At 37.0% G+C, this 72,089-nt stretch overlaps 3 protein-coding genes across 3 annotated transcripts; 2 read left to right on the plus strand and 1 right to left on the minus strand.

The window, feature by feature from the left end:
- Positions 1–1,867: 1,867 nt before the first annotated feature.
- LOC135158123 (uncharacterized) lies at positions 1,868–9,117 on the minus strand. The gene is made up of 4 exons (XM_064115418.1): positions 8,932–9,117; positions 7,052–7,205; positions 5,650–5,768; positions 1,868–4,796 (listed from the first exon to the last, which is right to left on the minus strand). Exons 1-4 carry the CDS (start codon positions 9,088–9,090, stop codon positions 4,578–4,580), a joined length of 651 nt encoding a protein of 216 aa, XP_063971488.1. The 5' UTR covers positions 9,091–9,117; the 3' UTR covers positions 1,868–4,577.
- A 9,378-nt stretch (positions 9,118–18,495) lies between these two features.
- LOC135158119 (carbohydrate sulfotransferase 11-like) lies at positions 18,496–28,240 on the plus strand. The gene is made up of 2 exons (XM_064115415.1): positions 18,496–18,561; positions 21,293–28,240. The coding sequence occupies exons 1-2, from the start codon at positions 18,496–18,498 to the stop codon at positions 22,175–22,177; spliced, it is 951 nt and encodes a 316-aa protein (XP_063971485.1). The 3' UTR covers positions 22,178–28,240.
- A 1,338-nt stretch (positions 28,241–29,578) lies between these two features.
- On the plus strand, positions 29,579–35,013 carry LOC129260067 (uncharacterized). Its single transcript, XM_054898141.2, has 4 exons — positions 29,579–29,727; positions 30,803–30,871; positions 31,345–31,428; positions 32,006–35,013. Exons 1-4 carry the CDS (start codon positions 29,579–29,581, stop codon positions 32,073–32,075), a joined length of 372 nt encoding a protein of 123 aa, XP_054754116.1. The 3' UTR covers positions 32,076–35,013.
- Positions 35,014–72,089: the final 37,076 nt, after the last annotated feature.

Raw genomic sequence — 72,089 nt, forward strand, 5'->3', positions numbered from 1 at the left:
AGTAAGAATATTAGTTTTAATTCTTTTTAAAGATCGTGATGTTGCATGAATTTTATATTCCCCCCCCCCCCATAAAATCCCACCTTTGTAACTTGGAATATCTGATAGAGTTCACGGTCTCGAAGTTCGGGTAGGTGGAGCGTAATGTAGAGGTAGTGAAGTGGAGTGGAGCCTGCACGAAATGTCGAGGTACACTCACACTGGCACCTAATTGGTCTCAGGCCTACTGTAACTTAAAGGTAAATGCTAGTTTTGGTAACGATATCAACATGAGTTCGTACATAATCCAATGAAATGACCACCAAATTGTCTGTTTGTATAAATAAAACGCATGTGCCAAAGGATTCTGGAAGAAATTGTGTAATTGCTGAGAAATCAGCAAATAAGCACAGGAATCGGGTATATAGAGCGTCGGGCCCGACGCTCAAAGCAATAAGTATACACTGTCCCACGTGCGCTTATCTGTAGTGGGGAAGTACAGTCTGAACATTTTTCAGCGTAGATTTCAAGATTTCACGAAGTTCAGTTTATGTAACTGTACCAGATCTAGATCCTCGATGATATACTGACAATTAAGCCTGGTTTTACAGACTTTCTAATGAAATCAGTGTTTACTGGAACTACTGGAATTTCTCTTTAATTGCGTGCGAAATTCTTGCCCAGAATTAACTGCGACAGCCCGAACGCTCGAACGTCTGCAGCGTTCGGGCCGGCGCAGATATAGACCTCTTCAGTCCACAACCTGCGTTTGGAACTGGATTGTAGGCAACAAAGCCGAGGTCGAGGAGAGGGTCTCGATCTCGCTGCGATTTTCGTTATTACTGTTAGCTTTATGCCGTGTTTTTTGCAACAAAATAATATTCGGAGTATATAGCAACAGGTGGTAGGTAAACATAGTACTGCAAAATATTGAATTTTATGATGTGCTTGACTTTTGGTCCAACCCCTTACACACACTAGACCACTAGATCTAGTCATCATGCGACGGACAGTTGTGTTAATCTCACGTTCAACTCACACGTACGTACACGTACATCTCCGCGAAAGTTACAGCGTCAATTGAAACGTACTTTCAATCTCAATCAATCACAGTTGCAAATTGCAATCATTAGCCCATTCTTCCTCAGCTTTGATCTGTACAATTCAATAAACACATACCTTTCAAAATCTGAATGATTTCCTCCCTGAAATCTTTTAAAATGTACTCCAGTTCGGCCATCCTGATCCTGGTATGCCTAGATTCAACAGCTCACTTGCACAGTATGTTGTGCGGTACACAAAGTCGACAGAATTTATTGATGAGCGAGCCGCGGCGTGGTCATGTGACATATTGTAAGCCTTTTCATTGGTAGATAGTTTGGGTATTTTGTAATTTTGTTTGGATCAACTTTAAATGCGCGCGAATTCGTCTATTTTTAATCCATTTCGGATTGACAACGGCAAAAAATAACCCAAATAGTTTACAATATTTTGTAATCGCTAACTAGAGTACTATTTGTAATCGCGCGAATTAAGAGAGTAATCGGGGATCTTCCTCACATTAATGATGCGAGCGCAAAGCGCGAGCAGAAAATTTATATATATATTTTTGAACTGATCGAAAAGGTACCTGTAACTATCTAAATTCGAGCCATTATAATTGTAATCAAATAGATTAACTTTTTAATCCAGCTCAGATTGTCCTGAGGGACAAATCCCTTCAGATTAAAAAGTAAACTTTTCTTGGATTACTAATTTTTAATCTTCAGGAAGATTACTTTAATCATAATCAAATTAGATTAAAAACTAATCAATTATGAATTAACTATAAATCCCTTTCTAGATTAACACTTTCACAATCTAAAAAACAGTACACAATATGAAATTAAGAATTGGGTGCTTTAACAGCTTTATTGTCATAACATTTCATCAGTTAACATTCAAAATTCAATGCTTTCAAAGCATTATTTACATTGCAACAATACACATTTCGTCAGTTAACATTCAAAATTCAATGCTTTCAAAGCATTATTTACATTGCAACAATACACATTTTATCAGTTAACATTCAAAATTCAATGCTTTCAAAGAAGTATTTACATTGCAACAATACACATCAGAGTGTAATGTGATTATGAAGACCATTGTACAATCAATTCTCAATATAATGAAAGTAGAAACATTAAATATTCTGTACAATTATAAGGTGAACTAAAAATATCCCCGAAGGTGATTAATACCCCCGCCCCATCAATAACATGCTGTTACCATGACAACACGATTTTCGGCACGTGAAAATGTGTCTTGCACATCCTTACACCAAGACAAATGTTTGTGCCAAATTGGTTGAAAACTGAGGAAGTAGTTCGATCCCCAAAATTTTTACTACATTTTCTGACAAAACATGCCGTTACCATGGCAACACAGTTTCCGAAACATGTGGAAAATGTGTCCTGAACATCCTCACACCAAGACCAATCTATGTGCCAAATTTCATAAGTATTGGTTGAAAAATAAGGAAGTAGTTTGATCCAGGTTTGCAACGGACCGCCCGCCCGACCATACGCTGATCACTATATACCCCCCTTCAAACTTCATTTGGCGGGGGTATAATTATGATATCAAGTGATGTGATTTGATATAAATTCATTAAAAAAAAAGAATAAGTTATATCATATATAATAAGGAAGGGATAAGTGACCAGGCAATGTATAATATTGAAAGAGTTTACGATGCAAGTTGTGTTTTAGCGATAATCAGTGTCACAGTAAATAACTTCATGGCATAATTAATTATAGTCATGTGTACTCAAATTCATAAATTGCAGAAATAAAGAAATGAGAGCAAGTTAAACAAAAACTTTGAGATTGTTGTAACAGAATAACTGACCAACAGGGACCGTGATTACTAAGTCTCTGCTGAACTTTGTTCAGGTGAGCCAAAAAGAGCAAAATAAATATGAAAATGAAATTTTAACCTTAATCAGACTGGATTATTTTGGAGGGGGGGGGGGGGGTAAATGCCTTAAAGGCCCCCCGCCCAATCTCGGCTTTATTGATCGCGCAATCGAAAAACGAAAATAGTCATGCATGTCACCCATGACTTAATCTACAAAACTGTATACTATTTGATTGTTCCAAAATAATTCAAAATTAATTTGTTATTATAAATTATCATAATTTATGCATGAAATTCGAATTTGACTGTTTTAAATTATAAGGCCCTTGTACCGCTAATCTTTTGTTTAGAGACTCCCTTTGAAATTCTGACCAAATGCACATAAAAAAATAATCAGTATCAAAGTGTCTTAAGTATTTAAATGTTTTTCAAAGTTCATATGTATTTATTTGTTTTCGATTTTTTTTGGATGGAAATTGTCGACAATAATTTCATGATCTTAAACAACATGAAATTAATTGATTTTAATCAGTAAAAGTAAAGAGAACGGTATGAATTTAGGCTACAAACAGAATTTGCATTTTGAGCAATTTTGGGACTGACATGCACTTACATAATTATGCATAATTTCGGACTGCATACCAAGGCGTCGCAAAGTTTGTCTCAAAAGATGCATGAGATTTATCGACAGATTTATTGCCAACATTTTTTTAAAGGGGGCCTTTCACCCTCCCCCTCCCAAGTCCATTTAGGGTTAAATTTGTCTTGATGTAAATTCTGCTTGATTCTTTACCTTATGACTCATGAATGATAAATCACTCTCAGCAATGTAATATCAAACTAGATATCACCTTGTCTTCTAGTTACTTTTGTGAAAAATGTGTCTGCACATCCTCACAAGCAGACCGATGTATGTGCCAAATTTCATGAATATTGGTTGAAAACTGAAGAAGAAGTTCGATCCGCAAGATTTGCAACGGACCGCCCGACCGTACGCTAATTTCCTATATACCCCCTTCAAACTGCGTTTGGCGGGGGTATAATAAACAACATTTCTTTTCAACCCTTAGGCTCACACCACAAGTAGTCAACGAACTCATTTTGTCTCGGAACACTTGTACATCATTACTCATCTTAATTCAGATAATTTCATACAAAGGCTCATTTTTTGGCATAAACTAACCACTAATTTAGCTTTCACTCAAAACCACTACTATCCCGATCGATCTCTAAAGCTTGAAATAACAACCTTGTACTACTTCTTTGCTCTGCATAATTAAAATATGTAAATTAGAACTTCTTTCATAAATGGTCTGCATACAATACTACCTATATGAATAACATTTTCTCACTCAGCGTATATTTATACCATTTGGAATTTGTACAAAAACATCACTTATTTTCATATTTTATCATTTTCATATTTATGTACAAAATCCGAAATAACAGCCTTAGATAAACTATTCTCTGTCATGTGCGTATAGACAGCAAACGTGCTTATGAATTACAAAGGTAAGGTGAGTTGGAGGCCTGTCCCGGTCTAACAAACCGTCTGTTCTGTCCCCGAAAGCCGCTTAGTTTTCTTGTCCAAGCTACTGCTCGGTTAACTTTAAATTTCGGATCGATAACGCCATACTTCTTACGGAGGCTTTGGTATCAGATGCCTGCATGACCCTGTACACTTCAGATGCCATGAACTCCTAGAAATTTTGAATTACTTGGGAAAAATGGACTCCAAATACATGAGACTTAAAAAGCATGTCAGTGGCTTCCACCACATTCTGTCCCGCTTCAATCACTACCTTGTCCGCAATCAAAAAAGATCGTAGTGGCTTGCGTCTGTGTCCAAGGGCTAGAATATAGGGCTGCCGAAACTCAGCAGATTTCCCAGCTGCTGCCGCTTGAACATCTGTCCCAATCTGGCAAAGAAGCAGAAAGAAGTGATAGTTGAGCATTGACAACATGAGCTACAAATTTTTAAAACATAGGCCCCAACATTATCATATTGAATGAAATGTAGAACCTAATTACTCTCGAATTGAAACAGAGAGGGAAAAAATACATGATGTAAACCTGTAGTATATTTGAAACAACCCCATGAATGAAGCATTGGGAGGCTGCCACGATCCATAAACAGCCAACGATATTTATAAGCCAACAATGAGGTTTTGCCAGTGAAGGAGAGATTAATGACTGCATGTATACATGCCCGCACAGCTGGAATTTGCATTACATAAGATATTGGAATGCATCTTGCAGGATGGCATACACCACTGCATTATATTTATATGGCCTCTTTCAAGTTCTGGCTCTGCAATTTGTAATCATCATATTATAATTGTTCTTTGTTGATTTTTTTGCATTTGTTATTATACATGAAGTTGATATTGTTGTTGAATAAATAAATACTACAATTAATTTCTTTTTAATGATCATTCACAATTCTTAATACATAGGATACACAGAAAAAAGGAAATGTTTTCATAGTGAAAAGTAAAGGGAGAGAGGCATTAACCAATGTAGAAGAAGATTCAAAAAGAGGTGGAACAAAGCCCGGGAACAAAAGAAAAAAACTAACATAGACTAATTGGGCTGTGTGGAGAAAAAACCCAATGAAGAGAGGGACAGACAGAAAAAACAGAAAGGGAAAAAAAGTTGTGAAAAAGCAAGAAATACACACTAAATAAGAAGCTTTGTGGGACAGGAATTTAAGGATAAATTGATGTCTGGTAGGGAACCCAAAATTCCCATATTCACTAATTGACTACTTACAGGTCTGTACTGGATGAAGTGCTCCAAACTCGATGCTCTTGAACTCGAGGTGGGGTTCTTTGTCTTTGTCAGTGGCTTATTTAACATCAGCAACAGTGCAGTTAAACCACACAGGTCTCCTGTAACATATACATATTATGATATTATAATTTAATATGTTTAATTAACTTTGGCACACTCCCTTATTGTCATGTAATGATAGTAGGTAAGATTATATCTTATCTGCTCACTTTGATGCAATGATGTACATACATGTACATTGCATCATCTCCTCATCGTAATGCAATGCATATATTGGACCCTCCATTCATCACAATTCCATGTGTGATAGAGAGAGATTACAAGGTCTCTGCCAAACTTTGTTCAGGCAAAACAAAAAAGTGTGGAGACAACTGTTGTTTGGATCATTAGATCTCTAAACATCTTTTTAACAATCATGGAGAGTGCCACTTAAGTATTTGAAAGCGGATAAATTTTAATATGTTTTGTCTGCTGTCACCTAGATAAAACAGCAAACTAATTTTCTTTGCACAACCAAACTGACAATAAATATAAATCAGAAATAAAGGGGGAATCTAGGCTGAAAATCTTATAATTTAGAAAGTAGAGTAAAATTTAACAAGCACAACACATCATATGTGTATAGAAAATCTTTCCCTTATATGGACATAACTAAGTAACAACAATGATCATAAACATTCCATCAGGAGTCAGTCATCACAGTTTATTATGTTTGGAGCAGAAAATTTGAATAATTATTTCACATAAAAAAATACAAATCATCAGCTTGCTCATTGAATATGCATGAAACCATTTTATTGAAGAAAAAAAAAAAAAAAAAAAAATAACTTCGTTACTTTTTCATCCGATTTTGATGACATCTTTAGTGTTGTGCTTGTTATATTTTACTCTATAAGACTTGAAGGTATATCTTTGATGTACTAAACTTTTTTTTTCACAATATATGCCAAGGCACTTCCTTTGATCTTCTCTATGCTCTATGCACCTTTTATATCCCCTTCAGCTCCCATTGTTCTGTTCTATCTTATATTCATGGAAGTAATCCCTTTGATTTTTCCCCCTCTTTCCTATGCACGAACCTACTTACTTCCACTGCAACATCCTCCTTCTTTCACCTCAACTCTATTCTTACTATTGTTTTCAATTTCTTTTTTTTTCAGCCTAAACCTAGCATCATACATGTACATAAGTTGTTGTATCTTGCTCTTATCTTCATTCGTTCTCCTGAAGACGAGCTGCGCAGTTCAGCTCGGAATGTGGCGTTTCCAACTCTTACATGGTTGTACCGCAAATACCTTCCGAATTGATTTATATTTTACTCTACGTTTTCAAATCATTTGAATTTCAGCCTGGAGTCCTTAAAAATAAATACTTTACTCACTGTTGTCACCTTCCTCAAACTGTTGAATTGAATCTTTTACCGCTGGATACCCGCTCAAACCTAATTTTATGATACGGTCTCGGTAGGACGACTCCCACTTTAAAATAAAATTGTCAGAAAGGTGCCCATGTTCTGTTTCAAAGTCCATGTTGATCTGTAAACCAAACAGGAATAAATATATTATTGTAAACCTAATTTTCATGCTTGTAATAGTAGAACATTGGGTCCATGATTCAATGCGTACATTTTGCCTAGTTCATGAAACATGGACATAACCCACATAAGGATAATTAAAGGAGAAAGAAACCCTAGAAACCAGTTTAATTCATATCAAATTGAAAAATCAAAGAAACATATTGTTGAAAGTTTGAGCCAGATTGAATGAATGATAAGAAAGTTATGAGTATCTGAATATTGAGATCACTAATGCCATGTAGATCATCCAATTGGCAATGCGACCGAGATCTGTGATGTCACATACTTACAACTCCCCCATTACTTTAATACTTATTTCACTTAAATTCTCTCTTTTATAGGGTCTATTGCAAGATGAGGTGTTCTTTAATGAGAGGAAAAGTACAGAGGTTTCACAGCATTATATCATGGATGATTTGTTTGTCATATCATAAGAATGAGCAAAATGAGATATTTGGGGGTATATTTTCACTGTCCAAAGGGGAGAGAGTTGTACGTCTGTGACATCACAGATATTGGTCGCATTGCCAATGGCAATGTCTGCATAGCATTAGTGATCTTGATATTCAAATGCTCATAACTTTCTTATTACTTGCCCAATCTTACTCAAACTTTCGGTGATTTCATTCTTTGATTTTTCTATTTTCACACAAGCTAACTTGCTACAAGGGTTTAATTATCCTTTAACATGCATGATTTGAGAAACTTTGGATCTACCCTAAATATGATTGGAATAAAAGCCCTATTTACAACTGGAGAAAATGGGAAAAACTGCAACATTATTGGGAAAGCCTAGTACAATTTTCTCTCTTGGTGAGAAAAGTGCATGCATTTTGTCATTTACATCATATATTATTTATCTTTAACGCTATCTAGTAAATATTACCCTGCTCCACATGAATAACTTTAAGTCCCTACCCCTATGGATGATCCTCATCACGTTTGGTTTTCAAGATGATAACAATCTGAATCCCCCCCACCACCCCTGGCACGTTGCCACATGCCATATACGAACAACTTTAGGTCCTTACGACGTAAAGACGATCTACATGTTGGTTGAAATCTGATATCTGGTTCAAAAGAAATTCAATATGAAAATATGATTTCCCAAATTGACCCTTTTTCCAAACTTTAATTTCCTTTAGGAGCCCAAGGTTACCATCCTAGGTCTTGACATGAACAACTTATATTCTCCATTTATAAAGGTATCTACATTCAACAGATCATGACTGTACTGCTTTACCCACTTTCTCCAATGGAGGGGGGGGGGGCACATGCTCCATATGAATAAACCCCCTACTGATGATCCTCACCAAGTTTGGTTGACATCCGCCCAGGGGTTCTTGAGAAGAAGATTAAAATGTAAAAAGTGTAGGCACAACGGACAAAAAGCGGTCACAATAGCTCACTTGAGCCTTTGGCTCAGATGGGCCATCAATAAGGGAACTGAGCATCAAAATCATTAAACTGACAACAATCAGACACACACTGTAGTGAGAATCTGTGTTCTTTCAGTACAAATTGGCAATCATAACAATTTTAAACATATTTAAGTCTTAGTGGATATATTATAAGCAAATATTTTGTTTAACACGTGAAGCATTAAAGTAAAAATAAAAGTTTGCCAATTAGCAGAAGAAAATAGGCCTCTAAATAAGTCGTCATGAAAGATCGGGTTAACTTACAAGTTCTGGCATCTCTTGTATCCTTGGAAATGTGGTGATGAAGTCTGTAATGGTCATGTCTCTCCTCTTCTTCAGCATCATTTGACGATAAGCAGCAGTCTCTTTGAAAAATTTGTTAATTTTCCCCTTATTTGCTGCAGTGGGAACTGTCTGCTTCATCCAGTTAACCTGAAAGACAGAAGTTACCGTATTATTTCAACCATCAAAATAACCTGCATGTACATGTAAGGCACTTTTATTGCCTTGGACACACTCTTTGTATTACTTCTAAACGTGCCTTTAATTTGGTGCCCCCTTGATCTCGTATTTTGAGCTATTCTGCATTTCATACATTACACAGATTTGCATGCGTACTAGAGATGCCATCGACATGGCAATTACATCATCAAAATGACAGAAACCATGCCAATATCGACATGAGAAATAGATTTCACAACATTTGTCAATATAATTTCCCTAAATGTTAACTGCATGAAATCACCTATTAGAGCTTTCCAAATGTGCTTTGTCACTCAGATTAATGAAACAAACCTGAGAACGAAAGAATGATGATGATTATCAAGGCATGTCATTGACCAATAATGATTTGCTTTGAATCTCTTTAACTTTTTAATAATTTATTTGACTTATTTTTAATTGTTCGGAGGGCTTCCGAACAAATCTATACATATAATAACTACATGTACAGTTTGCAAGGTGTAATTATTGTAAAATCATTAATCTGACTTCGGTTCAAAGCGTGAAAGCTGTTCGAAAATACTTTTGATAATGTCTTTTCAAATATAGAGCAAGTTTTATTTTTCCACTTTTTCCTTACCAAAACTATATTTGTGCTTTAAGAATATCTTGAATTATCTTTTCTAATCAGTTTATTAAACTCAGACAAGTCTTTCAGTCAGCCATCCATCTTATTTCACATATTATTTTGCAGGAATCAACACTGTAACAAGATTGACATTTCTCACACCTTTTCTTGTAATTCTTCATCTTGAAGTAATTCCTCATCCACTATCACATCTTCTTGTTTGTGATCATTTGATTTGGCATGCTTCCTCTTCTTACCCCGTTTGCCATTCGGCCTCATATTCTTGAATCTGTACTCAATGAATCCTTCATTTTCTGGAAAGAAATGCTCCTGTCATGTCGAAAGTATAAAACATATGTAGTCACATGATATCATGAGATCCAGTACTTCAAAAGGCAATATCATGCATTCTTCGTAAAAATAAATAAATAACCTGAATCAAAAAGGGGCATGAGCCTTCGATCCTAGCAAAATCTTCTTTGAAGAAAAACTCATTCAGTGTGTTGCTATGGTAACCAAATAAACAGATAATTATTTTTAAAATTTTGGTATTTTTAAAAGAATATGTAATTTAGTGATAAAGATGTAAATGTGTGAGCTTGTGATTCTACTAATGAGATTGACCTTATTGTCAGCTTTACGTAGACACCACAATCACAAAATACCATTGATCCTAACTGGAGTTATTAGGATAATATCGGCACGCGAAAAAAGGGCACCAAAATTGGAAAAAAAATCTTATTTTAGGGGCGGCGGGCGGGGTCGGCCAGTTGCTTTTTTTATCCTTTTTAATTAGACATCCTGCAAATCAACAAATAAGTAATAATACGAATTACTCTTATCATTGGAATTCTTGTTTTTATTATATCAATAATCGTCGCTATGGTAACACACTCAACATAAAAAATAAAGGGCTTTTATACTGGACCTGCCTATCTGTATGCGTTTTGTGTACATTATTATGTAATTTTGATCCAAAATTTTACTGGTTTTTAGTTAACATAAAATATAAACAAATACTTTTTAAAAATCATCAAAATACATATCAAAATAACAGGAATTTACTGTACTTTCTATTGATACGAATTTCTAAGATCTTAGGCGTTTTTTACTCTGTTTATAATGTGTCACATGAAGACATGCTTCCATTTCACGGAAGCGTGCCTGCAGGCACGATCGGCGGTTAAACGCTTAATGGAGTGTTAACAGAACACACGTGTCACCTGCTAAAAGTTCAAGGTATAATAAAGGAAAACTGTGTAGGCCTACTTATAGCACAATTTGCATAAATTAGCCAAATTAATGAATTTCCAAATTCTATGCACAAATTATGATCCCTGTACTTAGCTCTACCAGATTTAGAGTCAAGTTGGACTTACACCTACAGTTAAAAAAGGCATTGTTTGGTGAATTTAATATATTTGCATTAATTAGCATTTAATCAATTTCCACATTCTGTGTAAAGGCTATGGTTCCTGTACTTACATTAGCTTTTAGTTTTAGATCTTTTACATTTAAATCTAGACCCATCTCCTAGATTTTAAGTTTAGTCTAGGTCTAGATCTAGACTACTTGGCCGGTCACTAACAGTAACACTATTCACACCCGTAAGGCCCAAGGCCAAGGCAGTATAGTGTATCACTCACACTACCTCGAGCGAAGTTTGTGCATGCTCCACTCCTCTTCACTACCGCTACACTACGCTCCACCTACCCAAGCTTCGAGACCGTAAACTCTATCTGATATTCCGAGTGACAAAGGTCGGATTTTATGGGGGGATATATAAAATTCATGCAACATCACGATCTTTAAAAAACAATTAAAATTAATATTCTTACTTTTCACCAAGTTTCACTTCTTTTCCATGCTTCTATCAGTCTCAAAATTGGTGATTCAGCGCCAACATGAAGTTCCTCACACGTATAAATAATCCGCTGCCGATTTCAAAACATCGCATGCGCGCGCGAGGGTCCGAGCTCGGACCGGACCCGGCAGCAAATTATTTATTTGTGTGAGGAACTTCATTTTGGCTCTAAATCACCAATTTTGAGACTGATAGAAACATGGAAAAGAAGTGAAACTTGGTGTAAAGTAAGAATATTAGTTTTGTTTTTAAGGATCGTGATGTTGCATTAATTGTATATTCCCCCTCCCCCATAAAATCCCATTAAAAAAAATTCGAGATTTAGACCTGAAAACGGGACACTCTATTCATGTTTTGTAAATCATGAAAAGAATGAGTAAAAAGAAATCTTCCTACCTTAACGATGCGAGCACAAAGCGCGAGCAGATTTTTTTTTTTTTTGTTATCTGAAACTGGATAATGATTCAAATAGAGAACAAGTTGATAATCTGAATAAACATGCGCGCATGCATTCTCTTAAATTTAGACCTAGAATCTAGGCATTCGAAATACATATTTTACCATTAAAATCAAAGCAAGCAAAGCGTGAGCTTAAACTATTTGCTATTCCGATCTGGAGAAGAGTCAATTACTGCTCTATGTTTCAAGCGCTTTGTAAGAAAAATGTGAGGTGGATATGGATCGCACTTAATAAAGAGCTCATATTTTTCATTAATATTACTTTGAGTTTTCACGTAGGACTGGGATATCGTTAGGACATGTCATCATATGATAATGATGACTATCTTTCTATTCCTCTTGCTAAGCGCGAGATGAAACAAAAGGGACAATTTCATTTTCAAATTAGTATCTTATTAATTAATGTCTAATGAGGGCGCGAAATCTGATGATATTACGACCTGAAAACTTGACATTTCAAGGATAGCTATATCACTAAACAATACATGCGAGCGCCAAACGCGAGCGCAAAAGAAATCGAGATTTATACCTAAAAGCCAATTAAAATCCGAGCGTGCAGCGCTAGCTGATACGTTTCGACAATCATACCTGAAAACGGATAATTTGAAAACTTTATGGCATACACGAGGTACCTGGTAATTCAAAATTTGCGAGCGCGTAGCGCGAGCAGAATATGTTGATATATAAACCATAAAACTGAAATATTTACAGAACACTTAAAAAAAATCAATTTGTAAATCACACAAAATAATGAAAGTACGATTTCCGAGGTGAAATATGTTATTGACGTCCAAACTTTACATTTAACCCTAAAAAGACTGTGGGGGGGGGGGGGCTGATTCAGCCCACCCCCCCCTTGACATTTTTCGCGATAAATCCGCTGCACGAATTTTTTTGACCGCATCACTCGCTGACTTTTTACTTTCAAGTCTCGCGCAACTTTTGAGATTAAAATTGTGACCCCCGGGTACGCGGTTTCAAAATTACACAATATTTCGTAAGTGCATGCAAACCCAAAATTACTCAAAAACGTGAATTTGTGTACAAATCCAATGCAAATGGTGTTTTTAGCCCAAATTCATAAATGTATCATTATTTTTACTTTTGCTGCTTAAAATCAATTAATTTTATCTTTTTTATGGTCAAAATAAAGTATCTGACGATTTCCATTGAAAAAACAATAAAAAAAAAAGTCGAAAAACAAAGAAATACATAAGAAATTTAGAAAACAATAGAATACATAAGAAAATAAATGTGATGTTGAAAATTGTGAAAAATAAATTTGATCAGATGCCTAGCTAGAGTATGTGAAACAAAAATTAGCATTTTAGGGGCATTATTTTATTAAATTAGAGCAAACTTATGATTTTACGCATAAATTAGCATAATTAATGAGCAATGAAATTTTTCGCAGAATTTGATATTATAGTTTTGTAGATAATGCCATGGGTAACGCGCGTGCCAATTTTCGTCGCGATCGCACGATCGACGGCCGAGATCATAAGGGGGGGGGGGGGCTGAATCAGCCCCCCCCCCCAGTCTTTTTAGGCGTCGAAATAGCCCAGTCTATTTAGGGTTAAGCTCCATATTGAACAAGATAAAGACCACCTAACAGGCAATGCGAGCAAAAAGTTTATATAGTGGCATGAATGATTCCTTTTATTTTCCAAGTCTTCCCCCATCTTTTTTTATTCACTCGTCTTCTTCCTCTTCTTTTTTCTCCTCTCTTTTCCTTCGTTTTTTCTAGTTTTTCTCCTTTTCTTTCGTTTTTTTGCTCCGCCAATAGAGGGGGGGGGGAGGGGCGGGCACTCGCCCCCACCCCTGGATCCACCTATGGTAGTCCATTCTAAAAGTACACGCCACCAATATCTTTTTCCTTGCAAAATAAAAGAGAGTAACGACATATAATAACCTAATAAAAAAAAGTGCAGCATATTTTCCATTTAAAGCAAATCACAGACGCTCGTGTGTGCAGTAGATCCTATGCGTGCATCCGCTGCTTTGTGTACAACGTACAAACAAATGGTGCCAATCTCCGGTTCCAACCAACGCAGAGGCATTGCCCGCAAACACGGGACACATTTTCAATAAGCTGGGAAGCGAGTTACTATATAGCAGCGATTTACAGCTTAAGACCGTAACACCCTTTGCACCCAAATGGTTAAGATTATCTTATTAGGCCCCTTCCCGCAATTGTGGTAGTACGTTTGCTCCAAAGACGCACAACAAAATCAAACACAATATAAAAATCCATCGTCAAATACCCTTCATGAAAATACCAATCAAGAAGTCATGGTCCCACAAATGAAAGAGGAAGAAGCGCGGCGATACCTATTTCCGAAACCCACGAATTTTAGTGTTTCTTAAGCAGTATATGCAGCTGGCAAAAGGTGATTAGCATTGTAATTTGCATTGCTGCGGTTTGTAGATTATAGCTCTAGGGTTGCGATCAATTCGTCAGTGATTTTACGGAGTGGCTCCAACCTCGGCTGGCCTCGAAAACATGACTTCGAGATAATTTCGAGTGTGGGTGTTTTTCTATCGCTCATAACATCGCACTTTGAAAGAAAGCAGATCGGTTATATATACCGATTTAAAGCATAAATTTTATCCCCAATTCGTATTCGTTCCTTCAATATTTGAAATGAAGCGAAGCATGCATTTCAGAAGCTGCTGAATTTTACCCCATGACAGGGTGTGAGCCAGTTCGTAAAATAATGCGCGCAATGCGCACCGCTTTTTAGCTGCACAAACCACCGTTTGAGCCAGTAAACAAATATATCAGGCTTTGAGAAAGTATAGTGGAATTATTTATCCGAGGTTGGTCTGGCAATTACTATTTTTCCCGAGGGGCGAAGCCCCGAGAGAAAAAATAGTAGTTTTGCCAGTCCAACCGAGGATTACTAATTCCCACTGTGCTTCCGAATGAAACGCCTGATATATTTGTTTTATATCCTACTTTTGATAATTTATAACCAAAATATATGCGCTGAGCTTGCAAATTTCAGTTACTTGCCTTGAATTACCTACTTTTCTCCGAGCCACCGCGCTCAGCGGAACGCAAATGAGTGCCTGCGCCGACGCATCGCGGGACTTGCCCGGGAGAGAGAGTTCGCTAGCCGGTGCGCCCGAGAGTTTAGCTAAATATCCAGTTTTCTGAAATAGTGACGTCAGAATATTGGTTTGGCGAAAATATATCGAGGTCTGACGTCACGCAACATCATAGTTGAAATATATTCGGTCACATGATGCAATTAGAACCAATCACTATACAGGATTTAATCTATGTAGGATATAATACGAATTATATCCTACATAGAGTAAATCCTGTATAGTGATTGGTTCAAGTAGCATCATGTCACCGAATATATTTCAACTATGATGTTGCTTGACGTCAGACCTCGATATATTTTTGGATATACCAATATTCTGACGTCATCATTTTTCAAAACTGGATATCTCGGCGCACCGGCTTGCGCGCTCTCTCTCCCGGGCAAGTCCAGCGCGCTGCGTCAGCGCAGACACTAATCTGAGTTCCGCTGAGCGCGGTGGCTCGGAGAAAAGTAGGTAATTCAATGCAAGTAACAGGACGTTGCATGCTCAGCGCATAGATTTTGGTTATAAATTACTAAAATTAGGATATAAAACAAATATATCAGGCGTTTCATTCGAAAGCATAGTGGGATTTATTAATCCTCGGTTGGACTGGCAAAACTACTATATTTCCCTCGGGGCTTCGCCCCTCGGGAAAAATAGTAATTGCCAGACCAACCTCGGATAAACAATTCCACTATACTTTCTCAAAGCCTGATATATTTGTTTAATATCATTCATGCCATGCGCGTGATTTTTTAGAGGTACAAACCCTGCGCCAACCACATACGCGCAGCATCTAGGTCCTTTACAACGAACGTAGAGGGCAGCAACACACAGCAGTGTTGCTATTAGGAAATTCCACTCGATACGCGCATACAATTGAAGTGTGCGAACAATTTGGTAGTCCTGAAGCGACACAATACACGCTCAGAGATTTAAAGCAAAATAGAGGTAAACTAACAGATTATGACAATACCAGATTCAAATAATAGAAACACTAAAATATATTACCAAAGGGATAATATTATACCAAATATAAAAAATAAAACTATCACTAAATTATTGTCTTGATTTTGTTTAAATATTCAGTAAAGAGGCTTGAATTCTGTCATTGAATAAAATAATCTGCTAATTTCACCCCAATTTAGCCAAGCTCATGTTGTGACCACATTAAGCCCCGCCCCTCACTCAGTGAACTTTTTTAGTATACTGTAGAATTGTTTTGTTTTTTTTCATTTCCTCATATTATTCAACATTTTTGCTTGAAAAGTTTTTTACATCAAATATCATGCTTAAAAATACGATATATTTAGATCTGTATTTTTCCTGAAATATAACGTTGTAATGGTAACAATTTTATGACTTTGCATATCAATTGTGATAACGAAGATGAGTGAGGTTGATACATTTTTCTCTAAATTTTGCTGCACCGCATTAATGTGCCAAGCAAGCTACACAATCAAGTGCCATATGGCAGGACAGCGCCTCACCCCGGCCGGCCAGCTGGCCATGCGCCGGTGCGGAGGTATAGGGAACGGTTAGCTGGTAATGTATTTGGATTTAATTAAATGCATGCTAACACAAATTCGTGTAAAATATAGAATGAAAATAGCAGCTGTGGCAGACCTGGCTTTGATAGTTCACAAGTCAAAACCTGTCACGATATACAAGGCTCGATACCGGACTCGATACTGGACCAGATAATTTCGGTCCAATGTTAGGTTTAACGACAGACTAGGTCTAGGACTTGGCTTTGCTAGTGTAGTGGCTGGATTCGATCTATGCATGATGGATGGCAAAAATCAGTCGGATTTGTGGATATTACATACTCATTTTTATATTTTTAGACTCCAATCAATATTGAAAGTTAGATTAAGATTCTAACCGTGAACATTTATCGTTGCTCAACCGTAACGGTTTACTGACGAATGGTCTAATATCACTTGGTCTAATCATCAGATGGGCTAACAACATTTGGGCTAAACCCACTTAGTCCAATTATCTTTTAGTCTAATGACCACTTGGTCTAATAGCCAATTGGTCTAATGACCACTTGGTCTAATAGCCACTTGGTCTAATGCCCAGTTGGGTTAATCGTCACTTGGTCTGATTTTCATTTGGTCTAATTGCCATTTCGTCGAATGTATGTTATTGTCACTTGGTCCAATTGCATTTGGTCTAATATCAGTTCGTCTAATAGTCGGTTGGTCTAATACTAGTTGGTCTAATACCAGTTGGTCTAATCCTCACTTGGTCCATCATTTATTTGGTCTATATTGCAGTTGGTTGTATGTGTAGTTGGTCTAATCCTCACTTGGTCCATTATTTAGTTGGTCTAATTTCCACTTCGGCTAATTTCCAATTGGTCTAATTTCCAGATAGTCTAACATTCATTTAGTCTACATACCACTTGGTCTAATTTGTAAAGTTTACATGGTGACTTGTTTTCAATTTTCTGATGATTTTTTTAAATTACTTTCCACACGCCGGCTTCGAATCTTCACACGCGCGCCCCTCGATTTGGAGTACAGTTAGAGAGACTATCTCCATCCCCAAATTTTGAAAAATATGGGGATTTTCAAAAGCCTGTGGAGATGAAAATAAAATTATTTGGGGATTAAACAAATTTTTGGGATTTTTTGTCTGTTTCAGGGGATTTTTGAAGGTTTTGGGGGAAAAACAATAAATTTTGCTATTTTTTTCTGTAAAATACGCTATTATACGATCATAGAGATGGAGAAAGTATGATGTTAACTTATCCACCACTATGTATATAATCTACTGTGGATAGTTAACGACTGGCTTAACCAAATCAGGGTTCCCAGCTTTTCAAGAAAACAAAAAATCATGATTTTTCTCGGAAGAAGTTTAAAAATTCCCTGATAATTATTTAAACCCATTTCCAGTTTCTCATGTTTTCTAAGTTGTTGCAGTGAATAACATGTATTATTATTTTTTTATATATACGTGTAGGTCTATTATTATTTGCAATTACATGTACCAGTAGTACGGTACGGTAGTAAAAGAGGCTACAAAAAAAACACCATATCATGTCATTCAATGAATGTTGTTTTAATATACAACAAAATATAACACTGACTATCGTGCTTTCGACTTTTTGGCCGATCGAAATTCCCTGATTTTACCCTGACTGGAAAAAAACGTTTATAAAAATCCCTGATTTCCTTGATGGGCTGGGGACCCTGCCAATCCATTTTAAGGAGGGAAGAAGCGAAGAAGTAGAACAAAAACAGAATGAAAATATAAATAAGATGAATGACTACTGTTGTGATAACTAATAAAGGTCTGCAAACGTAGACTATACTTGTTATTAACACATATGGCTGCTACCAAGATGATCGCCGTGAGGTTGTCGCATGCAGCTAACCCAATAAACCTGTATAGTGTAATCAAAATATATCGAACTGGTATGTTATTTGCCTCCAAACTTACTATTGGAACAAAATAAACAAAATATTCATAAACAACAAAATATTCATATAAACAAATATTCTTGAAAAATTTACATGATCTAATGGCCCGGGGGGGGGGGGGCATTGACGGGTGGATACCATGCGCGACCATGGGATCTCGAAAAGCACCCTAAACAAGTATTTTCCATTTTCTGAAAATGCACCCCTTAACAAGTATTGGCGTGTAAAACCCTACCCTTAACAAGTACTGGAAACAAAACGATACCCTTAGCAAGTATTCCATGCATTGAACCCCTAAACAAGTACAGCGATATTCCTACAACCATTGTGTATCCGGCCCGACCTCCTACACCTCGCGCAAATCGGACTCTAAACACGTAGTACATCCTTTTTAAAACATTTAAGTATTTTTATACCCTCGCAAATTTGACCCGAAACACATAGCTTTCCTAGCGAAGCCAGCCGAGGTTTGAGCCACTCCGTAAAATCACTGACGAATTGATCGCAACCCTAGAGCTATAATCTACAAACCGCAGCATTTTTTTTTTTTTTTTGTGTTTTTTACACCATTATTACGTAACGTGCCCTATCTTGAAAAAGACATCCTCTTACGTGTTTTTTGGTCGCGCATAGTATCCACTCGTCAATGTAAGTGGCCCCCGGGTCTAATTGGCTTGGTAACTTTTTGAATCCCCAAACTGCAAAACTATATTGCTTATTTTCCATCAAGTTCAAGTATCGTCCGTAATGGTGCATAACAGTGATTTAAAAAAGGCATAAACATGTTTACCAGATACGTATCAACACAATCAATTACATTATATTTTCGTTCCTTTTATCATAATAATGTTATTCTGATGAAACCCCACCATTTGACCATTATGAGCTACAAGGTCCCCAATTTAGTGTTCTGTAAATGTGCATGCGGTGATGTAATGATTATGAATATGATATAATTTTCTTCATCATCATCTATATAATCGATATGTATGCCTAATTAAAAGAATCATATTTGATTAGAATAATGAGCGACTATCTCGTCAACGATAGTCCTTCACGGTGCAGGTTTTTGCCACCACCGGCCTTACCCCGGCTGTACCCCTCCGGATCATGGCGACATGTATAGTGATGCATGGTATTTATCCACTACGTACAGTATTTGTTAATTCTAGATCAAATAAATAATAATGATGTTATAACAGAATAAATGGACATTAGACCAAGTGTGAATTAGACCAGGTGATGATTAGCCCAACTGGGTATTAGACCAATTGACGATTAGACCAAGTGGTCATTATACCGATTGGCTATTAGACCAAGTGGTCATTAGACCAATTGGATATAAGACCAAGTGGAAATTAGACTAAATGGAAACTAGACCAAGTGGAAATTAGACCAAAAGTTCATTAGACCATGTGACAATTAGACGAAATGTAAATGAGACCAGGTGGAAATTAGCCAAAGTAGAAATTAGACCAAGTGGTGTTAGATCAACTGGAAATTAGACTAAATGGTTTTAGCCCAACTGCTCATTAGACGAATTGGATATTAGACCAAGTGGGAATTAGACGAATTGGGTATTAGACCAAGTGAAAATTAGCCCAACTGGTTATTAGCCCAAATGGAAATTAGACGAATTGGATATTAGACCAAGTGAGAATTAGACGAATTTGATATTAGACGAACTGGTTGTAGACGAAATGAGTTTAGACTATGTGAAGTTGGACGAACTGATAAGTAGACCAAGTAGTATTAGACCATCCGATAATTCACTTGCTCAACTGCCTCAGTGCCAAAACAATGACAGACCAAGCCCATATCATTCAGGTCCATATCTAGCTATGTCGAGTCGCGTTCAGATTATCCTGCGCCAGTGCAGTGCGGCCAGCTGTACGCGCACCGTTATATGACCCCGGGGAAGTTTCGGCGTGGCCAGGCAGAAGGTCAACGTCTTGCTTGACTCTGGTGTTGGCTGGTGAAGTTTAGGTAGGGGCAGCGAAATTTGGCAGAAGAACGGCAATACAATGTCATCAGACTATGTATTTTCATTAATGTGCAAAGTACCAGAATCATGATACATTGTGTCTTACTTTTTTTTAAAAATAAATTAGTATTTTGAAATAATATTTAACACTCATTTTTTGGAGTTCTCATCATCCATAAAAAATAGTAAAATTGAACAAATAAAAAAAATCAACTCTACAATCTACCTTAAAAGTTCTCTGAGTGAGGGGCGGGGCTTAGAGTGGTCACAAAATCTGAGCAGAGTGGACCTACCTAAAAGCAATACTGCAAAGTGTTGCTGCCCTCTACGTTCGTTGGTCTTGTCATTGACCTGTGCGCGCCATTCCAGACACTTTATAGTACACAAAGAAAGTTTTGAGCCACTTCGTAAAATAAAATGAATTGAAATATTGAATATGACCTTATTATTTGAACAATACGAATTTTGATCTGAAATTTGGCAAATCAATAGAATTAACCACACGCTTTCGGAATATGCCCCCCCCCCCAAAAAAAAAAAAAAAAAAAAAAAAAAAAACAATAATAATAATAATAATCAATATGAATAAAACTCTGAAACTATGGCCAAAAATTAGGTTTGACACGATTCGTAAAATCACTGACGAGTTATTGCTTTTACTTTAAGATTTAGTTCGGGGTCTTGAAATCACGTCCATTTTATTTTGTTTGTCACCCTAGATAACCAAACCCTCCCCTGTCGAAGATATTCAGCAGAAACGACGCACACATCTACTGCAGGCATGTGAGCGTTTGAACTCCAATCAGCATCTAGTCAACTTTGATCATCTGGGCGTCGACACCTTAAAGAAAATGAACCACATCTTTGTGTTAGATAAATTAAAGATTCTTTACTGCTATATACCCAAGGCTGGTTGTACAACGATGAAGAAAATACTTCTCGTGCTAAATGGGAATATCAAGACAACCAACATCGAACACGAAACGGTTCATAAACTTGCCGACACGCACTTTCCGTTATTGCGTAAATACAGTCTGGAAGATGCAAAAGTTAGACTTAAAACGTACCGTAAACTAATATTTGTACGCGAGCCGTTTTCACGGATTCTGTCAGCATATCGGGACAAGCTTGATTTAAATGGATCCTGTAGGAATAAATATTGGTCTCGTAAAATAAACGAACATGCAAACGAAGAAGTTACAAGAGATAATGATTTTAACTTGACATTTGTTAATTTCGTTCAATACCTTGGTAATTTATCTAATAAACTCAATATTCCAAAGGAAGAACATTGGAGAGAGTTCCATCGTCTGTGCTATCCATGTCATGTGCCTTACGATTTCATTGGACATTTTGAAACCTTCTGCGAAGACGTGCGCGAAGGTGTTCAGAAAATTGTCGATGGTGTTGAAATAGATATTCCCCAGTCATCAAATCCTACTAAAAGCAGTTACTCGGGGATGCTGTCAAAATACTATTCACAAGTTAGTTCGACGCAGTTACAATCGCTCTACAAGAGGCTGGAGACGGATATTGAAATATTCAACTACCAAGTCCCAACCTTTATTGCTGACCGTATTAACACTTCCGTCTCCCGTAGATAAAGGATGTTTATAATTTAACTTCAAATTTAAGGGCATATTTTTTGTGTGTTCACCTCGCTAATCATGCTAATTGTCGGAATTTCGCCTGATATGATTTAACAATTGTATTATATTTATTAATATAAATCAAGGTTTTGTTGTGTAAATGCTAGTGGTATAAATTAACATAATGAACTAATTTTATCTGATGTAAATTGAAGAATTCACTATCAGAATTGCTAATTGGTACACCGCCCGTCTAAATAACGCTAGGCCATGGCTTCGACCCACGGCCGACTCAAATGTCCAGTTTTTTATTTCGAAGGTTCGTAATTCTAAAACACGTAAATTGTCTATATTGCCCATACCTCGATGTTTATTGGTAGAAAACGATTAATTGTTACTGAAACAAGCAATAGTACTGTGATAACGCTGTGTTCCCGCTTTACACTTAAACAAATTAAGAGGAGCAGCTGCTGTATACACTAGAAATAAATTGCACTGATTGAAATTATGTATAATTAATTATATAATTCATGTTGTACAAAATAATCCGCCCTGTCACAAGCAATTATTTTTTGTCGGCAGTAAAGCAAAAAAATATTAATTTTACAAAGTAAAATGTTAACAGGACAAACGTAAAACATCGGTGTTATCCTGAAAGTTGTGTTTAATCAGAGTAATCAGATGTAAAAGGTAATAAGTTACCATTTTGGCCTTGTGATGGCAGTATTACTGATTTGTATGATAGAAACCTATGTATTCAAATAATTCAAATAGGTAGGGTTATAATGTATTCATTTCTTGCAGGTCCTTTTGTTGTATCGGTCCCATGTTTTCGTAACAGGTGGAATAAACACTTTAAATTCCAAGACCCACACGAGGTCTATTAATTGTACACACCTAATTGCTGTGCACAGAGAGTAGGAGCAGTTTCATTTTTTTACTCTTTGAAAGAAGTTGTGCTCTGAAGAGCAAGGAAGAAATGACAATCATTTTCTTATCAATTCGGATAAAGTATTCCCTCCACAATGGTGGCGAGTCTATTTAATATTTCAGCTATAAAAAAAATCTGATTCTTCAATATAGAAAGTTATGTTGGTTTGGATTTTTGCTCCAGATCTCGTTGTAATAATTTTTATCAATCAGAAGCCTGTTTTCTGTCAGAAACTTAGGCACACAATTACTTTGTGAATTTTAACAATTTCCGGCATAAAATAATTATCACAATCATATTGCAGTGAAGGAATGTTGTATATCAGTATTTTCCAGAAATGAATTTATTTTTCTTTTTTGATTGATGCTTTTGTGCTGATAAATTAATATTATCTAGATATTTTGTTAATACTTATTAGATAATTACAAAGACATGTATTCATCAAATGATGTATAAAACGAATATTTAAAATGTAAAAAAAAAGGATTTGCCATTCGGATAATGGGAATCTATCAATTTTCAAGGGTCCTTTGGTCAACCTGCAGTCCTGTTTCAGTTTTTCTCGATGTCATGCGAAAGGTCAAAAGCGCCTAAACTTCGGTGACGCCATTCTACGATAGACTTCGTGGATTCCCGATAACCCTCGACATACGTCATTCTACGTCATCGTCATCGGTTTTCGAGGCTGCCATTTTCTCATCAACGTCATATGGACTGCGTCCAAGAAAAATCAGAGAAGTCCTTTCATTTAACAACCTCTTAGCAGTGTCCGGACAAGTCATTTTTTCTTCAATCCTTTACCGAATTATTTATTTTCCATTCCAAAACTGAAATTCTATATCGATAAAATCAAACTTATTTTTTTCTTCTTCTTTTGAAAGTCAATATTATTTATATGTAAAATCATGTTGCGTTGATTGTTGAAACAACCATGGAAACAAATCGCATTTGGAAGTGAAATTAAATAAATGTAATAATTAACTTTAAACAAAAATTAATCTTGTGCAGAGCAATTACTCATGCGTACTTCGACTACATTATAGCTCTTTTCACTAAAAAAAAAGATGCTTGGGGTATGTGAGGTTAGTTATGTGATTTGGGGTGATTGGTTACCAAATCGCTAGGTAAACAAAAATGCGGGTTGATCCTGACATGCCCTGATAACACGGTATTAACTCGTAATAATTTATGTAACAGGTCAAAAAATATAAGTACAAGAGAGAGAGAGAGAGAGATTTTTTATGTGTATGCAAAAATGATCTGTTGAGGAGGTAAATGAAAGCATTGAAGCATTATTTGTATTATCCCTGAAAGCATTGTATTTAAGTCATCCCTTTCAATCAATAAAAACTTTGAGGATATCCCTTCAGGGAAGTTCTCCTTGACCTTGGGTCAGTGAGGGTGATCTCACGATAGTTTTCTCGATAGCTATCTTGACACATGACCAAATGAGAGGGAAATAGACTGACCACCTCTTGCTATGGGGAGGTCAAGATTATTTAGTTCTATTTAGATGATCTATTTGAATGTGGTTTGATTGGTCTTCAGACTGTCAAAAGCTGTGTATTGGTGGCCGAACCATTAATTCGTCGACGATGCTATGTATGTGTCTAGCGCATGTGACTGCCAATCTGCATGTAGTTTTGTCCACCTTGAGAACTTAAGAGGGGGTTGATCTAGTTTCAAATTAAATGCCACATAAACTTGTATACGACTGTGTCATGCGTCATTTGTACCTACTGTTACAAAATGGCGTTGTGAGTAGGATAGTGGTTTTGAGAGTAGATGCCCGTTTTTGTATTAGGAACCCCCTCTTGAAGACGTAACTGATGCCTGAGGATGTACCTGTTGTCTGATGGAACTTGGTTGATGCAGGAGATCGACGTAGAGCGGAATGTTAGACTTATGCATACGCTGGATGTCAGATGCGCAAACTGGACCGCTGCACATCTTCCTAAGGGTAATACAGTTATTGAGATATAAACTTCCAAAGAACTTACTTGGTGGTACGACTCTTTCCCGCGTAGGTTCGAATCCTACTCGCAACGCCATTTTGTAACAGCAGGTACAAATGACGCATTATACAGTCATATGCAAGTTTATGTGGCATTTAATGTGAGGGTAGATCAACACCTGGAAAAACCAAGCAAAAAGATTAGTACATGTTTATCATTTTTACATCATCAGCACAAACATTAATTAGCCATTTTATTCTTAAACAATTCGAACCTTAGATTATAAAATTGTCAGCAAGTTTAATGTTATGACTATTCATCAAATAAACTTGTTTAATACATTAAATCGTCACATAGTTTTAACATGTTCATATGGAATATAGCATTATGATAATTAGTCAATAACATTTTCATGACCTGCAATTTTGGGTCATCTTATATTTCTAATAATCATTCAACATAATTAGGACATTGCCCAACAATTGCCCAACAACATGACGAAGACATATGTACACTCTCTGATGTTATAGATAATATCGAAAATATACATGATCAATTATCACAAAATATAAATTCGATATTTTTTTTTTAAATTGTCTTTGATCATTGTCACGAGCGAAACTGCTCTAATTAACTTATTAATATACAGGCTACTTAACCATCCTAGATAAAAGACCAAAGGAGAATCAAGATATAAATGAAATGATCAATTTAATGTACACAACTTAATAAATCATTATCATCGATTCGTTGTGAACATAGGTATATTGGCAAATGGATATTCAATAAATATTTGCATATAGAAATCATAAAATGGAGTATATGTGCATAAGAGAAGGAGTATAAACATCATCGATTGTCCAAGTTTATGGGAGTAGATCGATCTGAAAATAGGCCTTTAAAATTAAGTTACCGAAAGTCTTGGAAAGTTTATAAAGTGCTTGCTCAAACCTCAATCGGGTAAATGTGGAGTTCGAAGACGGAAGAGATCGGCGATCCACGACGACTACGAAGATGGACGATTATGACGAAGAACAAGTATGCCGATGATCGACGACGAAGAAGACGAGGAACGATTATGGAACGATGAAGACTCGATTGACGTCATCAGCGAAGACACGATGTTTTTCCTTTGCTAAATCAAACCATTGGTCAGAGAAAAAGTAAACGGAGTATATACAATAATATTAGATGTTTTGAGGAAAAGAAAGAAAGGGGTACATCAATAAAACCGATCAGACCGACCTGTTAGTTGCTGCATCATTGACGTCACTATCAAGGGGATTTTAAAATGACTTTAGAGAGTAGAAATGAAAATGATAACGACGATAACGGGTTAAATATGACATTTCTTTATACCCCTTACAAACAATTCCTGCAGTACTTTAGTGGTACTCTGTTGTACCTGTGTGATACTTCTGTCGTACATGACGGTACCACAGAATTACGACAGGAGTTCTGTGGTATCACTCTGTGATAGTTCTGTCATACTTATGTGGTACATGAAAATTTGAACATTTCCTACAGTACCTTTATGGTACTCTGTTGTACTCGTGTGATACTTCTGTTGTACATGACGGTATCGCAGAATGACGACAGGCGTTCTGTGGTATCACTCTGTGATAGTTATGTCGTACTTCTGTTGTACATGAAAATTCTAAAATATCCTGCAGTACTTTTATGGCAACCCTGCGATACTTCTGTGGTATATGATATTTTTTTTAATTTCCTGCAGTACTCCTATTAAAGGCACTTCTATGGAAACCCTGTGATACTTCTGTGGTACATGAATATTTTGAAATTTCCTGCAGTACTCGATCCTAATAAAGGCACTTCTATGGAAACCCTGTGATACTTCTGTGGTACATGAACATTTAGAAATTTCCTGCATGACTCATTATAGGCACTTCTAAAATTCTATGGCAACCCCAGTGCTGTACTTTCAAAATTTCCTACGGTACTTCTCATGCAGCCACCCCAGAAATATGACTGAAACTGTATCACAGACGTTTATGGTGTATTTTCTGTGGTACATGAAAAATGTAGTTTCCTTCAGTACTTGCACGGAAGCCCTGTTTGTACCACAGACTAAAAAAAGTGTTATTTCATGTGAGGGATTTACCTTTTTTCTTCAGTTTTGGGAGAGGTCAGTAGCGTATTGGGTCTTATATTTTTAGGAGGCCATATGGCTTAAAAGGGCACCATTCATTTTAAAAAGTACAATTTTTTTATGAAAATTTAATTTTGTGATAGCTAGATTTTGACATAGGCCCTATTTGAAAATTATATTTCACCTCGTTTTTTTCCTTTTCTCTATTTTCTCCTTTCTTTGTTGTGAGACTTTTTTTGGGGTCCGTGGCCCCCAACGCTAAGTCCCATTGTGTAGGTCTATATCAGCGAGGGGGGGGGGGTGGTTATGCCTACTGAGACTCAGAGGTTTTAAGTTTGATAGCTTCTATTTCTACGAGAAAGGGTAATATACGTACTAGATCAAAACTAGGAGCAAAGCGCGAACTGAAAAATACGAAAAATTATTGACCCCCAAATGGGCAACTTATATTTTGAGGACTCTTGTTCGTTTTCAGGTTTATTTCTCTTTCATGCGCTCTTTTAAATTTCAATTATCATTTGTTTTGTTTGTTCGCCACTTATTTTTCATAAAAACAGGATAAAGAAAAAAAAAGTGACTACATGTAAAAGGGTACGTGTTAAAATATACAGGACAAACCTAACACCCTTAGAGCTTAATTGGTTGCGATGAACGTATTCTTCTACTTCATCCATCTCTTTCTAACGATACAAGAAAATAATTGAAGGGAAGATCAAGGCTAGAGATATTCATATATCTCAATAAATAGAGTAAAATTCACAGAGCAAAATTTTTAAAATTTGATCAAAATCGGATGACAAATAACGAAGTTAAGTTAAATTTTAAGGATTTGCAATATTCCCGTGAAACAGTTCTATTTAGGCATGTCTCATGAATATTCATTAGGTGGGCTGATGATGTCATATCCCATGTTCTTTTGTACATTATATGAAATTAGGTTTATTCAACATATTTCTACCAAGAACTTAAACAATTGGAATGACAACTGATTAACCGCATTAGTTATTAAATGCAGCAACTTCATCACAATGGAGACACATTTATACACATGTATTGAAAAAAAATGAAACAATCATAATTTCATATTTAACAAAAAAAAAGGAAAATGGGGATGTCGACACATCATCAGCCCACCAAATGAATATTCATGACGATGTGCACATATCTGTTTTCACAAAATATTAATAAACTTCGTTATTTTGTCATCCGATTTTGATGAAGTTGTTAGCATTTTGCTTTGTGAATTTCACTCTATTTATTTAGAATTAATATTTCAGCGCCCGGACCATCCCTTTAAGGTTCATCACTTAACAATTAACATAAGAAAATTCAGCGTTGAATGTTGATTAAAAAATAAATCTCAGTTAAAATGCCATCTAGGATTTTGTTTTACATGTTTGATAACCAAGTTTTAATGTGATACTGGCCCCTTGAAGTTTTTGTTGCGAGAAAATACATTTGTCCAATTTCCCATCTATTTTTTTTATTTACTTTTTTTAGTAAAAAGGGCCTATTTTCTTACAAATATATTTTTATTAATGAAATTGCTTCAATTTTTGTTCTCCTATTCATACTATTTTTTTGCTATTTTACAGGTGAAATAGGCTAAACTAAAAATAGGATATTTAATTTCCATTTTTAGGCCTACTATATTTTTGCTTTATATCCCCGGTTTATATCTTTGCAACCTTGCAATATGTTAGCCCGGCTGGTTTATATCTATTTCTTTTTAAATAAAAAAAAATTGGATATTTTCAATCTATTTTTATGATGCGAGGCTATATAGTTTGCAAAAATGTTTTTTAATTGCATGAACAATCTTGTATCTCTGTTCACAGTATCATGATGCCAGTTTATTTTGCTTCTTTTTTTATAATTTGTATGAAGTTTGTATCTATATATTTTCAAACTATTTTCCATCCTTAAAGGTAAGTTCCAGCTTTGGTAGCCTGTAAATTTGACTAAAATACGGATTTTGTTCATACTTACACCATTTGATGGGATTGATAAATAAATAGGAACTGCCAAAGGAATTTCGAAGAAATCGTGTATTTAGTGAGAAATAAGCAAAAAACTGACCGTTAATCAGGGCGTCGGGTCTTTTTTCAAATCCGACTCAAATATCTGTTTACTCCCTCTATGGCGTGAAGTTGTACATGTCAATATCTTGGCGATTCTGCAATCGAGTTTGTCGCACCAAATAAAGCCACGCTAGCTCGCGGGCCGGCGCGCGGTCGCGTCGAGCCGGCCGGCCGTTCGTGCACACACTAGTTCCCCATGTTTTTTCAAGTGCGTTGCGGTCTACGGTAATCGGTATTTCGAGATTTTTTTCGTCCAGTTCGTTTAATATCGATAAATTTGGTTAGAGCTAATTTTTTTTTTTTTTGTTCATGTGAACATATGTACGTGGGGCCGTTGCCATGGGTGGAACGAAGAAGAGAAAGGAGAGATACGAGGCAAAAAGGAGTCGCATGACATTGTCAACAGCAATGTTTGACAAGTTCCGGATAGCAATGCTCTCATCCGGAGAAAGCAAGAATGTTAGTTTTCTGGAGTTGCTCATTAACACGTAAGTAGATATACCGTAATTTCGTGATACTGATTGATGTGTCTGTTGTTGAAAGAAAGTAGGATGGGGGGTCGGGTGTCCGGACACTTGATCTTTGAAGAAGCCTTCTCTTTTTGTCTTTGGATTACACTAAAAAGTACTAAAATATGAATTCAATACTTGTTGCTTTGTAATCATTTCTAAGTTTTATTTTGTTCTTTATAATATTTCCTAACATTTTTTACTAAAAATTGTTGAAACCTCGCTTGTATTAATTTTTCCAAATGACTTTCTAAAATTGATCGTCCGGACACACAACAACTGGGTACTATACTGTATACATGTCTGACATACCGGTACCGTACCATACGTGGGAAAGATTTCCACGTGGACCAACAAATTACATGCATTTTTTTCTGACTTTTGTCCTCAAGTCAAGACAGTCTGAATCAATGACAACATGACCACCCGACTTGATTTTCCATTTCAGCGTTTGCACTCCTCAGATAGATCTTGGGACTTGGCCTGGGCTCAAGCCGGGTTGATAAGTTAGCATTGACTGATTGAATCTATCCATTCTCTGTTTTGGCCTATCGTTAGCGCCTAGGACCTTCTTGAAATATGCCAAATTTTCCATCCATTCCCCAATTAACGTTACATGTGTGTTTAGTGACAGTGTTATGGTGGGGTGTAAAAGCTTTTTTTTTTGTCCTTGCCTAACGTGAGGTGCACACATCCCCTTGTCCTAATTAGTCCTACTCCTAATCATGCTAGTGTAATGACATAACACTCAGTCAAAGAGTTTATGCTGCGGAGCAAGACAAAGTCTTAGCGGAGCATATTTCCGGTTCCGACAGAAATAGATACATACTTTTACAATGTCAAATAGCATACCTTGGCCTATACCTATTTATCTGTAAGTTTTTAGACGAGATCCAACATTTAACAAGTTATCTAAATCTAACAAAAGGTACCAAAGAATATTTTTTTTTTTATCACAGAATCACAGAGTGTTTAATGTGTCCTTATGAAGTATACATGTACATGTTACTTATACATCATTTATTAACATTTGTCTCTTTGCATCACACTTCAGACACGAAGAACACTCCAAGAATTGCACCGGTATCAGTGCAGGAACCAGTGTGGGAAATGTCGATGACAGGTAAGATTCAAATATTTTACCTGCATTTTTATTCAAATTGTGCCGTGCCTTGTGATTTGGTTTACTACAGAAGATTTTTGTATCACGAACATACTTTTTTTAATTTTTTATTTATTTGTATGTTCTCATTTACTTCGTCACTGTACATTGAACAAAAATTAAAAAATAAACAACATGATATACATTAGAATTCAACATAAAAAAATGACAACATAAAATATACCTAGCTAAGCAGGCACATATAAGTTGATAAATGTTTTATTAGATTTTGTGGTAAGAACATTTCTACATGTACGTTAAAGGCATGTATCTCTTCAATTCTTTGCTGACTTTTTTTTTAGGTTGCAAATTATTTCAAAAACAAAGTGGAATGATTTTACATGTATATGTGTGTGTGTATTGAATTCTTATACATTTTTTGAAGAATATTTTCTTTATTGAGGGTGTTTGTATATTCTCTCATCTAACCTTAGATCCCAAGAGCAGTCCCATGAGTGTGCCAGTGAAAGTTTTGGGGAATCAAGTATGTGTACAAGGAAGGAAACTATAGAGAACAGGTGAGATGTCTCTTTAAAGTACATGTAGGTTTAATAAACGTATTTGGATATTGATGATTTATTATTATTATTTTTTTATTATTACATTTGGGAAACTTTTTTCTTCAGGGGAAGGGAGAATCAGACTCTGTGAACTCTACAGTAAAATTACCTGTCAGTAACCCAACATGCGGATGTACATGTACTAATATAGTCAGAATTATTTTCAATACATCAAATTTTAATAAAGGAAGCAATAAGAGTGATGCAGAGAATGTACATTCACATACTTTGCACAATATAAGAAGGTGGGAACATCGTGATTTTCACAAATAATTTCCATGCTGGTTGCAAAAAATCAGTTTTTTCCAAGTACTTTTAGTCAGATGGTCATGCAGTCCCTCATACTGTACCTGTACATGTGTATTTTCTGCATATTCTAATTTTTGCACGTATGTGATCTGTCAAAGTAATTTATAAAGAGGAAATTGTGTCTTCATAATTTCATATTATGAGACTGGTAATTGTGGGGATACTTTCTTATTGATTTTGTTTTTAAAAATCCCTCTTTATCTTCAAACCTTCATTCTATTATCAGGAGTACCGCATTTGCTTCGACACCTTTTAAGGGAAGTGGAGCCTCAGGCAAATTTGCCGATGATAAGTAAGTTTATTTAAATTGAGGCAGTAATGATCAATGATATGTTAAATTATGTACAGTTATACTGCAGTTTCTTTCAAGACGATAATAAGCATACCAGGCCTGTTTTACGAAGAGTTAAGAGTGGTCCAATCAACCACAACTATGGAAAGCCAACAGCGCCAAGTCGCCAACATATGAAATGAATATTGAAAATGTTTTCTAGATACGATGTACATGTGTGTGTGTGATTTACACTACTTATACTACTGACTTACCGCATGTTCTCTGACGCATTCCTCGGGGGATTTGCCACAGCAAAGCTTTTCAGCATCTGTTGGCATGTCGCGGCAGTTTCCACATCGGCACCAATGAAGTCCAGGTTCGCCACATGGACTCGGAGGTGAACCACTTGGTGCAGAGCCATCACCTCCGGACGCGTACATAACGTCGAAGACCATCCCTGGCCTTCGCTCTATTGCTTTGAAGAGTAGGTTCTCTATCTCCTGCCTGGTCATTTTCGAAATGTCATCCTGTAAGTGAGAAGACATGTGAAGGCTAATTGATACGAACAACACTTGAATAGCTTCTCCAAACTAACAGTGACACCAGGCTGAGTGACACAATGTTTAGGGTTTTTCGGGGTGAATTCTTGGGTTCATTGAAATATATCTCACAACTGTATTTCTTTCAATTCATTCAGTTATAAACTTCTTTATTTCAACTTTTTTAATGCCTGATTGCCTTGCTCCAAGTCTTATACACATACTGCATCCAAAATCATTCCCCCCTCCAGAAAAGGTGGCCTAGCTTGCCTAATGTAGGCCTCTAGGCCTATTTATTGGGAAAAAAGATGAAATCAAGTTCCTGTTACAGGACTATGTAGTGTTTCATTGGGCGAACTTGGAAAGAAAGGAAGCAAAGATTCATCCAGGTTTATGTAAAAAAAAAATTGTTATTTATACCTGAATTTTCTGTTTCCGTTTTTCCCGTAAGTTGTTGATTCGGTCTGCATCCGATTCGATACTCCGTAGATTTTGTGGGCCTATATTCCTTCCACCTGCACTTTTTGTTTTCCTGGTTCCCTTACGTCGAACGGATGTTGTTATTGTGGTGGTTGGTGTGGTGGTCGCTGTTGAAGGTGCTGAAGGACCCGCCTGGTCCTCATCAGTCTCACTGTGTCTGCTTTGAATGCGTTGGCCTCTTCGGCGTCCACGACGGCCGGTACTACTACTAGCCAAAGTGCTCTCTTGAAGTACAGCCTGGTGACTAGAACTGGCCTCAGTTCCCCTAGCCTTTCCTCTACCTCTGCCCCTGCCCCTTCCCTTTCCTCTTCCTCTGCCTCGCCCCCTTCTTGTCCTTGAAGATTTCCCGATATTTCCTTCTGGTTCGAGTTCAGATATTGTGGTGACTGGCTCTGATGGATCCAGTTCATCCCCATGTCCCTCTAGTCTGGCCTTCTTAGGTGTTGTAGCATCCAGTTCAGAGTCAGAGCCTTCAGATGAACCCTGCATTAGAAAAACAAATTCATGTCGAGAAAAAAAAATAATGTAATTGGCCATTCTTTCAGGGGGAGGGGCTCATGACACTGACTATATATAGGCCTACATACGATCAGACTGGTTTTCCTTGTATTTATTCTTTTTTTATTTAACCATATCAACACAGAATGATATAGGCCTACATGTACGGTCAAATTAGATAAAATGTATGCAAATATCATCCATGCTTGCTTTCCCATTGTTTTTTTTTATGTCTGATTTCATACTCTCCTATATTTGTGCAGATTTGGAGGGGGTGGTGCTTATTAATAGTTGCTATATACCCCCACCCCCCTCCCCATCCCTCAATATGATAGCTTGCTAAAATACTCTCATGCTGGTTACTGTTCGCATATGAACATATCCGGAATAGTGCTATGGTTTTCCAATGAAAGTAATGATAATGATGTCGATGGCAGTCCATGAGAAAGGCCTATACTAATGGATAGATGAATCATTAACGAACAATGCGTATGTTATTTTCATTTTCCCCTTTATTATCATTATTATTGCTATCATTATTCCTTACTACTATATGTTGTTGACTTGTTGGTGCTGTTGTGTGACGGAGTTAATGATTTGATGGCGACAAACTGGGTCTAAATGGGGTAGATAGTGCAAATAACAAAGTGATCTAAGAGGGCTCACTGCTGCATGAAGAGGGGGTAATTGCAAAAACTCTTTTATACGTATGTATTACCAGCTGGAGCGGTCTTTCACAAAATTTGAAGTTTTCGCTATCACATGCACAACGCCATTTGTCAAATATTTGTCGAATATTTGTGAATTAAAACTGCATTATCGTCTATGGCACTGGACAAACAGGTGGACAAACGATATTGTTTTCGTCCAGTGCAAATCTTCGGATGATCTGCTGAGGCCCGGTCCACCATGCACAACGAGCTTGAGCTTGGTGACATGCATATTCATCGCCTCGTCGGCTCTTCATCGAAAAATAATTTCATCAAAATTTTCAAAGATCGCATATGCCAAAGGCTGCCGTGAGGGGGGAGATTGATATTTCTAAGGACTGAATAAATAATTGTGGAAGGGAGACCAATCTGACGCCAAAATGGGTCCACCCCGGGCAAGGGTGAATATTTCTCTCCAAAGGGGACCAGGGGCTTGAACATTTGACAAGCAAGAAAAGGAAAAAAAAAGGTTATCATCTCAAATGTAAGGTCATTTCGACCGAAATAAATTTGACAAGCAAAAAAAGAAAGTTATCACCCCAAATGTAAGGCCATTTCATCCATAAATGCATGTTTTATTTAGATTCTGAATGATGTATTTGTTTCCACCATAAAATACCAACAATAGTAGGGGGACAATCGATATTGGTCCCCCTACTAGTTTGGGTGGGACGCGTCCTCCCTGTGATTTCCGCCCATGCATGCCCCTGGGGTCCACATATCCATTTGCGACAAAAATCTCACAGCCTTCCATTTTGAAAGGAATAAAACAAAGTTCGGTGCTTTGTAGTAATTACTTATAGCAATCACTAAAAAGTACTTAACTTTTGCAAATCTTCAGGGCACTGGACATTTTTTGAAAGTTTGGGGTGAAGTTGAGCCGAAATGGGTTGCTGCACACACCCAGGTGGGTGTTTCATGAAAATTGTCAGCACTGACTAAATTGTCAGTACTGACAATTTCAATGAAATCCTTAGTTTTGATCGGACTGAAAGGCACGTCTGGCCTCTGTTACTTTATATGGTTACTGTCACAGAAAGACAACTTGTCAGTGCTGTCAACTTTCATGAAAAGGTCCCCTGGGCAGTGGGCACACGAATAAATCGCCAGTGATCAGGGTCCAATAACAAAGGTTAGCGATTGATCGTACGCTTGATTTTCACAATTTATTGTACATTGTACGTAATCATTGGAATCAATCGTAGAAAAATATTATACGATCACTGCTAAGTTTTGTGTTACATGGCCCTAGATAGTCATTTCAGTTCCAAAGACATAGCTGACTTGGCCAGAATTTCCGCCGGTGCCAACATTGCCCCCCCCCCCCCCGTATGATCACACCGATGTGCCTACTTGTAGCAATGGAGTGTAATTAGCGACAATTCATGTTTTGAGTCGGGCCTTCACCATCCAACCAAGGAGATACCACTCCAACGCAACAGAAAAGGCCTTCCCTCGCGAGATACACACCATGCCACGGGCTATGCAGAATACGTGGATCCCCTCCTCCCATCTGCATACACACACACACACCACACAACCCGAGCAATGTTGGAGCAGGGAGAGTCCCTGGGAGGAACGTACGGAGATACCCATTACCCCTGTTCATTGACCAAAGAAGCAACTGTTCATTTATGGAATTGAGCAAAACGTGATTTTCGCTCGGGTTGAATTTATATATGGGACTTATTGCCTTGCTTTCGAACCTTCTTTATTTCAATAATGTCGAGGGCTATAAAACTCCATCCCTAAAGCAATCGTCTACATGAAATCATGATGTATATACACCAAGAGAAGATCATATTGAAATTGTCAATGGACGGCCGGTATCGTCTAGTCTAACTTATTTGTGTGGATCTTGGATACTGTACAAATTCTCTGGGAAAGATGTTGTTGCACGCCCCTACGACTATTTGTATTTTCTTGAATAAAATAGGGAAGGAAATCGGAAAATGGAAGAAAGAGGTGCCAGAATAATGTTACTTATAATTTTCTCAAGTTCAATAAAGTCACACGACATAGACAGGCCTAGCTATTTCTCTTTCTTTCGAAATCGCAACAGCTACATGTGCATTATGAAAGAAAACGGTAATCCAATTTTGAGGACAAATATTATTCTTTTTATGAAAATGGGACGAATAATAATAGGACCTACAAACCGGTCCGGCGGGGGGGGGGGGGTGGAATTTTGGCTAAGAGTGGCCTTGTTTACTATTCCTCAATGACCGATCACTCGATCTCAATTCACCTCATGCTCGACACACCGTACTTTGAAAATCTAACCTGTATAGGTTATTATTTATTTATTCTACAATTCATGATGGTGAAATGCAGAAACAGGCGCGTAGCCTGGGGGGCGGCCGCCCCCCAACGCCCCCAAAAAGAAAAAAAGGCGGGAAGGGAAGAAATGAAAAGGAGAAGGGAGAAAAGGGAAGAATGGAATAGCTCAATTGTTTGTTTGTTTTCTTTCTGTTTTGTCAAACATGTCAAAAGAATAATAAAAACCTATAACAAAATATTGCTTCAGCGCTCCGCGCGGGAAATGAATTCAGAATTGCCTTTCCCTTCTTAATTGTTTCCCACACACTTTTTTCTACTCCGTTTTTTCCCTTCCCGGCCATAGGAATCGCATTCTTGCCAGGAAATTTTATAGTATATATGGGTATTTTATTTAATTGCAGTAACACAGCATTTTGGCTCTTTAATTCCGTTCATGCAGAGCGGGTGAGCTTTTATACCGGCATTCCCTGAGTCCCGAAATGCTATTTCTTCCGCTTTTCAGCAAGCAATTTGCTGGCAAAGTACCTGCTCAAAGGGGGAGCATTAGAGGACCCCTAAATTTTCTATTTTTGCTTGTCAATTTTGTTTCCTGCGTCCCTTAAAAAAATACCCATTCTTCCAACCGTTACTCATCTTGTCCTTATGCCAATCCCCATCCTCCTGCTCATAGGCGGCGGAAGCGGGTTTCCTGTCCCCCTAAATTTGAGGTGGGGGGGGGGGAGGACCCCCTAAATTTTCTATTTTTTGCTTGTCAATTTTGTTTCCTAGCTGCGTCCCCTCAAAAAAAATTATGGTGGACCCCCCCCCCTATAATTTTTGTGGTCCCCCTAAAATTTTGGTTGATACCTTTTTTTTTTTCGTGTCAAATTTTTTACCTGTGACCATCCTTAAATTTCAGTTGGACCATCCCTTAATTTTTGGCTTCCAACCACGACCATCCCCTCTCTCTGTTCATCTAATTTTCCTCTTTATATTTCGTTTCTCGCTCACTTCTCCCTCGACCCTCCCATTGCATTTCCATTGATAGTTCACATTTTCCCCGGGACATTTTCTTATTAAAAAATATGTACAGTGTCTTGAACTACTACTATCCCTTGACCAAGTCCATGGTCCAACTTATGTCAATAAACTATATTTTCTTCTTTTGAACGTTTATGATGCGCTTGTAATGAAACATAGCAAAACAATCATTACCAAAATAATAAGCCCGGGATACCGGATAAGACCATTTGTATCCCCATTCACTTTCTCGCTTTAGAATCTAGCAAATTAAAAAGCTCAATCGAGCGTTTCATCAACATTTTTTTTAGGGCCGGCAGTCAGGGGATCTGACATCTTTCCTTCGTTTTGATTGGCGGGGAGGTAATGTTACTCTGGCGATTGTCGGATAAAAAAGATCCCCTATGCAGCTATAGGCGTCGATAGACTGCCCCCCCCCCCCGGAGTACGCACGAAGAACGATTAGGTGGATGCATGATCCCATAACGCTTTTAGATTCGGTGCAAGCTTTTTATAAGGGTAACTATAACAATATAGGCCTATAGGGCAAGATAATTACCCCCCCCCCCCCGTAGCGTACCTAGGATTTTCCACAGGGGGGGGGGGCAAAACCGTCCGCCAAAAAATTCGACAAGCAAAAAAAAAAAAAAAAAAAAAAAGGTCTTCACGTTCGTCGGGGGGGGGGGGGCAAAAAAGGTCTTCAAGCTCATCAGGGGGGGACAGGGATACGTCCTTTGCATGGAGTGTGACTCGTCAGGGGGGCCTGCCCCCCCCCCCCCCTCGTAGGTACGCTAGAGCCCCCCCTCTCTCTCTCTCTCTCTGACTAGATGTTATTCTCTCAGTTTATCACTCATTACAAAAATCGTAATAATTAGAACCGGCAATTGTTGGTATTTGTAACCACATTTTACTTTCGAACATATCCTTTTATGTAGCATAATTATGAGAAGATCTGACTCACCTCGTGCATTTTATGATGAAGATATGCAGCATTTATGTCAGTTCCATCCTCCGAAGATGATAAATCATGCCAGTCGGAATCCATAACGTATTGGAATCAATTATGAAAGCTGTTTACGTAAAGCGAATATCGACGGATAATGTGCAAAGAAGATGCCGTTTCCCTCTGTATTTTGTTGAAGTAGTGTGTGAGATATTTCATAGAGTCTCATCAACTTTGTATGTTATTTGTGGGCCTTGTAATCTAAACACGTGTTTATTTGCACAACGCTGGAGGACGTACAGGCCTTCACACTTTTTTGCCTCAGTTCCGCACCACTCATGTTGTTCCTTGACACTAGACTTGATCCATGGAGCTCCATGCTTGATCGACGCATCAGAGTTTTTGCTCGCCATCAAGTTTATCATGCTTACGTAATCGCAAAATGGTTGAACGCAGGGGCCGCGGAACAGTTTTGGTGGGGAGCTGAGCCAAAATGGAGGGGGGGGGGGTTGATGCACGAAATCATAAACCGATTGTCTTTGTTTACGTGTTTAAATATAGCTTTGGAAACAAAGTGGGAGATGTCCTGAAGTCGCAGCCCCAAGCTAACCAACACCATGAAAGAGCCACCAACGATCATGACATCTCTTTTACATACAGAAGTGCTGATCATGAGTCGGCTCAGTATCCTACTATTGCTATGATTCCAGATTTTCATTTCATTTCTTGCAAATGTGATAATTAGGTTGCCTATCCATGATTTACTTATACATTTTTCCAATCTTGTCTTCATCATGACTGTCCAGCATGAAAAAAATATATATATTTGCGTATCACACCCCAAAGGAGCAACAAGTAATGTGTTTCAGATGTTTGGTCACAGTGATCTAAGAAAATTATTTACATTCCCTTCATAATTAGTGCAATCTACATGTCTAAAAATCCATGCTCAAAATAGCAAATTATTGTACTTGATTTATATAGTACAAATTAAATAAAAATGACGGTGCCAATAAAATTATTGAGATGTATAATAATAGGTGCTAACGGAATGTGGAGGTGGAAGAAAAATTGAGAAAATTGTAGAACAGGCAGGGGCGCAACAGGGGGGGGGGGGGTAGGGAGTCTAATAATATTTAGTCCCCTTTGGCCTCTTCTTACTTATCTACTTTTGCTTGGTTATAAAACTTTGGGGACCATGGCCCAATCCCTTTATACACGGAATCTGCAGTCTCGAGACTGAGTCATTTCAAAACATAGGGCCTAAATATGGCAGCTATTAGAATTCAAATCAAGGGGGGGTGGTCAGCCCCCTTACTTTCAAGGCAGTGGCGTAAAAAAACAAATTTCATGAAGGGGGGTACAACAAAGAAATTTCTAAAAAGTCGTGCACGAGAAAACTTTGCCTTTTCTAAAATGTACTTCTATGCGAAAACTTTGACATTATCTTCAGGAAATCACAATTATCGCCATGTTTCGACATATTTCCTTTAATTTCCTTTCGATAGCTCCTTCATTTTCTATCTTTCTTGGTTTTGGAACCGAATCTCCCCCTTCTTTCCATGCTAGAGCTTCAACCTAAAGCTGAATCCAGGAAGGGTCCATGAATGGGCCCCGCAACAGACATAAGAGGGCCCTTACAACATAGGTCTGGAGCAGAACCCTGGTATTTTTTTACGCTTTACAAAGGTGTGGCCATAATACCATGTAAGGGGCATAGGCCTACGTCTAATAATAGCTAGGGACAAAACTAAGGCGTGTTGTCAAAAGTGTGCGTGCGTCTTTACCTTTATATTCTACGGCGAACCCGCTGAGCGTGCCATTGTCCATTTTTCTTTCCTACGGGTCAGTGCTCTTGCCATTCAAGACGCCAGCGTGCCCTTTTGCAGCGAAAACGGAAGCGTTCGCTTTTATCTTTTCTTCTGACATGCTTCGGTTGGCTCTCCGATAATATGTTTTTGCATTAGCGCCCTCTATGTTCACGATATCGGCGTTTTAGGCAAACTATTGAACGCCCGATCTCTAGTCACTGATCTGAATATCATTGTGTCCTTGTATCGGTGTGCCTAGTCCATTGGGGGTACATTTTCCAAAGTTACGCTTTCACAATTTCTTTTGATAGTTTTTCGTTTCAGGTTTCAGTAGTGACAAAGTTCAATTAGATTTAGATTTGATTTTTTTAAATAGAACGAGTTGTTTTATTTTGAAGAATATACCGTTAAGACACTGACTTTCTAAAAGTAAATGTTCATGCGCGGAAAAGATTTTTTTTTCATCACACTGAGCCCACACAGTCAGCATTGTCGGGTGAAAAGGAAAAATATGGAATTGTCCTTAACTTCTTTGTAAACGAAATGCAAAACCCTTTGCAAAAGATGCAATATAAATCATACCTGGGTCCCAAAATGATGGCATTTAAATATCTACATTGAAACGCTATACTGTGACAAAAAATAATAAACTCATAAAATGCAAGCGTTTTTGTGGGAAAATGGACAAGGGCATCGTTGAAATTCATATTTGAGCTAAACATAGGCCTATATCTAATTTAGCCAAAGTGCACAACAATTTTACTCTTATTATACATTATGTTTAAACATTAACATGCTAGAAACTTATATATTCACACATAATACAGATGTCGTGCAAAACAAACGAATAAAATATCATTAATTTGAACTTTTAAAAATTAAATTGGATGCTCAAGCAGTCATATCGGTCATTGTTGATTAAATGCACAATTCTTGAATTTCATTGCCCGAAATTTAGAACAAAAAGTATTTTCGTTACTTTGTAAGACCATTACAAACATCTTTACCTTCAAACGAAATCAAAAGCACTTAACAATTTAGTATAAAAATTATCAAATTTGAGGTAGTCTTGACCATGAATTGAGTTGAATGTTTATAAAGGAATTATAGCGTATTTTAATGAATCCCATTCTAAACTTTGAATGACCGATGTCTCCGGGGAAAAAATATCGCGTGAATTAAAATGCAAATTAACACATTTAAGTGACTCTGATATGAAATTGGACATGAAAACCTATATTATCTTTTTACCTGGGATCCGTCTTTATTCTCTTATCAATTTCCCCTGTGATCTAGAGTACTAAGTGACCAAGTGTTTTTGATTACCATCCAGCAGACACAGAACCGAAGGGGGTCTGGGCTGAAGCCTCCACACTCTTTTTCCTCCAAATAGCGTACAAAACGTAAAAAGTACCATGATTTTATGCATGGTGTTCCCCTTCAAAACCGTTCGGCGGTTGGGGAAGGCTTAATTATTTCTTTTAATTTTTCAGTTCTACTCACAATATTTAATTTTGTCAACTTAATTTTAATGGCTTCTTTTTTTCATCCAACTTCATTTCTTCCTTTGAATTTTTCTAAACCTTTTCTATACTTATTTTTTAACCTTCACGTTTGACTTATACAGTAGTGCATATTGCCGTTGATTTCTTCTTCCTATCAAATATCTGAATTTATCTGCAATATGTGTGTGTCAAATTATTGCAAATTAGATTCCCAGTGTCTAAGGTAAACATAATTTACCGACGTAAAGTTTGTAATACGAAAGCCTCTTTGGCCTAGTTTCCCTTCCAACTTTGTACTTCACCTCTTAATCGTATAGCTGTATTCTGTATAGCTTGCAAATTTAAATACTTTTACACACAAAAAAAATTATCAATAAACGTTCAGGAAATGGTAATGCCTCGGCCACATTTGCTCTCCGGCGGCCGTACGGCGAGTCGAAAACAGCCGTTTTATTCATTTTTATTCAAACCACCTATATTTAGCTGGTACAAAAACTGTTGAAACGACTGTTTTCGACTCGCCGTACGGCCGCCGTAGAACAAATGTGACCGAGGTATTAGGCATACTAGATCAAGAAGGATGGAGTGTATGCTGGCGCAGATCCTGCCGAATTAACACAATACAATCTAATAGGCGCCGTATTTATTTTAAACAATAGTTGGCCTCTCAAAAGTATTGTGGTCTATTCTGTGACCTCTACTATTGTAAGCGCTTTGGGCCTAATGGGAAAAGCGCAGTACAAATAATAAGTAATAATAATAATAATAATAATACTAAAAGAAGTCAGTGGGTCTATATTCTGCACCTGGAGGGTACAGTAGTGATACCGGGGGGGGGGGGGTGGCATCCGGCCCTTGCGCCCTCCCCCTTTGAGAGCCATTATCAATTGCTAATGTAAATATGCCATTTTTACACAAGTGTGCCCCCCTTTGAAACTCACAGCATGTATTTTAATGAGGATATGTCGTTCATGCACAAGTGAGGACCTTCACTTTCGCCTGGTAAACACCCCTTTTCCAAATATATTTGATTATTAAAATGCACGGAGAGATGATAGGCAAAGAATATAACTCGAATGTTAATATTAAGAGTAGACCTATAAGGAGGGAAGTTACATGGTTAATTAAAAATGTGTTGATAAAATATCAGTGGAACGTTATGTTATAATTTGCTGCGCCAAACAGGTTATATGTAATATTGCTCTTTATAAAGACAAGTATTAAACTACATTAAATGTCGAAATGCTGAGATGTATAATGGAAACCATATTAAAATACACATTACGAAAAGAACCAAAAATCAAGGCTCTAGTATGGGGACAAAACGAGAACAAGAAAACTACCCATTTGACGCTCATTTTAATTCTTAGAAAGCCGGACGTTGAAAATGACCTGGGCCAGTGCATTGCTAGCTGTATTTAATGAGAGAGCTCGGCTTACCCCATTGTCAAGGTAGATTTAAATTACCCCATTCTTGATTGGGGAGATTACCCTATTGTTGAACATAGAGGTGGTCTGACTGGTAGCGGATTTCAATAGAAGGATGACCCCTTGATTGGTGGGGGTATTTCAATGGGAGATTACCACTTTGTCAGCGCGAGTGACTGTCTTAATACTTTGATGTGTCCCCGATGTGTCTTTTAATCGAACACCGTGTTTGCAACTAATCCCAATTAATGATACTATTTGGCATCAAAATGAAAGTCTAACTTCCATCCTTTTCATAGATTTCGTTTGAAAATACTTACAGTGTACGTTTATAAGGTAAACTTGAAATATGAGAAGGCGCTTTATAATATGTAAACCAAATATGATTTGTTCATAAGTATCTTTATAATAAATGTTTTCAAAATCGAGTTTCATAGAACAAATGTATAATACTCGATTTAATAACAACCATGATATTTCAAAGTCATCGAGAGGGTAAGTATCAGACTAAATAATGCAAGCGTGATTTGTTCAGGCGCTGGTAAGATTTTTCTTTTCTATCCCACTGAGCCTGATCTCTTTTTTTTTTCATACAAAAGCCGGGATAGACATGTGGTTAAATAAGCATTAATTGGATTCGTGCTTTCGGGAAAACAGTATTTATTTACGAGCAAGAACATTGAAGTGTTCAGTGTTGGCACCGGTTGGCACCACTGCGATGAAGTTAATTCGAATTGTGTTTTTGAACAGGATCAAAATAGTAGAAGTAAAGACGTTAAGCTTATTATATATATATGTATTAATCATTCGGATTTATGCACTATTCTGAACTACACGTGTCTATAATTGAATGATTTATATGTATTCAATCAGTGGCAGATTTTCAGGTGGGGGCACATTTTCCCTTGAAAACTTTTTAGACAAAAAAGTTGTCACTAAAATAGGGCATTTTGACCCGTTTAAAACGTGACGTTAAAAAATCAAGGTCTTTACTTGTAATATTCATATTACAGATATTTGCTGTGACTCTCAAAAAGTGAGTACACTTGCAGGGGCGGAACCAGCCTTCGCCAAAGGGGGGGGGGGGTCTTTTTAACCACATACCCCCGATCAGCCGCTCAAATATGATTTTTGTTGGTTTAAATGAATGTAAAATAATCTCATAAGCCTTATTTAAATAGTGCGAGCGCGAAGCGCGAGCTATTGTTTAAATTATTATTCCATGTATTTTGTCCTAAAATGGCATTCTGGCAATGCTTGTGATCCTAAACGAGTAAATTTAATATACGCTTTGATCATTCTGATAAAAAAAGATATGTTAACGGCTGATTGCAGTTAGCCATGAAGACGTTACATATTTCAACAGTCAAATAACGCGAGCGCGAAGCGCGAGCTAAAAATTTTGACCTTTCTACCTGAAGAATTGAAATTCTAAGCAATTTTTGTAATCATGAAAAAGTTGAATATATAACAAAGCAATTGATGCGAGCGCGAAGCGCAAGCGGAAAATTCGAGATTTGTAGGAAAATTGTGAGTGGATATGGATCACAATTAAAAAGGAGCTGATATGTTTCATTATTATTACTTTGAGTTTGACATACATGTAGGACCGGGACATTCTAAGAACATTATTCCATCGTATGAAAATTATGACTGTCTTCCTATTTCTCTTCCTATCAATGCGCTAGATGAAACTTGTCGATATTCCATTCTGAAAAAGGAACAATTTAAAGCGCTTTTGTAATAATGAATAAGATGCATGAGTTAATATATTTTTAACAATCAATGTGTGCGCATATCGCCAGCCGAAAATTGTTGATAAACTGTCATAAAATGGAGATTTTAAGTAGTTTGTTATATAATTAATATTTAAATTTTTATAACTCACCAATCAAAATGCAAGCATGCAGCTCTAGCTGATACGTTTTTACAATCTGACATGAATAGGGATATTTTTGTAAGTATATGGAATACAGGAAAATAATAGGTACCTGGAAATCAAATTTTGTGAGCGCGCAGCGCAAGCAGAAAATGTTTATATTCAGACAATAAAAAAAAAAATTACAGAACACTTTTTTAAAATGAAAGTTCAATTTCCGAGCTGAAATATGTTATGTATATTGACTTCAAAATTTGATATTTAAAGTTCCATATATGTAAATCACCTAAAAGGTAATGCGAGCGCAAAGCACGAGCGAAAATATTATATAATGACATGAAAGATTTTTTTTTATTGTTTTCGAAGTCTTCCCCTCATCTTATTTATTCACTCGTTTTCCTCCTCTCATGTTTACCATTTTTTCTCCCCTCTTTTCCCTTTTTTGGTCTTTCTTTCCCCCTTTTTTTGCTCCGCCAATAGGGGGAGGAGGGAGGGCGGACCCCTTGCCCCACCCCTGGATCCAACTCTGGAACAATCTACCAAAAAGTATTAAACAAGCAGATTCAAGAGAGAAATTCAAATCCGTGTTAAAACCTTTTTTGTTAAATATAGCTTTCCCTCCGCATGTGAAGCCCCTCAATTGTTTACAGCCTACTGTGAACTGTACAACTACTTTATTTTTTGGTGAAATTCCTTCTCTCTCTATATTTTTTCCTTAGCGTTTAGATAAATGTTTTGTTCTAAGTGGTATACAAATAATGTAAATTAGTGGCGTGCGTTTCCCGATCTCCGTATCGAAATCAATATTAATGAGAGAGCGCAATTTCATTGTTTTCGCTCTAATGGGGGAGGGGAGGGGGAGAGCGTCAGTGTTCAATCAAGCAAAAGACGTAGGCCTATATGTGCATAAGTCCATGTCATTGGTGTAATTATAAAGATGATGAATCTGATTAATTCTGTTTGTCGACGTTATAATAAAGTTAATACAATCAATATGATTCAGGCGTACACCGCTTTAACTGCATGGTATCATGCATCCAGAAATCGAAATAGCCGATGTATTCAAAACCTACGTAGCCGGGATGGCATGCAGTTCGGATGTTACAGTACTCTAACATTATAATAATCTCGTATTACAAATGTCAATTTTGCGAAAATGCACACAAATTCATAACTTGATAGACTCTGGGGGATGATGTCGATATAAAAATCGCATCGACCTCGATATGCAAGCATGTTTGATACTGCGTCGGACTTGACAACCCGCAAAATCTTTTCCAAAATTAGATGAAGGCCATCCATTCTCATTCTTTTTAATCTAAATATAATCTATGTATTTCAGGATCATGATATGAAAACCTTTTATAACAAACATGATGAAGGAAAAACGCGTCTCAAGTTATACATGGTTCATTGCCGCAAAATATACCAATCATCTTCATTTGTTATCATTTAATCATCAACATTATCACTGATATTATTATTCGTATTATCATGTCCGTTAATATCACTTCAAAGTTATAATTATCATTATATCATCATCACTGTTATCATCATCACCATCATCATTCATTCAGTATCTATTTCCAATCGTTCTCCAATATCAATTGTATATTTTAAATAATTAAGAATATATGAAAGGTAATAGTAATGATAATGGTGATGCTGGTAATCATGAACATTAGATCCGTTTTGTGAGATAATGTATGCGATTTTACACGCTAATCGCTACTCGATGATGGTGAAAGAAAGAAGTCGGGACGGTAGTTACTGTATACACGTACTTTATTACACTATAGTACAAAAGATTCCCCATCGGACGGGACAACGGTCTTTTGAAATAGGTTCATCTATTGAAATTATGACAATAATCACGACAGCGGATATGGGGAACTATTCTCTGAGCGCCTCTCCCATTCATTGTTGTCTGTGGCGAACCCGCTGAGCATGCCATTGTCAATGATTCTCTACACGGGTGAGTGATCTTGCTTTTTCATGATCATAGGCCTGGGCAATGACTAAGAACAGTTCGATGAGTATCAATGCCAAGTAATCCTGAAAGGTCAATAATGTTAAATTCTCTTGCTGGAGAAGACTATATCATGGCACTATTTGCTTTTGCTGTAGGCCAGTTGTGTACAACCTGATATAGATGATAAATAATAATTATCTTTCATCTATTTTAGAGTAATGATCTAATGTTAATATCATTCTACATAATCACCCTGAAGCTTACGGCCCCATATCTTCACCCGTGAAGTATTGAAATTTGAAGTTTAAATTATTGAACATCATGGCATCCTAGTATTGTACTGATTTTTACCATCACTGCAATATAGATAAAAACATAGAGTTAATTCTACTCACATTGATTTTACTTTAGAACAAATTCAACCCCCCCCCTTCCCTTCACGCTACAACCTTTCTTTCATTCCCTTTCATTATTTCCTTACAAAAAATGATCCTAATTTCAATAACTATGTAATGACATAGATGATTTGCTGTTGACGATAATGATGCTGCTGATGATAGTGATGATAATCAAAACTGATGATGATGATGGTGGTGGTGGCGGTGATGGTGAATGTGGTAGTGGTAGCCTTGGTGATTATGACAAATAAAAATACTGAAAGTTACGAAAGTCACACATTCAATGAATAATACCTAGAAACATACTTTTAGATGAAATAAAAATCACACACAATTTGTGCAACTTGTAAGCCTCCCATTTAGTTTATTCTTATTTTTTTAACTGAATTGTGTCCGCTTATATTCCTACTTGATGATGATTTAAAGCTTTTAAGTTTATAATTATATTGGTAAATCCCGGTCAGAAAAGTTCATGTCACCATTCCATTCCTGAGTACTATATAATATCAAGGAGATGATATCTCCTTGATTATATGAGCATGGCCCTAAAGTGATTGTGATGTGATAGGTATGAAATCAAACGTGTTTTATTGGAAAATTTAGCCCTTTTCACACATTCTTTTTTTTCCAGCGATTTGGCGACCGATCAAAATGTCTGTGTATTTTGAATTGGAAACCATCTATCGGGACAGACTTCAAGATGTAGGTCTGAATAACATTGCAACATACTTCGTTTGGTGCTCAAAAGGTTATTTTTAAAATAGAACATCATCGAGAAATGGTGCTTGATTCATGACATCTGAAGAAAAACATCCGATGACCACTGCACCTTTGTAAACATTTTAAAATGCTTGTTAATACTCGACAAAATTCAAAAGACAAAATTACGTATTATTTACCAAAGTTAATCGAAGAGTTTTAACATGACAATTAGAACAATAAATTAAACACTACCCATGCAGAGAACGATCGAGATGAGAATAAAAACTTGATCAGATGATGTAATATACTGATAAGCTTTTTCTTTATCTTCCTTTTTCCTCGTCGTATTCTTCCTCATCTCTCATTATTATTCTCATCCCTTTTTACTGCTCCCCCATTCTACATGTACGTCTGCTTCTCCTTGGTAATTCTTTTTCTCCTCCTCCTTCTCCCACCTCATCGATTTATGAAGATAAAATTATAATGAAATAATAGAAATGTTTATGAAGATAATACTTATAATAGAGAAATGAAGATGATTGCGATTGTAACAGCGGTGATGACGATATCGATAATTATGAGAGGTCATAGACCATGTACAGCACAAAGTATCAGACGCAATTTCAAATATGATTACATGACGATTTCGATACGAAATATTAATCATAAATCTAGATCTAGTACATTAATATACACTTATTTTTGTAGAATAATGAAATCGCCGCTCAATATCGATAATTCTGATGATGACTAAAACAGAAAAGCATACGTGGGACAGTGTATTATAATATTGCCTCGAAAAATACCTGACACTTGATGGAATTCCGTGCTTATATCGCTCATTTCTCAGCACGATTTCCTTTCACAAGGCTATTTGGTAAATATTTTTCATTTATACAAACAAACACTCCGTTGGTGAATTTCATTGGATTCTGATCGAACTAATTTTCAGATCGTTACCACATTTGGTATTCATCTTCAATTCCGAACATTACGTTTAATACGTTAAGCCAATTAAATGAAGTTACATACTTTAGTCTGTTATAAGTTGTTTATATGTACTCTCATACCCCGAGAGGGGATCGATGGGGTGAATAAAATGTAAATCTAAATCAGGGGCGGATCCAGCCTCCGCCACTGCATGTCTTCCCCTCTGTTCCCCTTTCACTCTTTCCCTTTTTCCCCTTTATTTCTCCCCCCATCGTCCACCAGATCTCTCTTCTTCTTTCCCCTTATTTTCTGTCTCTATCCATTTCCATATTCCAATTTGTCCCCCCTCTCCCGTTGATTCGATCCTAAATTTCTTCCCCTCTCAAATTTCCAATTTTTTTTTTCTCTTTCAACTGTTTTTCCTCCATATTTTTTCACCCTTCCTCTTCCTCCATCCAAATGTTTTTTTCTTGTTTCCCCTTCCTTTTCTCTCCCTATCCTTAGTTTTCTTCTTCCTCGTTTCATCTTCTCTTTTGGTCCCGCTTCTTTAAAACAAGGAGATAAAGAAAATTAAGAGACTATAATTATGTTATCCTGGGGAAATGGTTGCCCGTCCAAAAATTGAACAAACTATTTTTAACAGTTTCTAATAAATCTTTGATCTAGCTATGCCTTATAGTTCCAAGCTGTTCCGGTCATATTCATTTCATCTTTCCATTTCCTTCTCTTTATTTTTATTTATTTATTTATTTATTTTTTTTTTTTTGGGGGGGGGGCTCCCGACACTTGTTTCAGATGCGAGTAATAATAAATATTCCAAGTTGACGTGAATTGTACGAATGGCTTGGGCCTACGAAACGAAAATGTGTGGAATCTTATTTTCCCACCTAAAACATCATGAATTGACCCTCTTCCAATGCGAAAAAGGAGGTTTTCATGGTTATTGCAGCAAATTCGAAAGATCAGTAACGTTTTATGACACGTGCGTGATTTTTGATTAAGCTACTGTGGCTTTATGAATGCACCCGAACTTCCATTATAGATGCGAACCATAGTTCAGAACAGTGACCCGAACTCTCCGATCCGACAATAAATATGAAGGCACGCCTTTGTTTTGGTCGTAGAGGGAGCTATTTAGAATAGATTCTCCGGTTTTTCGACAGAAATTAAGACTTGCAGGAAAGACGAACAAAAGAACGGTGGCATCAATGGGCCTTTGATGGCGGCCGTTCCTTTGAAGAGAAGGGAACGTTGGGCAGGAAAGCCGAAGCGAAAACCCGGATGCAGTAAAGACGGTATAGAACGGTGCATGGACTTTTGACAAGCTCCCTAACTTTCCATCAAGGGGTTTATGAGGTTTCTCTAACCAGAAACTATCGAAATTCCAAATATTTTGTTCTGATCGAGGGCGTTGACTTCATATATACACATACGCCATCCCATTCTCTCTTTCGGGGGCGTAACGGGGGCGGTGGCCAGGCCAGGGGGGGGGGCAGAGTCTAAAATTTCCCGGCCCTATATATGATGTGAATCAGATTTTTCATAAATGCTCTATGCGGTACTAGCGCGATTAGTGAGATAGATGCAGGGGAGGAGGGAGGCTCAGCCTATAGTGCGTGAGGCCGCCGGGAAACGGGGCGGGGGCTTCAAACCTGTACTTAAAAATTACCATCTGAAATTGAATTTTTGGATGGTCACCCCCCCCCCCCCCCCTTACGTTCAAGCCGTTTCGCGGCCCCTGATTAATTCATTATAACTTTTTTTTCAGGATTCCGGTCTTTTTCTCCACTTTGTGTCGTAGAACTTGGGAGAGGGGGGCATTCCGAAACCCGGGGCCAAAATCTTTAATTTGTGGGTGTGGTCCGGTACCCTGGTACCTCTCGAGATTCAGCCATTTCAAACTTTAAAGATGGCTACTGTATTCAATCAAATCGATGGTAAATGTTTCTCAAGACGCATTATAAACCTAATTGAGGGGCACAGCGTGGCAAATGTTTGAAATTTTCTAAAACGTCACGAGCGAGCGATATGAAAATAATGCTTTAGCAGTAGGCCGACCTCGAGAACTTCTAAAATTTCGATAATTTTTTTTGTCCTTATTGTCACCTATTTTGCACGAAATAACAGACTTCATACACAGTCATATACTCCTATACCATATTACATTCTTCTTGTTTTTTAGTTATAAAATCCTCGGCATATCAGCCGTGTTCTCTTTTCCTTTGTTTTTTGGTAGCTAATTTCTAGTTCAATAAATCCATGAATGTTATGATTCATTCATTTTTTTTAAGCAGGCATTTCTGCATGTATTAATAAATCAAAATTGCAAATTTCTAACAATGATATAACATCAAACATACATGATTATAAAATTACAAAGGTGACAATTGTATAGTAGTTAAGTAGATACAGACATAATTCTATAACAAATAATTCAACAATAAAAAATAAATTTAAGTGCCGATGCCAACTATCGTAAGCTGAAAGCTTGAAATAATAGCAGCCAGGGATAATCAGTAATGAATCAGTGAATCAGTTATGAATCGTGTACTGGATTTTTTTATCTTTTTGGAAGTAGAAACTCATAATTATCTGTAGAGTGGCGACGTTTCACCAACCACTGTTTGCTAATTCATCAGACTTCATCATTCCCCGTGTCATTCCGTTTTTTATTTTAACCATCATTCCATTCTCCCGCCATAATTACCGGTTACATTTTGCCATTTATTTCCCCTTTCTCAGTCATTTAGAATTTGTTCTTTCTCACATTTTCTTCCTTTCCTTTGGTGTTTTGCCTCTTCTTTACTTCTTTCCTTTTCACCTTTTCCTTTTTCATCTTTTTCTATCTTTTCTTTCCCCATTTCCTTCTCCCTTTTCCTTATTTCCGTTTTTTTTTTAATAATTATGGCTGGTGAGCTCCTTGGGGGGGGGGGGGGGGAGGGGGGGGGGCAGTCTGCCCCACCGCCTGTCACGTCACTGCTTTCTTCCCGTTTTTCATTTTTGTCTCGCCTGCATAGCAGAGCGAGACTATAGGCACCGCTTTGGCGACGGCGGCGTCGTCAACATTGAAATCTTATAACCTTCGTTAAGTTTTTGAAATGTCATCATAACTTAGAAAGTAATGGATCTAGTTCATGAAACTTGAACATAGGGTAATGAAGTACCACTGAATATCCTGCCTGAGCTTCACGTCACATGATTAAGGTCAAGGTCACATAGGGTCAACAAACTTTGGCCATGTTGGGGTTATTTTAGGAATTGTCATCATAACTTTAGAAGTTTATGGATCTAGTTCATGAAACCTAGACATAAGAGCAATCAAGTATCCTTAAAAATCCTGTGCTAGATTCAGCTCACATGATCCAGGTAAAAAGGTCATTTAGGGTCAGCAAACTTTGGTAATATTAGGGGTATTTGTGGAATTGTCATCATAACTTTAAAAGTCTGTGGATTTAGTTCATGAAACTCAGCAGCAATGTATCACTGAATACCCTGTGTGTGTTTCAGGAACATGGCCGAGATCAAAGGTCATTTAAAGGTCAATGAACTCTTGCCGTGTTGGGAGTATGTGTTGAATTGGCATTATACCTTGGGAAGTTCATGGTACTTCCTCATGAAACATCGACATAAGGGTAATCAAGTATGAATGGTTGTTTTGCCCGTGTTTTGCACATGTCTTAGGTCACATGATAAGGGTCAAAGGTCATTTTGAGTAAATGGACATAATATTTTATTATCATATTAGTTTTTCATGTGTGAATAGTTATTCATTAGCTGTTTTTCAAAGGAAGCACTGCTGCTATATCGAAATGCGTAATGCAGGCGAGACTGCCAGAGGCGTTGCACTTGTTAATTTTCGGCAGCCCTTCTGTGTACATACGTCCGTCTCCCCTTTTCTTAATTTTTTCCTTCCCTTCCGACAATCCTTCCCGTTCCGTTTATCCATATTCAAATTTTATTTCCTCTTTAGCTGTCATCTTTCATTATCCATAGTAGGTCACACTCATCCCAGGTGTGGTAAGTGGGAACCTAGGCTGAGGGGCCGCGGAAGCGGGGAGGGGGGGGGGGTGACTGGGTGGCTTCAGCCCCGTCCCCACTTTTTTCAAAAACATTGCATGTAAAAAACGTAAAATATAATTTTTGCATGGTCAGCCCCCACACTTTGCTCAGCCCCCCCCCCCGCCGCCACTTTGAAAACCTTTCCGCGGCCCCTGTAGCTGACAGGAATTTATTCAACTGTTCATTGAAATACAATGAGAGTATACTCTGCCAAAGACATGGTATAATGAATTATTGTAAAGCGTTTATAGACCTACAGCAAGAAGCGTTATGAGGCCTATTGTCATTTTGAATGGAAATGAAATAAAGAAATGAAATAAATAATAGAAAACCATGATTATAGAAATACGAAGGTATATATGGCATACCTTAGTGTTTCTAAGAATAAAGCTAAGATACTATTATATTATACTTCGTTACTAAATAAAGACTGCTCAATGGCCATGGGAATTGGCGGTGGTGCTGCTAGCTGCACCCCCATGGAGGGTGCTGCTTGTATTATTTTCCATAGGCAGTACCCCCTGGAAATCTGGATTCGGGTATTAAAAAAAATGGCCAAACTGTAACCTATACATGAACACATTCTGTAGGAAAAACTTTAGTCATTTTTTGCTCTTCAAACTTATCTGGACGAAAACAACCTCCATTTCTTGGCTTGTCATATTTACTTCAGCACCCCCAATAAAAAATAATTGTTTCCCAGTGCCTTGGACTGCCCATAAAAAAATAACATGTGACAAAAATTAGCTTTCGGCAACAGATGGGGTAATGTGAAAATACCACCCCCCCCCCCTTTGCGAAAGCCTCCGCCCCTTTTTGTAGTATTCAGCGGTGTAGCGAGAAATACGACGAGGCTTAAAACAAATTGTATATTTCTTGCGTATATATCCCCCCCAAAAAAAAAAAAAAACATGAAGAAACAAAAAGTCTAAGTTAGCCAAATTATCAGGGGAAATCTTAATATCAACTTCTCATTTTTTTCACCGCCAAAAGAAAAGAAAGCTGTGGATGCCAAATGGAGGGAAACAAGACGAAGCAAAAAGAAATGATTATGTTGTATTATTCGTTTGACTTATGAAGGACTGAAAAATGAAAGTTCTTTTTTGGTGATTCAGAAAATGATAGGCCTATATCATTAAGTCATTTCAATCTTTTCTTGCTACTTTTTTTTGCTTTATTCATCTTCGTTTTCCCCCTTTATCATGGATCTACAATCATGTGCCCCTATACGACAGACGCATTTTTTATACGACACGTCTTTTCCTAAAACAAAGTCGTTATAGAGCGCCTACTAAGCGACCATCATAAATAACCATAAATAATAAATCTATGTTTTTTTTTATATCACCTCAGGCGCCGCGGCTGTTTGAAAGTGATGGGGGTTGAGCTGAAAATGGGGGGGGGGGGGGGAGGGGGGCCGAGGCGCAGCCAGCCAAAAATCATAATCAGATGGTCATCTATACGTACGATTTTTAGAAAAAAAAAGTGGGGAGGGGGCCTGAAGCCCCCGCAGCCCGTCTCCCCCCGTTTCTGCGGCCCCTGAGGTCTATAATGCCATTTCTATCTTCAAGAAGAATTCCGTGTTCGTACGCCTACCCCACTGATCAAGGGGGACCGGGGAGTGCCCCGCCACCTCCATTAAAAAAGGGCTATAGAGTCTTTTTGCCGATTTTCAAAATCAATTTTCACCATTGTTCAACATCGATCAATACAAATGCGGAATGGTTTTCAAAGTGGGATGCTGAGCCAAAGTGGGGGCTGGCAGTGCAAAAAATAATCACATTCGTTTTTACGTAACGTTTTTGTACAGTTTTGGAAAAAAAAGTTGAGGGAGGGGTGAAGCCCCCCTCAGCACCCCCCCCCCGGTTCCGCAGCCCCTGCATATAGCCTACCCTGTTCAATATGAGACATAATGTGAGCACCCGCCTCCTCCATCCGCCGGCCGCGCCCTTTCCGGTGAGCTTGGATGGACAATCTATTTTTCATTACATTTTATTTGTATAATATATTTATTTTCAGTTATACCTTTTTTTTTTACAAGTGCACACCAAGTTACCAATAATGCATAGCATTTCCATTTATTTGAAAGCAGGATAAAAGAGCATTGTAGATTAAATGCCTTGCTCACGGGCATACAGGTGCCGCGGCCAGGGATCGAACCCCGGACTATTTATGTATAGCTAGGCGCCTTAGACCACTCGGCCACGGCACCTCCACATACATGCATACATACACACACACTCACGCACCCTCACACATATATGTGTATATTTATATACATATATATATATACATATATATATATATATATATATATATATATATATATATATATATATATATATATATATATGTATATACATAAATATATATACAATACATATGAAGAGGCAAAGGGGTAATATATATATATGTGGGCCATCCTGGGAAAATGGGTATTATAGGTGAAATTTTGGATTTTGGTTTTTTTATTTTTTCTGGTACATGGACACATGTACAATGTGTATACAAAATATTAGAGTCTAATTCATATTTAAATCAGAGATATGGCCAATTGAATCAGGGGTACCCCCCCCCCCTGCCTGGCTGTCTGGGTCGTCATGGTAGTCGGGCTTATTATTCATCTTTTCATGATAGGGAAATGTTGGTTCTTTTGTAACGCCCAACATACCTGGCATAGGCGAGGTGATATTTTGTAGTGCAGACATAATTTTTATATATACACAGCTAGGCGAATACAATAAAACAAATTATTCTACATATTCAACCACACCCACACTAGAACCCACACCCACACACTCACATTACATGAAAAAAAAAAACCTTATGGAGACTATTTGTCATACTATATATAGTTCGTCATAGCGCGTAGTTTTAACATGAGAGGAGGTTCCCAGATCCAATGACCAGGGGAAGATGGGGTTGGGTTATTCATCTGATTTTTTTGTTGTTGGGGGGGGGGGCAGCTTATCATTTTTTTGGGGGGTGCCCACCCCCACAGGCGCCGCAGAACATTTTTTTGAAAATGGGAGGGGCTGTCCATGCAAACAAAAAATCACAAACAAATGGTAATTTTTTACATGTTTATACATGCGTTCTGGGGAATAAAAGTGGGGCCAAAGCCCCTGCCCACCTCCATCCTAGATTTGTCCCTGCCCTTAACCCCCCCCCCCCCAAAAAAAAAGAAGACACCACCATGCTGTTTGTCCATACTTCACTTTCTCGCAAAGTAAAATCTTAAAAAAATCATGCTTAAGCTTTGGAAAATAACCACAAACAAAATTCAATTGTGCAAAACCAAGTTTTTTCGGTGGCAATACACAATAGTGAAAAGCTGATGCGAGCTACATTTCATAAAGATTTAATATGACAGCAACTGATGAAATATCAACTTTCATTGAACTAGCGAATCAGGAAGCAGAAGGTTCACTGTTTTCATGGTAGTTTTCATTCGAGCAAGGGATCATATCCATATTTAATGAAATGGGCCACATTTGGTTTCTTTTAAGGGATGGGGTAGTCATGAAAATATATTTCACAAATTGCTGCCAAATTATCTGGATCACTGAAGGATTTTTTTTAGGGCACTTCGTTTGAAAAGAAGAATAAAACTGTGCATAAAAACTTGGCTCCACATATTAATACGACAGGTATTATAACTAACAAATACTCACAAATACATAGTCATCTTTTCTCTGCTACACTCTGTACACGTGTGTAATGATATGCGTTGTAAACATCTTATGCTTGAATAAAAAAATAATATCAGAGTTTAATTCTTGATATGGAAGAGACTACATACATTTACTCTCTTCTATGCAGCAGTATTAGCAAAACTCAGGAATGTGCATCGCTCTCCACTGTCCAAATTTGCACTAAAAATTATATAATACACGATAATCTCTCCTTAGTGTGTGTGTTTAACATTATCACAAACTTCTTAATACAGCAGCAAACTTACCACATTTCAATTTTCTACAATGACATCCTTCTAATGGGTTAGCAAACGTTACAAATTAAGTTTATTTTTTATATCGAAAAACTTCAGAGTTTGTTCATTCAAAGTAAACATGTATTCATTGTTCAATTTCCTCTCCTACCGGGGGAGGCCGCGAGGTGCCTTGTCCTCATCTAAGATCTTTCCATATATCATATTCCCTCTATTTGGAAAATCCAGTTGATAGCTTATCTGGGAGTATCTGAGAGACTATGTCAGCAGGGTTCACCAAAGGGGATAATTTTCTTCCTCTGCATTGTTTGCTTTCTTCATGTTCCAGTCTTAAAAATGCCACGTTCCGATGACTCAAATCTACATGTTTGATGAATGCAATTGAAAAGTTCACCGATATTAATGTGTTATAAAAACAGTCACATTACACTCTCATTTCTTCATGATTCATGGACATTTATCAACAACATGATATTTAAAATACATTAACTTTTCACTCTTTGGCTTTGTGTAAATGTTACTTGTATTTCTAATAAAGGTGGAAGTACTCCCTGATGTCATATTTTTCTACCAAAAAAGATTTAACTATTGTTGGTTAAAAACATCCCTCCAAAATTCATGAGATGATCATATTTAAATGTTTAATTTGATGTATCACTTGCAAAAAGCTTTCTCTGCATGAGCTTTTATCCAAATTCTATATTTTTTTTCATTTTTTATTGTTTTTATCATTTTATATTTTTTCATATTTTCCATAATTCTAGATTTCATGTACTAATAGTGGTAAAATAAATGTTAAAACAATATCTTATAAAACGGCAATTAATTCGTGGAAAAATCGGTTACAACTGACATGATAAAGTAAAAACTGGCACACTATTTCCATATAAAATATGGATAAAGCATGGAAAGCTACCTGAAGCTGTGGTAATGGTGAATCCCATAACAGAGTCTTAAAGTACTTCTTGAAGGGCTGCTGTCAGCTGTATGTTGGTTCTGAGATGTCTTGTCCTCACTGCACTAATATAGTTGCTATGTAGATCCCGTGCCTTTAACATGTTTAACACAACGAAAGAAAACAAGGCCAATTAGTTAACAAATTTTCAGAGTTAAAGTTTATTTAAAAAAAAAAAAATACTTAAGAAAAAAAACAACAAAAAAAACAAGTAAAACTATAATTTATTTTTATTTTCAAAAATATGTCTTTTCATTTTTTTTTATAATATTGAATGATTTTGTGTAGAAAGTTGGCGAACCTCATGTAATGTAGCTCGACCAGATTGTAGAAAAAAATAAGAAATACCCCCCACACCCGCCCCCAAAATATATTGTTATTTTTTAATAAATTTCTTATAAATTGTGACAATCTGGTTTCTAGTTATAATTTCGATATCATTTGCACAGCTTTGGTGAAGTTCATACCAAATAGACCCCACCCCCTCCGAAAAAAAAAAAATTTGAAATCAGAAGTCCGACAAATAAGAATTTTGTTAGAAGAGGGGATTTGAAAAATGTCCATAATTAACCGATTTACAAGGGTACTCCGAGCTGAAAATAATTTCATCAAATGTAAGCAAATGCTGCAAATTTCATCAAAATCTGATAACAACTAGATCTAAAAGGGTTTTTCATGCATTATAAAAACAGTTATATGCACGTCTTAAAAAATATTCGTTAGATGGGCTGATGATGACACCCCACTTTAACTTTTCTTATAACAAAACATGAAATCATACTTATTTTATTTGGTCATACGTGTGTGAATGATATGTCACCTTTTTGCATTAATTAATATCTAGTCTTGGAGGGGGGGGGGGGGGGAAAGAACAAACAAAATTTCATGTAACAAGGTGAGACATCTTTGCATCAGTTTGTCAAGTAAATTCATAAAAGCATGCATAGAACTGTTTCACCGAAATCCATATCTTTAAATTATCATAGCTCTTTTACTCCTTGTCCAATTTTGATTTTTTTTTATATACATTTTTTACAAACTTGTTGCATGTGATAGATTTAACTTAAATGGTTACAAGTATGTAACGGAGGCCTATCTAAGTACGTGCAGATCTAGATCTAGTTGATAGCCTAGGCATACATAAGTTAGATCTTAAAAAGGCCGTCAAAGTCCCGGACAAATACCGCGAATCGCTGCAGCAGTCGCATGTAATTTGACGTTTAAAGTCGTTCCTAAAAAAAGCTCTCTCTCGATCGATCCACATAAACACGCAACACAAAATTCACATTCACGTGTTTAGTTGCCATGTTCCTCGCATCGCAATTATCAATGAATTTAACAAAACAACTCAATCTGCAACATCATTTAACTTACCTTCATGGATTTCAGCCAAGGGAATTAAATTCAATCAACATGTATCCGAACCCGCCACCAAATATATCGAGCCGATATCAACAGTTCTGAAAAATAAAAATGCGCCTGACATTTTTTTTTATTTCCCGCGGGTTGTTTGTTTTGTTTTTCCTCGCGACGCGCGCCAGACAAAAGTTTGATGACACGCGTATTTAAATGACGTCCTAGCGCATTTATTGTCTCTCACCAATAGTCTGGTTTTTGCGCGACGCCACACATATTATATACATTTTGTATTGGTTTGTTTCATCTATTAGGCCTAATATATTATTTTTTCATCGAAGAGATGTCTGTTGTTTGAGATGTAATCAAAAATATGGCACTCATCTTTATTCACAGAAAATATTATTTATGTGTTTTCTTTGGTTGTTAATTCATACTAAATTATTTTGGGGCGTGTTGTGGGGCTTCTCATTCATAACGGCAGAGACAGCATCCAAATTCCGCTGCACAGTTTACACTGTTTGTTATATTTATATTCCACATCTTTATTTCGTTTGTATAAAATGACTAGGGGTGAAGATGGTCCCGAGAGGGTTGTTCAATGACTGCGGCAGCAACTTCCTCTCGGCATGCTCGGTATACAGGTGGCTCGGCTCAGTGCCGCACTGCACGGACTGGGAAACTGCTTTCTATTTCTAAGCTGTGGACGAATGCGCGCGAATATGCATGTAGCCTTGTAGGCCTGCACAATGTATGCATTGTGAACTCTTACCTCTATCCGGACGGTGCCACGAAAAACATAAAGGAAAAAGGTATATATTTACATTTCTTATGTATTTTCATTGTTTTATTTTCTTATCATATCTGATGTCGAAAGCGATTGACTCCTGTGGTTATTCCCAAACCATGAACCCTAGGGTTCTTCGAGCACAATTCCAAACAAACGCCTGCTTCAATTCAACAGGGCCGGCCAAGACTCGGGATACGAAAGATGCCGTCATGCACCGGGCCTACTGGCTGGCCGGACAAGCCATATGCACAGCGCTATGAGAGTTGTTGGGCATGCAGCGCTAGCCATAGCTTATCAATTTCGGACCCAGTCGGTCAACAACGTTACGGGTTGCGCGCGCTTTGCAAGCTCGGCCACGGTCTTCTAGCAGACGGCAAACCGCCATGCTGACGAGAAAGTGCGATTTTTCCGAAACCAAATCAACGCTGGTTCTGGTTTAGCCGAGAGGGGGCGCAAGACAAATTACGGATTTGAATCAAAATGCTCTGGATTTCCGATCTCAGCAACGATACGAGATAGTGGTTTATTTTCATCTAGAATTATTCTAAATTGACTAAATATGTCAAATATTATATATGTTCTGATTCCATGTCATATTTTAGACCTCCTGAAAGAATCTGTGATCGATATTCGCGGGTTTTCTCGTCTACTACCAGTACCGGTCTTTACCTTTAAAGTGTCACGATCGATGTCATATTATTTTTTTACCTAGTTGGCAAAATTTATTATCTTTCTTATGTTTCGCTTCAAAATGGTATCTTTATTTGCTTGTCTTGCTCCTCCACCCCTTATCAAAATACCCTGCCGGCACTTGATCTGAGATTATTTTGTTTTACTACTTGAAACTTATAAAGGGATCTTTCCTTCGATCGCAAGACAGGATAAAATGTGTGTTTTTGAAAATAAATAAAATAAAAAAATACATAGGATTGGAGCTGTGATTTTCCTAATTTCTTTCTTTGTCATCTCCATCCTACTTGCATACTAGTAGGCCTATATAACATATTTTCAGAAAAAGCCCTGGTTTTAAATTGTGAGACATGTTTTTAAATCCTATCCTTATATTTAAAAAAAGGAATAAAGAAAAAGACAAAATTAAAAGACATATAAAAGACAAAGAAAGAAAGAAAAAATAAATATTTGAATTTCACTTTATTCAATTACTTTACGTTAATAATATGATATATATGATGGCGAAAATAGTCAAATTGACTGGTTGCCAAGTAAAAAGTAAGAACCCCCCCCCCCCTGTACAAACGCACGGATTGCAGCTAACTAGTAATTTGCACGCGTACACGTGTTTCCGGTTCCGCCATTTGAAAAAAAAAACTTTCGTAACTGCTCAGCTGAACGTGAAGCTTGATGAAGAAGGCCGTCAATAATTCAACAAAAACTAACAGAATATGGATCAGATTCGGACAACGACTTCTAAGACATTCACACAACAGGCTAAACAGTAAGTTAGCTCCATTTTTTCGTAGTTTGGCGCGGCATGCACTTAAATTTCTTCGACTTTTTAATCTCATCTATACCGTACGGCCACTGCACTGGCGTTGTTCCCGATCCCGCTCGCTTAACGGGCGGGCGGTGAGCGCTGATCTGCGGTGTGCGCGGCCGGGGACGGCCAACTGCTGGCTAGTATTGGTGGCGGCGGTGAGGATGTTTGTATTGTAGCCAGGTAAGGGTCCCGTTTTTCCACACCGTCGTAAGTCTAACTTCTTGACTAAATCAAAGATAGTAAGCTACTTGTCCGCTAACCGTTTCACGAAGCCCTCCTTGACAAGAAATGCAAGATCGGGGGCGCTAATGCAGTTTCGCACCCGCCGATTACAGTGCTAGCATACCTCATCACCAATACTTGGGCCCAAATCATGTCATGACTAGCCTGGAGGCGTCTGGGAGTAAAATTATTTCTACTATACGTAGGCTTACTCCCCATGACGCCTGGCACGGCAAGGCATTGGGCCACACGTAGGAGAGTTTTTTGGAGAAAACAATGTTGCTCCTAAATATTTGATTTATCTAACTTGCTTATCACACAATTTTGTAAATGGAAAAGAAGTTCATTTCCCCCCATTAGGCACTTATAAAGTTGTTTTACACGAAAAATAATACAAATATTAATAAAAATCATGTAAGAAGATGAGCGGATACTCACCGATGATCTTGTCACCATATTTCCTTCTTTGTTCGTAGCCTAGTTACAAGACGCGTATAAGAGAGGGCGACGATATCATAAGCAGTGCCAATAAAAAAAAAAAAACTTTGGCCGATGATAATCGTGAATTGTTAAATACTTGCATTAGCCACTAAATATTTATGTGCTAAGCCTACGTGTAGTAGAAATAATTTTACTCCCTAGACGCCTCCAGGCTAGTCATGACAAGTCTCTCGGTCACATTTAACCACTGCTTTTCCGGCGCTAATGCAGTTTCGCATCTGCCGATTACCAGCATACCTCATCACCAATACTTGTTCCCAGATGTCATGACAAGTCTCTTGATTCACATTTGCTTTCCAAAATATTGCGAGGGGTAACGGCTGTATTTTGACTGCGATCTCGAAGACATCGATCGTTCGAATCCTCAGTCAAACATCGCTTCGCTCGCATTATTTGGTTGCTAAATTCAGTCCATATCAACATTACGGCGCACGGCAAATCCAAGCGATTCGCGAAGCGATGTCTACGGATTAGATCAACGACGTCGAGGTCGAAGCCGAAATACAGCCGTTCTCAATCACGATATTTTGTAAAGCATTGGGTATATTGATATTGAAATGTGACTGAGAGACTTGTCATGACATTTTGGAACAAGCATCGGTGATGAGGTATGCTGGTAATCGGCCGGTGCGAAACTGCATTAGCGCCAGATCGGGGACGACAACCTAACTAAATAGTAAATATTTATGACACCTCCAAACCTTCAACCTGTCAACTTCTTTCTTAATGATAGACGGTAGTGGCATCACATGGAAAGCCAATAGGCTCCAAGAGAGCACCGATGGGTGTATTACGTGCCGCTGTGTACAATCTCAACAATTGCATGGCAATCCCTACCTCGAGCGAAGTTTGTGCAGGCTCCACTCCACTTAACTACCGCTACACAACACTACGCTCCACCTACTCGAACTTCGAGACCGTGAACTCGATCTGATATTCCGTGTGACAGAGGTGGGATTTTATGGGGGGGGGGGGGGAATATAAAATTCATGCAACATCTTGATTTTTTAAAAGAATTAAAACTAATATTCTTACTTTACATAAAGTTTCATTTCTTTCCCATGCTTTTATCAGTCTCAAAATTGGTGATTTAGAGCCAACATGAAGTTACTCACACATATTCACAATTCGCTGCAGATTTCAAAACATTGCATGCGGATGCAATATGCGCGAGATACCGGGTCTGGTCTGAGCTCAGACCCAACCAACCTCACGCGCATGCGATGTATTGAATATTGATAAGTATGCGGAACTTCATGTTGGCTCTAAATCACCAATTTTGAGACGGATAGAGGCATGGAGAAGAAGTGAAACTTTGTGTGCAGTAAGAATATTAGTTTTATTTTGTTTAAAGAGCGTGATGTTGAATGAATTTTATATTCCCCCCCCCATAAAATCCCACTTTTTGTCACTCGGAATATCAGATCCAGTTCATGGTCTCAAAGTTTGGGTAGGTGGAGCGTAGTGTAGCGATAGTGAAGTGGAGTGGAGCCTGCACGAACTTCGCTCGAGGTAGGCAATCCCGCAAATTTAAAAGAGGTTTTTATGAAATCAAGTCCGTCCGGCCTTCTATGAACATGACAAACTTACAAAAAGATGTGAAGTCAATTCACCCTAAATATCATCAATATCCTTCAAATAGCTTCATTTAAGCGCTAATTTCTCTTCAGGTTGATAAAATATGGATCCGTCTTTAATTTCCGAAATTGTTCGTCTAATTAGCTAAAGGACGCATGATTTATCTACATATTAAAGACACTACATAGAAAAGACTAGGCACAAAGACTATTTCACATGTAAATCAATGCAAAGCATTACGCGATGTCGGCAAAGTGTCCAATCTTTTCATTGTAAAGACTTTAGCGACAATAACAGAGTGTGAGTAAGGTTAAAATGCTCCTCTACTTTTAATGTTTTCATTCATTTTATGTTTAATATTATTAAAGAATATGACTCTTTGCACCTGAATTGTAACACTGAAATATGGAAATGAAGAAGTTTTATCATTATGTATTTTTATTAATCTGCAAATAAAATTGTACTATGTCACTCACATTCATTTCATTAAAGATTCAAAGAGGGATCTCTGGATGATCGAGCAGCAAGTCCATCATTATGTGGGAAAGATACTACAGGTGTACACAGAAAAGGCCATGTTCATGTACAAGACACGGTTGGAGTTCATAAAAGGTGATTATGTAGGCATTCACTTCAGTAGATATTATAATTGCAAAATTAAGCAGATTGTATTCATGCAGTGGCATACAGTGTAGTTGAAAATCCTTGTTAGGAAAAGTAAATTTATTTTTCATTTTTTTTATTAAAGAGTTTCAATATGTGCTTATGACTATGAGGCGCCGATTGTACCAATATTATATAGCACAATTATTTGTTATATAATAATTATTTATTAAATAATAACCATTATATATATATATAATTGACATTTTATTTGTAAATAAAAACTATTATATAAAATAACATTTCTAATTATTTATATATAATTCCAACTAATACTTCATTATTTGTAAATAATAATAGTTCGATATTCCATTATTTATGAATAATAATTATTTGTTTTTCATTATTTATAAATAATGATGTTTTCTTTTTCATTATTTATAAATAATGATTATTTGTTTTTTCATTATTTATACATAATCATTATTTGTTTTTCATTATTTATAAATAATCATTATTTGTTTTTCATTATTTATAAATAATCATTATTTGTTTTTCATTATTTATAAATAATCATTATTTGTTTTTCATTATTTATAAATAATCATTATTTGTTTTTCATTATTTATAAATAATCATTATTTGTTTTTTCATTATTTATACATAATCATTATTTGTTTTCCATTATTTATAAATAATCATTATTTGTTTTTCATTATTTATAAATAATCATTATTTGTTTTTCATTATTTATAAATAATGACTTTCGTTTTTCATTATTTATAAATAATCATTATTTTTTTTCATTATTTATAAATAATCATTATTTGTTTTTCATTATCTATAAATAATCATTATTTGTTTTTCATTATTTATAAATAATCATTATTCGTTTTTCATTATTTAAAAATAATCATTATTTGTTTTTCATTATTTATAAGTAATCATTATTTGTTTTTCATTATTTATAAATAATGACTTTCGTTTTTCATTATTTATAGATAATCATTATTTGTTTTTCATTATTTATTAATAATCATTATTTATTTTTCATTATTTATAAATAATCATTATTTGTTTTTCATTATTTATAAATAATCATTATTTGTTTTTCATTATTTATAAATAATGACTTTCGTTTTTCATTATTTATAAATAATCATTATTTGTTTTTCATTATTTATAAATAATGACTTTCGTTTTTCATTATTTATAAATAATCATTATTTGTTTTTCATTATTTATAAATACTCATTTTTTTTTTCACTATTTATAAATAATCATTATTTATAAATTATTTTTACAGTTTTCCATTATATACAAATAATAATTATTTATATACAAATAACCATTATTTATTAAATAATGGAAAACTCGCTATAACATGCAAATGTGGGACCGCCCATAATATGAATATTCATGTTCGAGTGCGACCTGTATTCTAGGGTTCAGATACACCGTACCATTTATTTTTCAACCCATCTGTCCTGCTCTCTCTTTCCAACGGCCGCTATCATTGTCCCTTAAACGTTTATGTGAAAATTCCATGGTTATGTATTTTCTTAATCGTTAAGCTTATTAATAGCTTGATTTTGAAAAAGTTATTACTATATTTGTGTTAATTTTACGCGCCTTACCTAATGTCTGGTGATAAGGCTAAGCCCTGCCCGCTTTAAGCACCATTAAGCTTACCTGAAGCATGTCAACGGTGCCAAAGATCTAAGTTAATGACGGTGCTTTGCATTACTGCATAAATGTGAATTATGGAAGAAAACATAAGAAATGTAGTTAGGCGAGTGGTCATGGAGATGGGCCTTGCCCGAACTCCAAGTTCAGTTTCAGCTCCATCGGCATGGTCTTCGAAGTTCGAGTTCGAGTTCGATCCGACTCCAAATACCGTCCGTAGCCGTAGGCGTAACCGGTGGCGGTACTCCACGGCCACCACCAGCACCCGCACCTGGCCGTGGATCTCTGGCTGAAGACGTACCACTGGAGGCAGCCGTAGGCGTAGCCGTGCCACCAGCTGCAGCTCTGCACAGTCCACATTTGACGGTACATGCACAGGTACAAATTAATAACAGTCGTAAGGGGTTAGGTAGCCGGGAGGAGTGTCTTACTCTCGGGGGGGGGGGGCACTCGACCTAAAAAATGGTGGTGGCTTTATTCCATCAAAAATTCGAGTGTGTAATTCCCAATGGCATCGGTTTATTTAGTCAGAAAATTAAATACCCAATTACTCTTGGAGAGTATTAGTTGTAATATCGGTTGATATCGGCCCCAGGGGCCCGTTGCAGAAAGAGTTGCAATCAATCGCAACTCTAAAAATCAGGCGCAACTTGATTTTCAACCAATCAACAGCGCGCATTTGATTTTTTGGCGTGGGTTTTAACGCAACTCTTTCTGCAACGGGCCCCAGGGGCCCGTATTGTGGGCGTATTGTGCGTATTGTGGCGTGCGCCTGTAATCCAAGCTGTGGGGAAGTTACAAAGTGATGCAGAAGTTCGAGGTTCGAGCCCTGGTCACGTCTTTCGGATGGCGTTAAAAGTCGGTCCCAAAATTAAACGTAAATAATCGTATCTGAACTGTAGAAAGGAGATGCGTGCAAAATCGGGAGAAAAATTGGACTACTTTGAAAATTATTGGTTGCCCGATCTGGGCCACCAAAACTTAACATTTTTTCAATACTGGTTTCCCGAGGAGAATTTCTGGTGGCCCCGGGCCACCGCTAATGTCGAGCCTTGATTTAGGGTTAATGAACTTTGGTCAAGTTTGGGGTATTTAGTTTAGTTTAGTTTAGTTTACTCCAACGATGTTGTAGGACTAAGCCTGTTCATCGATCAAAGTAGAATGTCTATTGCTGCTCTCCTTCAGACAAAATTAGGTGTGCTACTTGTGTTGGCAGGGAGGGGTGGCAGGGGTATCGTAGACAGCAAAAAATTTCCATGAGAACACACGAGAATCGAAAATCACTCAAAATCATAGGCAATCTTCTCCCAATGCTTATCCAGTCTATTCTTAAATGCAATCACTGAACAAGCAGTAACTACATCTTCTGGGAGACTGTTCCACACATCTATCACTCGGTTAGCAAAGAAAAACTTACGCACATCAAGACGTGAATATCTTTTCTCTAGCTTTAAGGAATGACCACGTGTTTTCCCACCATATCTCCGACAGAAAAGCTCAGAACTTGTATCATAGTAACCATGCAGATATTTGTACACGTCAATCATGTCACCTCTTTTACGTCTGTGACTGAGTGATGGCAATTTCAGGAGGCGAAGACGTTCAGAGTATGATAGGTGCTTAATACCTGGGATCAACTTAGTAGCTCTACGTTGGACACTCTCTATCCGCCTCTGCTCACCCAGCTTATACGGTGACCATACTCTAAGAATGGGCGAATAATACCCTTAACTCTTACTGTGCCAGTACGAATACCCCTTGACTGCCAGGGGTATTCGAGGGAATCCTAAATTGACCGAAACGTAAGCAGAGACCGATTTTAAAACGGTCAAAACTCTTTACCCGTACATTGTATAATGAAACCTTCTACACATGAAATCATGCATGGTTCATGGACTTTATGATCGTGTTATTATCTTTCTTATTCGCGTTTTTTAAAAATGAGAAAAAATGTAATATTTTCCATTGTTTTTTTTTTCAATAAGTAAAACCTAGAAATTATAATTTCATGAACATTTCAACGAGCAAGTAACCTGATGAATTGTAGAGATACCAATAAATTAAGAAGATAAAATGAAAGTTCAATGTTTACCCTTTTAAATGACATAGATATTGATGAAAATGAACGAACAGAAATAACAAAAAATAATGCTCTTTTGAATGAAATACTATTTTGGCTATTTAAGTTGCTTCCTCTGAAGAATACACACACAATTGAAAGCGTTCTTTTCCAAAAAAGGGCATCGTCTTCGATCAAGTGACCAATCACAGAACAGCTGTGTTCCCCACGCAAACACACACAGTAATATATCAGAACCCTATATCTTCAAAGTGTGGCCAACCGTAAACTTTCATTCGTGTAGTCTTCAAAATAAGACCCTGTGCTTTTTTTATTCGTAGTGTAACAAACAAAGTTATTGCCAGTCAGAAGAAGACAAAATATGAATTTAAAGATGATATATCAAAATATAAAGAGGGATCGGACAGATTCACTACTAACAAGTTTCGGGTATAAAATCCCACAAAATGATATGGGCGTTCTTGGCAAAGTACAAAAAAGCAAGAAAAAAAAACCCGTTTATTTTTCGTGAATCAAAGAAGAGGAAATGCAAATCAGTTACAAACAGAAAATCAATACAAATTTTCAAAAAAAAAAATATGCCTATTTGTTCTGTATTACCGGTCTGACCAATGTAGCCACCTGTTAACATTCTCCGCGACTACATGCTTTTGTTCATGCCACTAAGTCATGAACAATAGATGCCCAGACTCTCTTTCACGAGGAATCTCTAATCCGCGCTCCCTCCTGACCTATTATCTAGGAGAGCAATTTAGCACAGGATGTTCTTAGAAATCGGGGCTCACGCACGTCTTTTGATTTGACTATTCAATACTTTCAAAGGTTCCGATATTTATTTCTTTTTACATTTTAATTTTTTGTGGGTGACCCAGGTAAAAAGAAAACAATTAGCCCCCCCCCCCTACATAAAAATCCGGCATCCACCCAGGGTCTCCCCAGCTCGTAGCACTATCCGTAGTAAAAACAGAATAATTTGTTCAGATAACATGATGTACAATATATAAAGGCCTTGTCACACCGCCCGAGCGTTGTTGGAGCGGAGAGAAAAAATCATCACCGCTCGCTACTGTTCACCATTTTCGATTTCGATTGTTTTTTTTTCTTCTGATTTTTGTTTTTTGTCTGATATCTATTAATGCTATAAATCAGTTGTCAATTCAATTTTTCTAGTGCTTGGAGGAAAAAAGATTGAATAAACCTAATTTCATATAATAAAATACAAAAAAACAAATGAGGATGTGACATCATCAGCCCACCTAATGAATATTCATGACGACTGTTTTCACAAAATATTGCTAAACGTTAAAATTCAATAACTTTGTTATTTTGTTATCCGATTTTGATGAAATTTTTCAGTATTTTGCTCAGTGAATTATGCTCTATTTATAAAACTATAAATACTTTCAGCCCAGACATTCCCTTTAATAATAAGAAGGTGAAGGAGAAGAATAATGATAATAATAATTACAATAACAATAATGATAATAATGATTATGATAATAGTCATACTAATAATGATAATAATAATAACAATAATAAATGAATAAATAAATAATGAGTGTGATGATTGTAGTGCGCAGACAAGAGTTGGAAATGTCAGCCTTCTTTACTCATATATTCATAGCGAGAACAATTTTTTGAGAATGCTAAAAACAAAGTATAAGACCTTTCCCCCGTCCCCCCCCCCCCGAAAAAAAAAAATCTTCCACAAATCGTGCACATTTGCAGGCATAAAAAAACCTTGACACAAGAATACTACCATACCGGCCTGCAAAAGACCCGATCGATAGCTCATGAATATTCATATGACAATAGCTAATGGGTGAGTAGTGTTGGGTGAGGAACATCGTACCGCTCTGTCATTGGTCAATTCCGAGCTGAATGCCCTCGCACATTCGCCTTTGCTCTGCCCATAGAAGTACGTGTATTGCTACACACAACCGTTATATCACACGTGTCTATAGGGGAAAATCTTAATTCAGATCGCGGCAATACCTGAAATCAACTCTTCAAAATAATGATGCAAAAATACAATTTTACTCAAACCATGTAAACCACTATTTTTTATATGATAAAATGAATTGTGAATTCCTTGCCAGTATAACAACATAAAAAACACAGAACATGGTGTTGATTTTCTGGCTGTAAAATTGGTTAAACGAAAAAAGTTACTTGGGCACATATACGTGCCAATGGCATTAGAGGCCTAAGGGCACAAATAGCTGCCAATGGCTCTTAAAGAGTTAAACAAAAGCTTAATTGAGGTCTTATCCAAATGTACAAAAGTTCTTCTTATAATACCAAGCAGTCTATTAGACTTTGACACCACTTTGGAAATGTGCTCCTTGAAAGAAAGACGTGAGTCTACCTGAACTCCTAAATCTCTCTCACTCTCACATTCACGTAGAACAACCGATTGCGAACCTTTGGTCATATGATACTCAGAGTCAGACCTACTTCTTCCAATCTTCAAAACAGTACATTTATCTGGGTGAAAACGTAGCTGCCACTTCTCAGCCCAGGCCTCAAGCTCAGTCAAATCATCTTGCAATTTACCAGTGGCCCCTGGAACATCAGAACGAACATACAACTTAGTATCATAACTTTGAAAGTTTATGGATCTAGTTCATGAAACTTGGACATAAGGTTAATCAGGTAATAGTGAACACCCTGCCTGAGTTTCAGGTCACATGACCAAGGTCAAAGGTCAATGGACTTTGGCCATATTGTGGGTATTTGTTGAATATCCATCATAACTCTTGTAAGTATATTGGTCTAGTTCATTAAACTTGGACATAAGAGTCCTCAAGTATCACCGAGCATCTAATGCGAGTTTCAGGTCACATGACCTAACACAAAAGTCATTTAAGATCATTGAAATTTGGCCGTTTTAGAGGTAATTATTAGATTGCTGTCATAACTTTCAAAGTTTATAGATATAGTGTATAAAATGTGGATATAGGGGTAATCAAGTATCACTGACAAGTTTTAGGTCACATGATCAAGGTCAAATGTCAATGAATGTATCCTTATATCAATGTTGTTTTTTGTGAACAATTATTTCATAGTAGTTTTCAAAGTCAGCACTGCTGCTATATCAAATTGTGTGATGCAGGTGAGACAGCCAGTTCAATTTATTAAAAAAATATGTCAATGTTACCAGAATCTTAACATGTGTGTGTTGTGACACATAGCATTGGTGTATTTATCCTTTAAAATGAACTTTTCAAAAGCATTCTGACCCCATGTAATTTATTTCATGGGTTTAGCTTTTTGACCTTTGAGGGTCATTTTGGGTATTTTAGCCATAACTGACCATTCCCGCAGTTTTGCATGATAAACTCTGCACATAGGTAGGAATTTAAGGTCTTCAGCATGTTTTATCTTTCTTTATAAACTGGGATTTTGTAGATTGCGATTTTGTTTTCATTTGTAATTGTTAAGAATGCTACAAAGAATATAACCCTAAAAGGACTGGGGGGCCACGATGCCCCCCCCCCCCCATCAACGCTTTGCATGATATTTCCAAAACGCAAAAAATATAGCACAGTGAAATTGTATGACTTTTTTCTTCAAAGTCTTGCAACACCAAACACCAAATTTGTGACATACAGGGTATAGCATTGTGACGCCGCATGACTTTTTACGAGACAATGTCATGCTGAAAATGGCTCATTTTTATACT

The sequence above is a fragment of the Lytechinus pictus genome, unplaced genomic scaffold, assembly GCF_037042905.1.
Source record: "Lytechinus pictus isolate F3 Inbred unplaced genomic scaffold, Lp3.0 scaffold_38, whole genome shotgun sequence".
Classification (NCBI taxonomy): Eukaryota; Metazoa; Echinodermata; class Echinoidea; order Temnopleuroida; family Toxopneustidae; genus Lytechinus; species Lytechinus pictus.

Excerpts from the sequence above, each read along its gene's own strand:
- LOC135158123 (XM_064115418.1), bottom strand. The coding sequence starts at position 9,090 with ATGAAGCAGACAGTTCCCACTGCAGCAAATAAGGGGAAAATTAACAAA. Across the intron at positions 5,769-7,051 it reads GTTTGAGGAAGGTGACAACA|GAGACCTGTGTGGTTTAACT; the intron begins GTGAGTAAAGTA and ends TATATGTTACAG. Across the intron at positions 4,797-5,649 it reads ACTTCATCCAGTACAGACCT|ATTGGGACAGATGTTCAAGC; the intron begins GTAAGTAGTCAA and ends CTTCTTTGCCAG.
- LOC135158119 (XM_064115415.1), top strand. The coding sequence starts at position 18,496 with ATGGCTGCTACCAAGATGATCGCCGTGAGGTTGTCGCATGCAGCTAAC. Across the intron at positions 18,562-21,292 it reads ACCCAATAAACCTGTATAGT|ATAACCAAACCCTCCCCTGT; the intron begins GTAATCAAAATA and ends TTGTCACCCTAG.
- LOC129260067 (XM_054898141.2), top strand. The coding sequence starts at position 29,579 with ATGGGTGGAACGAAGAAGAGAAAGGAGAGATACGAGGCAAAAAGGAGT. Across the intron at positions 30,872-31,344 it reads GTGGGAAATGTCGATGACAG|ATCCCAAGAGCAGTCCCATG; the intron begins GTAAGATTCAAA and ends ATCTAACCTTAG. Across the intron at positions 31,429-32,005 it reads AAGGAAACTATAGAGAACAG|GAGTACCGCATTTGCTTCGA; the intron begins GTGAGATGTCTC and ends TTCTATTATCAG.